The sequence below is a fragment of the Nicotiana sylvestris genome, chromosome 11, assembly GCF_000393655.2.
Source record: "Nicotiana sylvestris chromosome 11, ASM39365v2, whole genome shotgun sequence".
In the NCBI taxonomy this organism is placed as follows: Eukaryota; Viridiplantae; Streptophyta; class Magnoliopsida; order Solanales; family Solanaceae; genus Nicotiana; species Nicotiana sylvestris.
The window spans coordinates 107,584,237-107,656,325 of NC_091067.1; the positions used below are offsets into that span (position 1 = coordinate 107,584,237).

Below are 72,089 nucleotides of genomic sequence, written 5' to 3' on the forward strand. Positions count from 1 at the left end.
GCAGCTTTTAGACCATAGCTTTGGGTGGTTGCCTTCAGTCTAGTCGTAGATTCCGAGATAGTCCTACAGGCGTCTGCAGGCCTCGGCGTCTTCTCCTATCCTTTTAGTCTATTTTTATATATTTCAGAGACAGTGTTGTAACAAATCTTTAAGACTATTATTTGTTGTAATCCTAGACAGTCTGTGGAATTGTGACAACAGTCTTGGGTATTTATTGTATGGATTGGTACTGGCATCATTTTTAAATTATTACATTTTAGTCTTCCGCTTATTAGATTTCCGTTGTTTATCAATTATTGGTTATTAATTGTAAAAGGACTAAAATGGGAAAAGGTAGATAATTCAAATTGTTGGCTTGCCTAGCTTTTACTAGTAGGCGCCATCACGACTCCCTAGGGTGAAAAAATCGGGTCGTGAAAAGTTGGTATCAGAGCTCTAGGTTACATAGGTCTCACAATTCACAAACAAGCTTAGTAGAGTCTGAGGGATCGATATGGAGACATCTGTCTTTATCCCTCAGAGGCTACAGAGTTAGGAAAAACTTCACATCTATTCTTTCCTGTCATGTGATTTTGTTCTCTCAATGCTAAATTGAAACCTCTACTCTTGTCCTTTCGTGAATGGCAAGGTCACGTACCGCTTCTTCAGCCGAACATCAACATAGACCGGTGATAGATCAGCTACGTCTTGGGAGGCTTTGCGAAGGTTGGATATGTTTCACCAAGCTCTTCACTACCACTTTCAGCGGTGCATTTTTTGAGGATCCCCAGGATTATTTAGATAGCTTTATGAGGTTCTCAGGAACATGGGTATAGTGGAGACCAATGGGGTCGATTTTGCTACTTTTCGTTTATCTAGATCCGCCAAGACTTGGTGGAGAGATTATTGTTTGGCTAGACCAGCCGGATCACCAGCTTTGACTTGGGAGTAATTTACTTAGTTATTTCTGGAGAAGTTTCTCCCTATCACTCGGAGAGAGATCTATCGGAGGCAGTTTGAGCGTCTCCAACAAGGTTCTATGACTGTTACTTAGTACGAGACCAGATTCATCGACTTGGCGCCGTCATGCTCTTATCATACTTCCCACCAAGAGAGAGAGGGTTAGGAGGTTCATTGAGGGACTTATTCAGCCTATTCGACTTCAGATGGCTAAGGAGACTGGGAGTGAGATTTCTTTTCAGGATGCGGCCAATGTGGCCAGGAGAGTTGAGATGGTTCTATCGCAGAGGGTGGTCAGGGTCTAACAAGAGGCCTCGTCATTCAGGCAGATTTAGTGGTGCCTCGTCTAGAGGCAGGGGTTTGTATGGTTAGGCCCTCTTTCTAGGCCTTTTCAGTCAGCACTTTATATTTCTCACGGTGCTTCAGGTGGTCGTGGTTCTCATATGAAGTATTCTAATCAACAGGCGTACAGTGAACCACCAGCTCCTATCAGTGCACCGCCCGCTCCAGAGTTTTTAGGGTAGTCATTCAGGGTCAGCAGTCTCAGCAGCCGAGGGCTTGTTATACTTGTGGTGGTTTAGGACACATTGCTAGGTTTTGCCCTCGATCATCGAGCATCTCTCAGCATCAGGGTTCCCGTGCCATGGTTTAGGCACCGAGTGTTCCACAGCCCGCTCAGCCAGCTATAGGTGGAGGTAGAGGAGCTAGAAGTAGAGGTAGATGTGTTAGAGGTGGAGGTCAGGTAGCTAGAGGTGGCGGCCAGCCAGCAGCAGGTCGTCCCAGAGATGTAGTTCAAGGTGGTGGGGCCCAGCCCTGATGTTATGCTCTTCCAGCCAGGCCTAAGGCTGAGGCTTTTGAAGCAGTTATCACAAGTACCGTTTTGGTTTGTAGTAGAGATGCTTCACTTTTATTTGATCCAGGATCTACGTACTCCTTTGTGTCATCCTATTTTGCACCGTATCTGGTCATGCCTAGTGATTCTTTGAGTGCTCATGTATATGTGTCTACACTAGTGGGTGATTCTATTGGAGTAGATCATGTCCATCGTTCATGTATAGTTGGGATTGGGGGTCTGGAGACTCGTGTAGATTTGTTACTTTTGGACATGGTTGATTTTGATGTCATATTGGGGATGGACCGGTTATCACTATACCACGCTATCTTGGATAGTCATGCCAAGACTGTGACCTTAGCCTTACCTGGTTTGCCTCGTTTAGAGTGGAGAGGGACTCTTGGTCATTCTACCCGTAGTGTTATTTCATATATGAGGCTGGCTTATTTGGCATATGTTCGTGATTCTAGTGCCGAGGTTCCTTCTATTGATTCTGTGCCTGTTGTTCGTGAGTTTCCTGAGGTATTTCCTACAGACCTGTCGGGTATGCCACTCGACAAGGATATTGACTTCTACATTGATTTGGCTTTGGGCACTCAGCCCATTTCTATTCCATCGTATCGTATGGCCCCTCCTGAGTTGAAAGAGTTAAAGGAGCAGCTGCAAGACTTGTTTGAAAAAGGTTTCGTTAGACCTAGTGTCTCGCCTTAGGGTGCGCCGATGTTTTTTGTTATGACGAAGGATGGATCGATGAGAATATGTATAGATTACCGGCAGTTGAATAAGGTTACTATAAAGAATAATTATCCATTAGCAAGGATTGATGATTTATTTGATCAGCTTCAGGGTGACAAGGTATTTTCGAAGATTTACTTGAGATATGGCTACATCAGTTGAGGATTAGGGCATCCGATGTACCTAAGACAGCTTTTCGCACTCGGTACGGGCATTATAAGTTCTCAGCGATATCATTTGAGTTGACAAATGCCCTAACAACTTTTATTGATTTGATTAACCGAGTCTTCAAGCCTTACTTGGGTTCATTAGTGATAGTCTTCATTGATAATATTTTGATCTATTCCCTCAGCCGGGAGGAGCATGAGCAGCATCTAAGAGTGGTCCTCCAGACTTTGAGAGATAGTCAATTGTATGTAATGTTTTCGAAGTGTGAGTTCAGGTTTAGTTCAGTTGCTTTCTTGGGTCATGTTGTATCAGTAGAGGGTATTCTGGTAGATCCGAAGAAGATATAGGCAATCAAGAACTGGCCCAGACCAGCATCAGCTACATAGATCCGAAGTTTCTTAGGTTTGGCAGGCTACTATCATCAGTTTGTTGAGGGGTTTTCTTCTATCGCTGCCTCGATGACCAGGTTGACCCATAAGGGTGCCTAGTTCAGGTGGTCGGACGAGTGTGACGCGAGCTTTCAGAAGCTCAAGACATCTTTGACTACGGCACCGGTGTTGGTTTTGCCCACAGGTTTAGGGCCCTATACAGTTTATTATGATGCATCTTGTATTGGACTTGGTGCGGTGTTGATGCAGGATGGCAAGGTCATTGCTTATGCTTCGTTTCAGTTGAAGATTCATGAGAAGAACTATCCAGTTCATGATTTGGAGTAAGCAGCCATTGTTCACGCGTTGAAGATTTGGAGGCATTATCTATATGGCGTGTCATGTGAGGTGTTCATGGATCACAAGAGTCTACAGTATTTGTTCAAGAAGAAGGAGCTAAATTTGAGGCAGGGAAAGTGGTTGGAGCTATTAAAGGACTATGATATCACCATCTTATATCATCCAGGAAAGGCCAACGTGGTGGCCGATGCTTTGAGTAGGAAGTCAGCCAGTATGGACAGTTTTGCGTATATTCTGGTCGGAGAGAGATCGCTTGCTTTGGATGTTCAGGCTTTGGCTAATCATTTTGCGAGGTTGAATGTTTCTGAGCCCAGCCGTGTGTTAGCTTGCACAGTCGCTCGTTCTTCATTATTGGAGCGTATCCGAGATTGGCAATACGATGATCCTCATTTGTTTGTCCTTAGGGACACGGTGCAACACGGAGGTGCCAAGCAGGTTACCTTAGGATATGATAGAGTTTTACGGCTGCAAGGTCGAGTTTGTGTGCCTAATGTGGATGGGCTCTAGGAGTTGATTTTAGCAGAGGCCCATAGTTCCCGGTAATCTATTCATCCGGGCGCCGCAAAGATGTATCAGGATTTACGGCAGCATTATTGGTGGAGGAGGATAGAGAAGGACATTATTGCACATATAGCTCGGTGTTTGATTTTTCAGCAGGTTAAGTACGAGCATCAGAGGCCTGGTGGTTTGATCCAGAAGATTGAGATTCCTGAGTGGGAGTGGGAGCGTATCACTATGGACTTCGTTGTTGGACTTCTACGGACTCAGAGGAAGTTCTATGTAGTGTGGGTTATTGTTAATAGGATGACCAAGTCAGCACATTCCATTCTGGTGGCAATCTCCTATTCTTTCGAGAGGTTAATTGAGATCTATATCTGGGAGATTGTTCGTCTTCATGGTGTGCCCATGTCTATCATTTTGGACCAAGGTACGCAGATTAGCTCGCATTTCTAGAGAGTAGTTCAGCGAGATTTGGGCACACGGGTGGAGTTGAGCTCAACGTTTATCCTTAGATGGACGGGTCGTCCGAGCGGACTATTCAGATTTTGGAGGATATGCTCCGAGCTTGTGTCATTGACTTGGAGGCTCGTGGGATCATTTTTTGCCTTTTGCAGAGTTTGCCTACAACAACACCAGTCTAGTATCTATATGGCTCCTTATGAGGATTTATATGGTAGGATGGTTCGATTTGTATCGGTCGCCGGTGGGATGGTTCGAGCCACCAGGATTTATCAGTCTGTAAGCCACCAGGATTTATATCGGTCGCCGGTGGGATGGTTCGAGCCGAGAGAGGCTCGGTTATTGGGTACGGATCTAGTACAGGATGCCTTAGACAAGGTCATGATTATTCAGGATAGGCTTTGTATAGATCAGTCCAGGCAAAAGTGTTATGCCGACCATAAGGTTCGTGATTTGGCTTTCATGGTCGGTGAGCGGGTATTACTTCGGGTGTCGCCTATAAAGGGCGTGATGAGATTTGGGAAGAAGGGCAAGCTTAGCCCAAGGTTCATTGGCCCATTAGAGATTCTTGATCGAGTGGGAGAGGTGGCTTACAGACTTGCATTGCCGCCGAGCTTATCAGCCGTGCATCTAGTGTTTCATGTGTCCATGCTTCGGAATTATCACGGTGATCCATCCCACGTGTTAGATTTCAGCACTGTTCAGTTGGAAAAGGAATTGTCCTACGAGGAGAAGCCGGTAGCTATTCTAGACCGGAAGGTTCGTCAATTGAGATCGAAGAGTTTCCCTTCTGTTCGTGTTCAGTGGAGAGGTCAGCCTGCTGAGGCATCGACCTGGTAGTTAGAGTCCGATATGTGGAGCTGTTATCCCCATCTTTTCCCCGACTCAGGTACTTTCTTCTTATGTCCGTTCGAGGACGAACGGTTGTTTTAGAGGTGGAAGATGTGATGACCCCTGAAAGGTCATCACTTGTTTTAGAAACAAATCCTTTGTTCTGAGGCCTTAAAACCTCCTTTTTACCTCACCTCAATTTGCGTGCGTGGTCCGGACCTATATCCGGAAAGCCTTTTTGTGAAATTATGAGAAATAGAAATTTATAGTGTAAAATTTAGTTATGGTTGACTTTGGTCAACATTTTGAGCAAACGGATCCGGATCTATGTTTCGACGATCCCGGGAGGTCTGTAGTAAAATATGGGACTTGGACGTATGCCCAGAAATGAATTCCGAGGTCCCAAGCCTTAGAAATCAATTTTTGAAAGAAATTATTTTGCTGAATTATCTATGAAATAAATAAAAGAATTAATGTTTGAAACCATTAGTATCGGGCCTGTATTTTGGTTCCGGAGCCCGGTACAAACTTGTTATAGTATTTAAAGGATAACTATGAAATTTGGTGAAAATGGAGTTTATTTGACATGATTTGAACTTTCGGTTGAAGAGTTATGAACTTTAAGTGTTCTTGATAAAAATGATGAGTTTTGAGGTTTAATTCATGGGTTTACATGTTATTTTCATGATTTGATTGCACAAGCAAGTCTGTATGATGTTTTTAGGTTGGTGTGCATGTTTGGTTTGGAGCCTCGAGGGCTCGGCTGAGTTTTGGGTAGGCCACGGAGTGAAATTTGCACTTAGGAATATGCTGATATGTTGTAGGCTTTGCGAAGCCTGGCTCACAAATGTGAGCTCGCAAATGCGAGAAATGTGCCGCAAATGCAAGAAGTGGTATGGGCTGCCTTGGTCGCAAATGTGACATTGTGAATGTGAAGGCAGTATCGCAAATGCGAAGAGGCCTGGATTCCTCAAGGTTTGTGATGTTCTAAACGTCAATACCACGGTCGTTCATACCACGCTCTTGGGGCCTGCTTGATTCCATAGAGAGCCTTGTCTAACTTGTACACATGCCCAGGACATTCTTTGCTTTCAAACCCTGGAGGTTGTTTTATAAACACTTCTTCTTTCAGGTAACCATTCAGGAAGGCACTTTTGACATTCATCTGATGAAGAGTGAATTCCATATGTGCTGCAAAGGCTATGAGGAGTCTTATTGCCTCTAGTTTTGCAACTGGAGCAAAAGTTTCATCATAATCTATGCTTTCCTCTTGGCTGTAACCTTGGACTACCAGTCTTGCCTTTTTTCTTGTAAAGATTCCATCTTCATCAAGTTTTTTCTGAAGACCCATTTTGTGCCAATAATTGATCTGTCCTTGGGTCTTGGAACTAGATACCAAACTTGACTTCTCTCAAACTGATTGAATTCATCTTGCATTGCATTCACCCAATCTGCATCCTACAAAGCCTCAACAACATTTTTAGGCTCAATAAGAGATAAAAAGGCATCAAAAGCACACAAATTCTTTAATTGATCTAGTTGACTCCAGATGTTGGATCAGTGATAATATTCTCTATAGGATGAGAACTTTGATACTTGTGAGGTTTCACAACCAACTGGTTTCTGCTAGATGTTTCTCCCATGTTCTGTTGCTGAGGAACAGGGTCATGAACAAGTTCTTTTAGGGGATTTATTTCAATTCCTCCTTGATTAGTTCCCCTGTCAGGTTGCCCTGGATGGAAGAACATGTTCCATCACCTGTTCCTTCTTTTGGTGCCACTTTGACTTGTGTTGAGGCTTCAGTCAGATCCTTTACCAATCCAATGGCTTCATATTCGTGTTCCTGTCTCTCAGAAAGAATGTTAGTTTCATCAAATACTACATGTACAATTTCTTATACATACAAAGTTCTTTTATTGAACATTTTATATGCTTTTCTATGTGAAGAATATCCCAAGAATACTCCCTCATCACTTCTGGGATCAAACATACCTAGGGAGTCTTTTCCATTATTGTGCACAAAGCACTTGCAACCAAATGCCCTAAGATGGGATATATTTGGTTTTCTCCCTTTAATTAACTCATATGGAGTCTTCTCTACAAGAGGTCTAGTCATGCATCTATTGATAATGTAACATGCAGTGTTTACAGCCTCTGCCCAAAAGCTATGGGACAGTTTACTAGAAAGAAGCATAGTCCTAGCCATGTCTTCAAGAGTCTTATTCTTTCTTTCAACTACTCCATTTTATTGAGGTGTCTTAGGGGCAGAGAAGTTATGATCTATACCATTTTCATCATAAAATTCAGCAAACTTAGCATTATCAAATTCAGTTCCATGATTAGACCTAATTGATGCAAGTTGATTTCCTAATTATTTTTGAGTTTTTCAAACAAAGGCAGTAAACATGTCAAATGCTTCATCTTTAGATGTTAGAAACAGTACCCAGGTAAATCTAGAATTGTCATCAACAAGTACCATTACATACTTCTTTCCACCTCTGCTCATGGTTCTCATTGGACCACATAGATCCATATGGACCAGTTCCAACGACTTGGTTGTGCTTACCATTTTCTTGCTTTTGAAAGATGATCTTACCTGCTTCCTCCTTGCACAAGCCTCACAAACTTTGTCTTCCTTGAACTTGATGTTAGGTAACCCTATCACCAAGTCCTTAGAGACCAATTTGTTTAGCTGATTCAGACTGGCATGACCAAGTCTTTTGTGTCACAGGAGGGGATCATTATCCAGCACACTTAGGAAGGTTAGTTCATTTTCTGAGAGAGTGGACAAATATACTATGTAAATATTGTTAACTCTTTTTCCCTGCAAAATATTCTTATTAGTGGTAAGATTAATCACAAAGCATTTAGTAGAGGGGAATGCTACAAGGTTATCTATGTCATACAGTTGTGACACACTGATAAGGTTGTATTTCAAGCCATCTATCAAGTAGACATTCTCAATAGAGTGAGAGTCTGTCTTACCTACCTTTTCAACCCCAATGATCTCACCTTTCTTCCCATTTCCAAAGGAGACATTGCCTCCCTTTAAGTCCTTAAGTGAAAGGAACTGGTTCTTGCTTCCAGTCATATGTTTTGAGCAGCCACTATCCATGTACCATATTTGGCTGCTTCTCTTCACTTGGACCTGCAAAAAGAAATAAGGGGTTAATCTTAGGAACCCAAACTAGTTTGGGTCCCTTTCTATGGGCGAAGGGATAAATCAGATTCCTTCTAGCCCACCCAGGCAGCCTATTTTTTTCTTGAACAAAAGTTTTGTTCTTTTGACTGGCCTTTTCTTTTGCATTACATTAATTTTTGTAATGGCCAATCTTGCCACAATGTGTGAAAATTTTGTTTTCAAGAAGAGTGAGGTACTTGCTTTTAGGATCCCACTTAGGTTATTGAGTCCCATGACCAAGTCCTCTTTTGTTGCTACTGTGATGTTCATGTAGCCAGGAGAGTACATCAGAAGCCTTGTTCCATTTGCAAGTTCTGTCTAGTTCATGTTTTACCTTCCCTAGATCTTCTTTTAGTACTCTTATCTTCTCATCTTTCTTGTATAGCTCATTCTTCATTTTTCCTAAGTTTTCTTCTAGGGTGAGATGAGTGTGATCATCTTTCTTCTTTCCTCTTCATAGTTTCAATTTTAAGTTCTCAGACCTAAGTTCTAGGACACTAGTGTCAAGTTCAAGAACCTGGTTTTTCAACTTAGTATTTTCACTTTCACTCTCATTAGCCCTAGACTCTAGATTTTTGCTCTTGGCTTTTAGGATCATACATTCCCTAGACAAATCTTCCTTTTCATTGTTAATTATCTCAAACTCATCTATGAAATCCTGCAATAGCTCAGACAACTTTTCTTTAGACCGAAATTTGATCTTGTCTTTGAGATTTAGAATACTTACCTCTTGTTCATCATCTGATTCTCCTATGGCCATAAGAGCTTGTTCATCTCTAGCTTCTTCTTCTGAGTCCTCATCTGATGTTTCTCCCCAGGCAGCAACCATAGCCTTTGTTAATCCTTTGTTCCTTTTTGGTTGAACCTGTTCTTTCTTCCTGCTCCTTCGTTCAGCCATTTCATTCTTCCACTCAATTTCCCATTGAGGGTAGTTCTTGATCATGTGATCAGTCTTACCACACTTGTAGCAACCCTCATTGGTCTGTTTCTCAGGAGCCCTTGGTTTGTTGAAGGTTGTACCTCTTGAAGAACCCTTTCCTCTTATCAAGTAATTTTTGAAATTTCTAGTGATCATAGCCATTTCATCATCCTCCAGATCTTAACCATCAACAATTCTGAGAGACAAACTTCTTTCCTTGTTGGGTGCATCCATTTTCATGGTCTGCCTTATCAGTTCATAGGCAGTAAGGTTTCCTATTAGTTCATCCAACTTGAGGGTAGCAATGTTCTTTGATTCCTGAATAGCAGTAATTTTGCTTTCCCAAGAGACTGGCAGAACCCTGGTCAAAACCTTCTCAACTTTGTCTTCTTCGAGAATAATCCTTCCAAGAGATTTAAGTTCATTTGTCAGTGTGGTGAACCTTGTATACCTCTCTTGGATAGTTTCTCCTTCCTTCATGGTAAAGTTATCATACTGGGAGTACAACAGTATTCCTCTGGACCTCTTCACTTGAGGTGTTCCTTCATGAGCCACTTGCAAAGTGTCTCAGATTTCTTTAGCAGTAGTACAACTTTGAATTCTACTGTACTCATCTGGACCTAGTCCACACACAAGCCATTTCCTTGCCTTGGCATTTTTCTCCCACTTCTTCAAGTCTTCAGCAGTGCAGTCAACCCTTGTCTTAGGCATATCCACTCCTTCTGCATTCTTCTTTGTAGTTGCTAGAGGACCATCAGTGACTATGTCCCAGAGCTCATAGTCTTCTCTTATGATGTGATCCCTCATCCTGTTCTTCCACCAAGAATAGTACTGACCATTGAAAAGTGGAGGACTAGCAGTGGATTGCCCTTCCCAGTTCCCAGGTGGTGCACTCATGTTGATCTTTTCCTAAGGTGTTAGCCTCTTCAAGGATAACCCGCTCTGATACCAATTGATGTTCTAAATGTCAATACCAGATACAGGAGGGGATGATTTGTGTGGTACCCAATTTTCGCTCTAGAAGAACCTGGTTCTTCTAGGTGTTCTAACTACTACTGTTTGTGGAATAAAAAGTACATAAAATAAAGAACACAGAAATTTTTACGTGGAAAACACCTGACTCAAAAGGTAAAAAAAACCACGACCTACTACTCAGTAGGATTTTCCCAAACATCTACTAAAATCATTGAGCCAAAACAGCATTTACAAAAATTCTTTGTAAACCTAAGGATTAACTTTAATTCCGTTGTAGCACACAGCCTTAACTGTTGCGACAACTTCAAGTTAGCTTATAACTTGAACACTCAAAGTACCTAATACAATTGCTTCTATGAAAGCTAAAACGTACAAATTTAAACCACCTAATACAATTGAACTAGAATAAGAAAAAACACAATGGAACTGGTTCTTCTATCTCGTTCAAGTAGCTTCAGGAGTGTACACTCAAATCTCACATAAATTGCTTGCAAAATCGCCTTGCTCTTTTGCTTTCAATTTAGTTTAACTTCTGTGTTTGTGCAATACCTGTAAAAGAGATCAATCATTGTCATTTAATAGGTTAGTAATCAGAGCTTTATTGGGACTCAATTAATGATCTTCTATCGTAGTTGATCCTTGAAGATCTCAAACACCAACACTATCTTTTATCCGGATTGTGTTCTCTTCATATAAGGAGACCTTCTCCCCTTATCCAATATGCAACCTTTTCGATCAGATCATGAGATATTGTTGATGACTTATCTTCTTCATGATCATCTCCTTCACGTGCATCTCACATGTTTAGATCAAGACTGTGCTTCACCATATGGACCTGGTCCATGACTGAGTTCATTTGTCATTCTTCAAAACTTTACCTGTTCCTCGGCCAGTAGTTTGCAAATGTGAACCCCTGTTCGCAAATGCGAAGGTAGTAGACTTCTGAAGGGTTCGCAATGCAAATACGACATCTGTGACCTACAAATTCATAACTTAGCCGAAAATCTTTCATTTTTCCAACCTTTTCAAAACCAAAACACTCTTTGGGCGATTTTTCAAAGACAAGTACTCTTCCAAATCGATTGTAAGTCATTTCTAACTTGTTTTCATCAATCTTTAACATCTTTTCTCATGATTTCAACTCAAAATCAAAGGTTTTCATGGGGAAATTGGGTGTTTTGGGTAGAACCTAGGTTTTTCAAATTTTGGAGATTTGGACTTTGATTTGAGGTCCAATTTCAAAATAAATTATATATTTGGGTTCATGGGGGAATGGGTAATCGGGTTTTGGTTCGAACCTCGGGTTTTGACTGTGTGGGCCCGGGGAGATTTTAGACTTTATGGGGAAAACTTTATAAAACATATTTTCATGCATTGGAATTAATTCAGTTAGCATTTATTGATATAATTAAGTATCTTGTCGCGCGAATTGGTGGTGGAATCAAGGGGGAAAGTGATAGTTGAGACTTGAATTGTGTTCATGGCATCGATGTAAGTGTTTGGTCTAACCTTAGCTTGAGGTATTAGGAGTTGTGTCCTATTTGCTACGTGTTAATTGTTGAGTACGACATATAGGCATGGTGACATGTATCTATACGTTGCTGTCAAGCATGCCCGTGAGTCTTATATTATGATTTTATGACTCTGTTTGTATTATTCATGCCTTTTGTGATGAATTCTATCGTTGAGTAAAGTTTGTGGAAGTAATAGCGATATTTGAACATTGAGGAGCGTTGGCTCAAGTTGTATAATAAATTGTGGAAGTATAATTGGCAATTGAACCTTATAGAGCATTGGATCAAGTTGTGAAGTGACTTGTGAAGAAAAAAGTGAAAAAAAGAAGAGCATTATTATATTGTCTACCTTTCCGAGATGTTGATGTTTTTGATATTGTTCCTTTGCCGAGATTTGATTGTTGAACTATTATTCCCTTGCCGGGATTTTATTATGATTTTACTTAATTCCTTGCCCTTATTGCTTGAGATTGTTGTTTGGGTGAGGAAGTGTGTTAAAGCACGAAGGGTGATGCCGTGTAATATTTTGGTGAGAGAGTGTTAAAGCACGAAGGGTGATGCCGTGTAATATTTTGGTGAGAAAAAGTGTAAAAGCACGAATGGTGTTACCGTGCTGCACGATGTACCATTCTGTACCGATTATATAGATTTTCATGGTGAGGACGAGAGTAAAAGCACAAAGGGTGATGTCGTTCAGATTATATTGCTTCTGATGGTGAGGACGAGAGTAAAAGCATGAAGGGTGATGCCGTGCACTTTTTTTATTTCTGATTCTTGTTGATATTTGAGTTATGGTGCTCCTTATAATTACCTGTTGTTCTTCTGTTATTATTGATGTTTCCCCCGCAGCATGTTCCCCCTCACATCCTTAACTGTACATTTCTACTTTTATTTTCCGCTGTATATAATATAACTGCATAGGTTTATTTGGTAGTATGGTCCTAGCCTCGTCACTACTTCGTCGGGGTTAGGCTAGGTACTTACCAGCACATGGGGTCAGTTGTGCTGATACTATACTCTGCATTGTGTGCAGATCCCGGAGCAGCAGCTTTCGGACTGTAGCTTTGGGTGGCTGCCTTTAGTCCAGTCGGAGATTCCGAGGTAGTCCTACAGGTGTCCGTAGGCCTTGACGTCTTCTCCTATCCTTTTAGTTTGTTTCTTTTATATATTTCAGAGACGGTGTTGTAATAAATCTTTCAGACTATTACTTGTAGTAATCTTAGACAGTCTATGGAATTGTGGCACCAGTCTTAGATAGTTATTGTATGGATTGGTAGTGGCATCCTTCTTAAATTATTACATTTTAGTCTTCTGCTTATTAGATTTCCGTTGTTTATAAATTGTTGGTTATTAATTGTAAAAGGACTAAAATGGGAAAAAGGTAGATTATTCAAATGGTTGGCTTGCCAAACTTTTACTAGTAGGAGCCATCATGACTCCTGAGGGTGAGAAATCCGGGTCGTGACATTCTGCTCTCAGCAAGTCAGCATACTTGCTCATATCTAAACTAGACCTATTTATGTTTACTTCTCCACTAGCATACTCTTTCTATCATATTTTAAAATGTTCACCTCTTACAGACTCCTAACCAATATGGCTCCCAATCCCTACCACCCCTTTGAATATGACTGCTTGAGTAATCCTAGCATGATATGCCTTTGTTTAGTGCTGCTCAACTAGTAACAACTAGTAAACTAAATTGAAACTCTAAGTGATCCTGTATATTGTTTGATTGTTGGACCTTTGTTTGAGTCACTAGAATTGAGTGACCCTATTTGCTACTTACTTCCTCAGAATCCAAAACTATTTTTTTAAAAACTATCTCTTGTTTTCAACTCCTATTCTTAGAAAACCTAGGGTCTTGCCCCTCCAGTGTGACATTGCTTAGGAGTGAATGAAACTCCTCTAAACTTTGACACACTGGAGTTGGCTTTACAAACTTGCTCACAGAGGGTTGCTTTGAAAGTTTTCTGGTGTGAGCATTGCCCGGGGTCCCTAAGGCTCTTGGGAACTTTGACACACCAAGATACCATTGGGTGCATTATGAGAGTATTGGCATGATTCATACTTGGTTGAAAGCCTGACTTTTCCGGTTTACTGTTTGGGCCTGTTCAGGCTCCCTATAGTTGTAGCAGTTTCGCTTCTGTAATTCATTATTAATGTTGGTTTGTAATAATAATTTCGTTGTAAACAGATATTGGGGATATTAGTGAAACTGGGAGGGGTTCTTATACATATCCTGTTGGGAAAGGTTAGATACCATGCCTATAGGTTGTTACAATATTTGTTTATTTAGATACCATGTCTATAGGTTGTTACAATATTTGTTTACTTAGATACCATGCCCATAGGTATTGTAATATTTGTTTACTTAGAAATCATGCCTATAGGTTATTGCAATGTCTGTTATGTAGATATCATGCATATAGGTTATTGCAATGTCTGTTATTTAGATACAATGCTTATAGGTTATCGCAATCATTGTTTATTTAGATGTCATGCCTATAGGGTTTAAAAATCAATCCTGCATTTTAGACATCATGCCTGTAAGTTTAAAAATCAGTCTCTACATGCTAACAAGGTTTAAATCAATTTTCTGCATGTCATAAGGTTTTTAAAGCTAATTGTTGCATTTAGATGTCATGTCCATAGGATTTCTAAAACCAATTTTTTGCATTTAGCCGTCGTTGTCTATAAATTTAAAACTAGTTTCCATACCTAGATAGCATGCCTGTAGGGCAATTGAAATCCTTCAAACTATAAAAATGTGCTTTTGTTATTTGTGAATTATCCAGATTCAGTAAGCCCTAAAATCAGTAGACAAACTGATTAGGTCTCTACTACCTTGCTTTAATAAAACACTACACATATTTTGTTTGTCATGCTCACCTAGATATTCTACTCTAGGATCCTTCGAAATATCTGAAATCTTGATGTTTATGACGTGCTATTATCTTCTTGTGTGAGGAGGTAAAAATGAGCCTTTAATTGTCCTTTATGCGAATGTCCTATTTGTTCTTGCTTGTCGCCTAGATTTTTCCTTTCAAGCTCTTTGGGAGAGTCTAGAACTACCTTATTAGAGGTCATAAACCCCTCTAGGGCCGTAAGGAAGGGACGGGTAATGCACGCATAGAGTGGTCATATTAAATGTCCCCGTTGGAGGGCTCATCCATGAGGTGATAGACTGGTCGAGAGGAGATATCATCCCGAACAATCATGTCAAGAGAAGAGTCTCTAGCCTGTGCGGGCTGAGCACGGCCCCCTCGGATGGACTCAGCCAAGGTAAATTGCATCCCCGCTGATGCGACGGCCTGGCCAAAATGCAGGGACTGGGGCCTTCTTCCTGGAAGCCCTACAACCTGTCATCACAGGGAGTGTCATACCTCCTTTTTACCAACCCCCGAAGGGCATAAGGGAGTTTTTTCCAATTTAATTGACAATCAAAACGGGATTATCTATATTATTCAGAGTCGCCACTTGAGATAATTTATGGTATCTCAAGTCACCGATTTAAATCCCGAATCGAGGAAAGATTGACTCTGTTTTACAGTCCGCGAACACAGAAATCCGGGTAAGGAATTCTGTTAACTCGGGAGAAGGTGTTAGGCATTCCCGGATTCCGTGGTTCTAGCATGGTCGCTCAACTATTAATATTAGCCCAATAATCTGAAATAATTACACATTTTAAGCCTACGTACCCTTTTTAACCTTTCAGCCGCTTTTAATATTTCAGGAAAATTCAAAGTTATTTAAAAAATATCGTAAGCCACGCTACATGAAATGCACCCGCGGTTCACGACACGTTCTATTTAACGTTATTGGAAATTAGAATCGGGTCACATGAAATGTACACCCGGATTTTAGAAATTACAAATCACAACTACATCATGGGAACCATACCTGTAGCCATGATAATTATTATAACGCGCTGGAAGCACACTACGATGTTCATGATTGAACTTCCTAAGCTTCGAGATTATTGTGATCGGTCTCAGAATTATGAAAATTGGTTTTGAAAGAAATTGAGTCACCTCACGTTAAGGTGCCCGAATTCCCTTTAATTTATGTTTCCTTCATAATGACTACCTAATTAAGCAAGAGTCTAAAATGCATATACTAACAGCAAACATTTCATGTAAATTGTTGCATTAATGAACATTAAGCTAATCTCCCTTAGATCAAGTAATGAAAGCTCATTTCCTAATTAGACAATTTCCAGCTCAAGGTACCACAAACAAGAATGAAATTCACACACATTTATCACACAAACATTAGATAAGAACAATATAAAGCCAATAAATAATTAGATGGGATAGAGATGGAACTCAAAGCAGATTAACTTTCCTATGAATTTAAACCAATGAATTGACCCTCCAAACGAAATTGTACATACGACTTTAATAAAAAATCGGCAACAAGAACTTGGACTGGAAACCTCGATGACAACCTCAACGACTCGATGACTGAAAACCTCTCACGTGATGTCACTGTTTCTACTATATTTCCAGCCATTCATGGTAGCGGCAGATGTGAGAGGGTGCAACGGTAGCAGTGTGTGTGTGTTCACTGGTTTCAATGGTGGTCGCCGGTGATGTTGTGCGTTTGGTTTCTGATGAACAACGACTGGTTTAAGTTGTTTGGTCGTTGGTTTGTGTGAGCTCATAGCTGAAGAAGATGGGGAGTCGATTAGGGTAGGGTGTATGTTCAACGGGTGTAATGGCTGCCTTTCATTTTTTTGTATACGTCTTCAGTGTTTCCAATAAAGAAGACGAGTAGGGGAGGGTCTAGAATTTTGGGGCCTGCAGCAGATCTCCTTTTTGCAGAGAGTATATGTCTTAGGCTCTTAGACATATTTTTTGTTATTTTCGTTGATGGATTTTTTGTTCTTGTTGTTTTGCTTCTCAAGAAGATAATGGCTTGGGGGTCGTGTTATTGTATTCGGCGCTGATTCTTAGGGTCTTTATATATTTTCAGCCCTTTTATAAAGTGTAGGGGTCTAGGTATTTGTAGAGTTTTTTTAGGTTAAGGGGTATGGGCCTAGGAATTATAGGCTTTAAAACTTGGGCCTTTATAACCCAATTGGCTTAATTAACCAAGAATTTATCCACCCTATATTAACTCTTGCCTATAAAAATAATAAACCAAAGATAAAAATACTACCAAAGTATTAATTAGCCTTACTTAAGTAGAAATAACCATTAACCATTAATGAAACTATTTTTTTTTTTGTAATTTTCATTTTCTTGTAATAAAATAAAGTAAAAGAGTCAAAATTAGTTGAAATAATGATATTAGGCCTAAATTAATTATTTACATGCTAAAATATAAAAAATCTTGGGGAGGGTCAAAAATCACATGTCTACAGTTGCCCCTCTTTGACTGGGAACGTGAAGAGTTTTTAGACAAAGAACGACTAGATAGGTATTTTAACCCGACCCTTATTTAACGAGACCAAAACTAAGAGAAAGGGGGATGTGACCGAGCCCTGTATCTGAGATGCCTACATATCCTTGGCTATAAAGGAATTACGCCACATATAGTTCAGAAGTGAATGAGGTGATGTTTTATACCGAGGCGGAGAGCCGATAGAGGTGCCATTCCATTGAGGTTCTGGTCCGCGGTCTTGTTATTACATCAAAAATCAAAAAATGAAAATGACTAGTTAAGCCTGTCAACTACGAGTTACAAGATTCATATCTATAAGTCTTCTGAAGCTTGATCTTGAGTCTTGAATGGTTCTTCATGCAGACTTTGGATTTGAACATTGACGCTTGCTAGTTACAGGTGCTAGTTCATTCTTCTTCAGCTTTTGACCAAAACTGGACATACCATGCTTGTGACTTCAGTCATATCTTGAGCAGCTCACATCTTCATCAACTTCTGCATTTGGATTCACTTCTTGCTTTTCTTTTCTTTTTTAATTCTGGATTGTGACTAACTTCCGTTGATCATCTCGGACTGTTGACTTGCATTCTTGTTGCGAGCTTCTTTTGTTGCTCACTTGAATTGCATTCTGAAGTGAATTCCCTTATTTTCCAGGTGACGCCTGATTGCCAACATTTAAACTGTATTCCCTTGTTCTCCAAGCGCGCGCCTGATTACCAAAACTTGAATTGTCTTCCCTTTGTTACCTTAAACTATTTTCCCTTGAAACTTGTGCTATCTTCCTTTGAACATTGTAGTTTTCCCTTTGTTATCCAGGTGGGTGCCTGATTACCAACACTTGAATTGTTTTCCCTTTGTTCTCCAAGTGGGCTCCTGATTACCAACACTCGAATTGCTCTCCCTTTGTTCTCCAAGTGGGCTTCTGATTACCAACACTTGAATCGTTCTCCCTTTGTTCTCCAGGTGGGCTCCTGATTGCTAACACTTTAATCGCTCTCCTTTTATTCTCTAGGAGGGCTCTTGATTACCAACACTTGAATCGCTCTCCCTTTGTTCTCCAGGTGGGCTCTTGATTACCAACACTTGAATCGCTCTCCCTTTGTTCTCCAGGTGGGCTCCTGATTACCAACACTTGAATCGCTCTCCGTTTGTTCTCTAGGTGGGCTCTTGATTACCAGCACTTGAATTGTTTTCCCTTTGTTCTCCATGTGGGCTCCTGATTTCCAACACTCGAATTGCTCTCCCTTTATTCTCCAAGTGGGCTCCTGATTACCAATACTTGAATCGTTTTCCCTTTGTTCTCCAGGTGGTCTACTGATTACCAACACTTGAATTGTTTTCCCTTTGTTCTCCAGGTGGGCTCCTGATTACCAACACTTGAATCGCTCTCCCTTTGTTCTCCAGGTGGGCTCCTGATTACCAACACTTGAATTGGTTTCCCTTTGTTCTCCAAGTGGGCTCCTGATTACTAACACTTGAATTGCTTTCCCTTTGTTCTCCAGATGGGCTCCTAATTTCCAACACTTGAACTGCTTTTCCCTTTGTTCTCCAGGTGGGCTCCTGATTACCAAGACTTGTATTGATTTTCCCTTTGTTCTCCAGGTGGGATCCTGATTACCAAGACTTGAACTGTATTCCCTTGCTCTCCAGGTGGGCGCCTGATTGCCAAAAGTTTAACTACTTCTCCACAGAACTTGATTTGTTTTCCTTTTGTTCTCCAGGTGGGCTCCTGATTGCTGAACTTTAACTACTTCCTTTTGCGACTGCTTTTCCTTTGAACTGTCTTCCCTTGTTTCTCCAGGTGGGTACCTGATTGCTTGAACCTGAACTGCTTTCTATTCTTGAAACTCGTGTTATTTTGCCTTGCTCTCCAGGTGGGTGCCTGATTTCAACAAGACAGACAAAACAAACGGAATTTTCTACCCCAATTTGGTAGCTGGGCACTTCTGTGAGTGTTAATTGAATCATGTTGCTAGAAAATCTCAAAGAATTTTAAAAGCTAGATCCCATTATCCAGGAGGGTCCTGAAAACTCCTAGTTAAATAACAGTTTTAAAGCTAAGTTATATTTCCTAAAGGTACGACTTCCGCTAAATCTTGTTATCTATGAAGATCTTAAAACTAAATCCCATTATCCAGTGGGGTCCTGAAATTTAAAATCAAACCTCATCTTAAGGGTGAAAATTTCAGAGCTAAATTCAACTTCCTAACGGTGAAACTTATGCTAAATCTCAGCATCTAAGGGAGGTCTAAAACTAAGTCCCATTAATCAGGAGTTTCCTGAAAATTTCAACTTGAATCTTATCCTAAGCATGAAAACTTCAAAGTCAAACTTATATTTCCTCAAGGTAGAGCCAATGCTAGATCTTGTTACTCATGAATGTTTTGAATTTTAACTAAGTCCCATTGTCCAGGAGGGTCATGAGAATTTTTAAGATTAAATTTCATTATCCAGTAGAGCCCTAAAATTTTAAAATTAAATCTCATTATTCAGGAGGGTCCTGAAAAGCCGAGAATGAACTTACCTGAACCATGCTTTCTTCCTGGAGGATCTCTGCAGAACGAACAAAATTCCTTGCACATGAACCATGCTTTTACTCATGGAGGGTTCCTGTAGATCGAACAAATTCTTTTTCCCCTTCTCAAACTGCCTTTGTGCTGACAAAATTTGGGCACGACACTTGAAACAAAATTCAAACTTCCAAGCTTTTATTTGGACACAATTTTCCTCCCTGTTTCAAACAAAGAAAACTTATGAGTTTATAAATGTGGTGGCTAGTTTGTGGCCGTGACTTTGAGGACGATTTCTCCTTCACTTCCCATGATAACTTTGGTTTAAACTCGAAAGACCTTGCATGTTTATTGACTGGCCACTTTCTCTATCACCCTTATCACGAAAAATACCTCTGATCCGTTCAAACCTAATACCATTCATCTGTTGCATTGTGCTCAATCATTGACATATATTGAGCCTTTGTGTTTCACATGAATCCCAAGGCACGTCTTTTGCCATCCACTCAGTGCGCATGCTATTCTTTCCTGACTTAACCCACTGGTCTTGGCCTTGAGGTCTATTGCCCCTTTACTTGCCATGATAACTTTGATTTCCGTTTGGAAGACCTTGCTTGTCACTGGCTAACCACTTTCTCTGTCAACCTTATCACAGAAAATACCTCTTATCCGCTCAAACCTAATACCCTTTATCTTTTGCATTTCTTATAAATTGACACATACCGAACCTTTGTATTTTACATGAATCCCAAAACACATTGATTGTTGCCAACTCAGTGCGTCTGCTGTTCTTTCTTGACTTATGCCACTTTGATGTGCCAGACATATTCCGTTTTGTGCAATTGGAAATCTAGTAGAAAATTTTGTAGTCATTTCTCACATGTTCTGTCCAAACAGACTCAGGAAGAGGAAGTAAAGAAGATAAAAGGAACATAGTAAAGGACAATGGAAATAGATGATTCCTAACAAGAAAACTACAAAGTAGAAACTTATCGGATGTGGATACCAACTCTAATGACCATGACACACATTTTTGGATTAATGGCCTAATCTGTCAAGAAAGTCTAATGTTCAAATCTTGTTGTAACTTTTCGCAGTGAAACCGGGCTTCAATGCTTCGATTATTCTATTTGATTCACGATCCTATTCGACTTGTAGTGCCCGAAGGGTTTTTACCATCAAGCCTCTCTCATTTTGCTTTCTCACAACTTACCGTCGCCTTATGGTGCCTGTGAAGGTTTTCACCGATAAGAATCTCTCATTTTTCAATCTCTCATTTTTTCTTTTCTTCTTCTTTCCTCCGATTCTGTAGATGACAAAGCATTGACCATAGTAAAAATATCATATGCTCCTGGCATGGCTAACTCGGCACTCTCAAAGATTATCTGGGAGGTCTTTTTGGACTGTAATGTGGCTTTTGAATAGGGTTAGAAAGGAAGGATATCACAAAGGCTCAAAACAACTAAGATAACAAGGTTAATTTATTTGCAACTTTTGGAATCCATTTTAAAAACTTTGCCCCAATTCTGAAATAAGAGAATTTGATTCTTCTTTTTTTTGCTTTTTCTTTTGATGGAGTTACTAAGAAAGACTGCCTCACTTTCGATTTCGTGGGATTATGAAATATTTTATTTGGTATGACCGAACCGTAAGGCTGCCTACGTATCTTGTGGTGACAAGAATTAGGTCAAACGTAGATCACACAAATACTTTCTTTTTGTTGCTATTTTTCTTTTCCTTTTTTCTTTCTCTTTTTTTTTTCTTTTTCTTCTTTTTTTCTCTTTTTTCTTTTTCCTTTTTTTTCCTTTATCTCTATTTTTCTATTTTTTTGAATTTTTCTTTTGGAATGAACTTTCTAAAATAAACCTACGGGGACATGAATTTTTTTTCCCGTATGACTCTAACTTGATTCCAAAAGAGAGAAGGTCAAAGAAATCGGTACAGGCTCAAAAGGGTATCGAATGATATAAAGTGTTTGGGTGGCTGAAAGAGAGCCTCCCAATCCTTGAAAATGCCGAGTACAACACATGCAACTTGAAATGAAAAAGGAACAGCACACACAATATTTCTTTTATAGCTTCAGCATTGATATCACTGATAGGCTTTCCACTTTTTTTTAGTGTCTTGTTAAGTACAGAACTCTCATAGGGTAATTTTTCTTCACAATGGACACCCTCCGTCAGTTCAGAGCAAACTCCCTTGGCTTTATCTGCCCTAGTTTCACATGGTTCGGGCTTCAAATGATCTCAAAATGTCCAAATCTGTACTTATTTCCTTCAAATGTCCCTATCATCTTCAAAATTGCTTCATTGCTTCATGACTACACTAACTTTTAAGACCAGGCCTCGAATTATGCGTGCATGTCATGTCACTATAACCAGTATGAAAAGAACTATAAAAAGAGAAGAGGAGTAAACAAAAATGACTAGAAATAACAGAAAATAGAAAATTGCATTAGACCGACGGTTAAAGGGTTTGAACAACAAAACAAGAAAAATAAACTGGGATACAACCCTGGAACAAACCTAGATAACACTAAATGAGTTACTACAACTAAAGAAACTAGGCAAAATAAAAGGATATAAGGGTTTGAGTCACAAGACAATATCCGGATTATAACCCTAAAATAACCCGGACAAAAGAAATGACAACAAAATAAACCACCAAGACTCCTCCCTGGCTAGCCAAGAGAGGAGCGTCTTTCCAATTACCAAGCTCGGCATCTTAGCCATTGAGTTCCACATAAATATCACTGGGGCCTTCACCAACTTCAATCACATTGTCTTCACCAAGTGGCTCATTGACTCCTTTGAGCAACCCTTCGTCATTGCAAACCATCCCAACAATTTGTGCGTTGTCATGCACATTGGAGGATTATGTGTGACACTTGGGGTATTACTGCCTTGGATCACAATTATTCCTTCTTGAATCATTCTTTCTATTTCCTTTGCAAAGCACGACAATCTTCAACATTGTGCCCCTGGGCATTGGAATGGTATTCACCGCTTTTAGCAGGGTCAAAGCTTCTCGCACGTTGGTCTATATAATTTAGAGGAATATGTGTAATCATGTTGCAATGCTTTAATCTCCCGAACAAGCTTGTATATGACCCTCCTATTGGTGTAAAATTATATTTCATCCTTTGTTCCCTTCTACACCCTTGGCTTGAATGTCGGTTATAGGGCACTTGAAAATTTTGTGGAGGCTGGTAAAGCTTTTGCGGTGCTCATGATCGCCTTTTGGAGTGACCCAGTGGTTGGACAGATGGCCTGACGTTGTTCAGAGGATAATATTGGGGTGGATTATGTGGAGTTTGTGGATGTTCATGGGGTCGGTATTGAGGCTGAAAGCGTTTAGCATGAATGCCCATTGGATCCTATCGTTGGCGAGGCTCAGCAACATCTTTTCTATCAATGGGAGGACTGTCCCGAGTAACTTGTTTGTTCTATCTGCACCAAAATTTCCTAAAACTTTCCTTGGGTTTCTTTTCCATCTAAGATAGGGAGAAGTGGTCTGAAACAATGTCTATATTGTACTGAAAATGTCGCACAAAATCTTGAGTCATGTCATCCCATGTATGCCACTTACCAACATCTTGACAAGTATGTCATTCCAAAGTTACCCCAGTCAGGCTCTCACTGAAATATGCCATCAGCAACTCATCTTTCCCGCCAACACTGATCATTTCACTGCAATAACCACTCTGATGGGCTACAGGATCTCCACGCCCATTATACAAATTAAACTTTGGCATCTTAAACTCTTTCAGCTTTCTGAATATCTCATCTTGCTCCACTGTCTTAGTAGGATTTGTAGTCTCATTGAGAGGCTCAAAATGAGGAGCGTAAGAGTATGAACCCGAGACCTTGAAAATTGGTTCTGGAGCATAATGTTGGGCATCGGGGATTTTGAACACGGTTTTGCTAGTGGATCGAGGAAAGGTAGCAAGTGGAGGGGCTACAAGAGCATGAGTGGCCAAAGGAGCAGGATATGAGGTGGTTTTGGCGGGTAGAGTGTGAAAAGGTTGTGGAGAGATATCAGCAGCAGTGAGAATCTAGATTTGTGATAGTGGTGGGATAGTTGCAGGTTTTTCAGTGTAGTTAGTGGGGAATGATGGTGGAGGATGACCACTAATCTAGGCTTGGTATATTTCGTCAATATGTCCCTTCAACCTTAAGACCTCATCTTTTAACTCAGATTCTGACTCAACCATCTCCTTAGACGGATCAGTAACACCCGGGTTCAACTCTTTGCCAGCCATGACTGCCTTGCTCTTTGACCTTGTGTTGTATGGATGAGTTACTTAAAAACCACAAACCAACCACCCTTCTGCTCAATGAAGATAACAAAAGGAATAAAATGGGGTCATCCTGTTAGCATTAGGGCATTTAACAGCTAAAAATATCATATTGCGTGCAATACACCTAGCAACAATTAACGGTTCTATAATGACTTCTAGGGTCACAAGGACACTTGGCATCATCCCAATTTTGTTCGTTTCAATCTTCTCTTTTCTTTCTTTTCTAGCACTTCTTGACTTGCTCATTTTCCTTCCTTTTTTTCTGATTATTGCTCTTTTCTTTCCTCTCATTTCTCACGTTCCACGACTTCACCCTCTTTTTTTCTTTTCTCTTTTTCTTTTTTTCTTTTTCTTTTAACAAAAAATGATTCAATCGAACCCTATGTAGGTTGCCTACGTATCATGACGCTGCTTGAATAAGATCTTTGCGTAGTTCAGGAAGAACATGAATAAAGTAAACAAATTAACGTTCTCATTTTATTTTTCTTTTTTTCTTTTCTTTTTACCTTAATGACTACTCTAATGAGAAAAGAGAAATAAAAGAAGCAAATTCTTTTTTTTTTTTGAATTTTTTAGACTTAATGTTCTATAACCTATTCTAAACTCAAGTTTAACGAGCTTATATTTTTTTTTTCCTTTTTTTCTTTTCGTAACAAATACTCTATGGGAATAAGGAAAAATCCCTAGAAGAGAAAAATATTGTTTGATTCTTTTTTTAGGACGGAAGTCTAAAGAATAAACCAAAGAAAAATATTTTGAATTTTCATTTGATATCCCTAAAGAAAGATTTCGAAACGAGAACTGAAAAATATTTAAAAAATTGTTTTTGGATTTTAACTTTTAATTACCTAATGGAGAAATTCTAAAGATAAACAAAAGATAATGTATGTTTTTTTTCTTCTATGTACAATGTCCTAAAGTTATAGTAAAAATAAAAGGAATATTTTTTTTCTATTCATTTTCCATTAATTTCCCAAAGAACCTCAAAAGAAAATCTTTTTAGATTTTTGGAATTAATATCTTAAAGAAAACATTTAAAGATGTACTAAAAGAAAGTTCTCCTTTTTTTTGAATTTAGGCTTAATATACTAAAGGAAATATACAATCAATTTTTATTTTGAGTTCTAGCTATTAATTTCTAAGGAAAAGCCAACTTAACATTTCTTCTTCTTTTTTTAAAATTTCTAGTAGCAGTATTTCTAAAGAAAATTCTAACGAAAATAAAAAAACGCAAAATATCTTTTTTTTTATGACACATCTTTTTTTTCAATACAAAATAGGAAATACAAAAACAAAAGACTCGACATTATCATACAAAACTAGAAGGTAAAAGACGACATAAAAAAAAACTCAACCTAAAAAAATAAAAACAAATCTCCATAAGCCACTTCATATCGAGCGATCCTGACTAGATAGTCCTGGGGCGTCTGTCATGCTCAAACTCCGGTAAGTAAATCCACACCTGTATGAGAAAAGTAAAACCAAATAAGTTAAAGACCTAGAAGACTATGTGAGACAATAACCCTTCCTATTGGATAAATGCAAGACATGATTGTTACTATTTTTCTAAAATTAACCTATGTGGCTAAAAGTGGCTAAATATGCAAGATTTGGCTAAGACCTCGCGAAGCCAAGAACCTAAACTCACTAGGAATACCGGACCCTATGTGTGTTGCCTACGTATCACACCCCGAAAGATGAGAATTAGGTATGCGTAGTTCGGGCAGATAGGATACGAGCGAGAAATAAAAATAACAACTAGTTCAGAGAACAAATATTTTTTTTTGTCCTTTTTTGAAAAAGGATAAAACATGTAAACTCTTTTTTGGATTTTCTTTTCTATTTTTTTGATATTTTCCTTTTTTACAAAAAAATGAGGGGGAAAATGCAAACTCTTTTTTTGGGATTTTTTTCATTTTCAATTTTTTGGTTTTTTTTTGAAAAGGTGTGGAAGAAAATTATAACTAGGCCCCACTTAACTCATTTTTATACTTCAACCTCTTTTCTTTCTCATTTTTTTTCTTTTTCTATTTGCCCTCAACTATCATTGGTCTGCCAAATGACCCTTTTACCCTCGAAGAAATGCAACATATAGCACATAGGATGCATCAAGATGCTCTGTTATTTTGGGTACACCTGTCCTAGACGGACCCAACCCCTGTGTTGAGTCCCCAAAGTCAGATGCACGTGATGCAATCAAGCATTCCTACTAGGGATCTGGCATGAGGCTATGTTATTCTAGGTTTAAAAACCTGGGTTTATTTATTCTAGACCTGGCTTACCCGAGCGGACAGCTCGAGCCGAGGGGGATAGCGTACCGGGAATACAGAAGCTTCACCGGCTTTGCAACTTGTCCAAACCTTGTTCTAAAATCTGAATATGACTCTAACAGAAGAGAAGTCACACGAAGTGCAAACTTCCCCGATGATTTAGAAGACTTAGAGAGAGGAGGGTTTCATAATAATTTATATACATTTCAACAATATCAAAGCGGCATTTAGCACATTAGGTTCAAACATATAAAAAATTAGATAATAAATAAAGCCAATTATAACAATTATTCTAAGCTCGAATTCTGAACCCTGAACCAGAGGTTCTGGGTTCTTGTCCCTAGCAGAGTCGCCAGAGCTGTCACACCTCCTTTTTACCTACCCCGGAAGGGTATAAGGGAGTTTTTTCCAATTTACGTGACAATCGAAACGGGATTATTTATATTATTCAGAGTCGCCACTTGAGATAATTTATGTTGTCCCAAGTCACCGGTTTAAATCCCGAATCGAGAAAAGATTGACTCTGTTTTACAATCCGCGAAAATAGAAATCCGGGTAAGGAATTCTGTTAACCCGGGAGAAGGTGTTAGGTATTCCCGAGTTCTGTGGTTCTAGCACGGTTGCTCAACTATTAATATTATCCCAATTATCTGATTTAATTACACATTTTAAGCCTACGTGCCCTTTTTAACCTTTTAGCCGCTTTTAATATTTCAGGAAAATTCAAAGTTATTTAAAATACATCGTAAGCCACGCAACATGAAATGCACTCACGACACGTTCTATTTAATTGGAAATTAGAATCAGGTCACATGAAATGTACACCCGGATTTTAGAAATTACAAATCACAACAACATCATGAGAACCATACCTGTAGCCATGATAATAATTATAACGCGCTGGAAGCGCACTACGATGTTCATGATTCTTCCTACGCTTCGAGATTATTGTGATCGGTCTCAGAATTATGAAAATTGCTTTTGAAGGAAATTGAGTCACCTCACGCTATGGCGCCCGAATCCCCTTTAATTTTTGTTTCCTTCATAATGACTACCTAATTAAGCAAGAGTCTAAACTGCATATACTAACAGCAAACATTTCATGTAAATTGTTGCATTAATGAACATTAAGCCAATCTCCCTTAAATCAAGTAATGAAATCTCATTTCCTAATTAGACAATTTCCAGCTCAAGGTACCACAAACAAGAATGAAATTCACACACATATATCAGACAAACATCAGATAAGAACAATATAAAGCCAATAAATAATTAGATGGGATAGAGATGGAACTCAAAGCAGATTAACTTTCCTGTGAATTTAAACCAATGAATCGACCCTCCAAACGAAATTGTACATACGACTTCAACAAAAAATCGGCAACAAGGACTTGGACTGGAAACCTCGATGACAACCTCAACAGCTCGATGACGGGAAACCACTCACGTGTTGTCACTGTTTCTACTGTATTTCCCGCCATTCATGGTAGCGGCAAATGTGAGAGGGTAGAACGGTAGTAGTGTGTGTGTGTGTGTGTGTTCATCAATTTCAATGGTGGTCGTCGGTGACGTCGTGCGTCTGGTTTCTGACGAACAGCGGCTGGTTTAAGTTGTTTGGTCGCTGGTTTGTGTGAGCTCCAAGTTGAAGAAGATGAGGAGTCTATTAGGGTAGGGTGTATGTTCAACGGGTGTAATGGATGCCTTTTATTTTTTGTTTATATGTCTTCAGTGTTTCCAATAAAGAAGACGAGTAGGGGAGGGTCTATGATTTTGGGGCCTGCGGCAGATCTCCTTTTTGCAGAGTGTATAGGTCTTTGGATCTTAGTCATTTTTTTGTTGTTTTCGTTGATGGATTTTTTGTTCTTATTGTTTTACTTCTCAAGAAGATGATGGCTTGGGGGGTCGTGTTATTATATTCGGCGCTGATTCTTAGGGTCTTAGTATATTTACAGCACTTTTATAAAGTGTAGGGGTCTAGGTATTTGTAGGGTTTTTTTTAGGTTAAGGGGTATGGGCCTAGGATTATGGGCTTTAAAACTTGGGCCTTTATAACCCAATTGGCTTAATTAACCAAGAATTTATCCACCCTACATCAACTCTTGCCATAAAAATAAAAAAACAAAGATAAAAATACTACCAAAGTATTAATTAACCCTACTTAAGTAGAAATAACCATTAACCATTAATGAAACTATTTGTTTTTGTAATTTTAATTTTCTTGTAATAAAATAAAGTAAAAGAGTCAAAATTAGTTGAAATAACGATATTAGGCCTAAATTAAACATTTAAATGCTAAAATATAAAAAATCTTGGGGAGGGTCAAAAATCACATGTCTACAAAGAGTCGTATTAAGAAACAACGGTAAACAGCCAAAGGTCATAACAGAGAAACATATTTACCCGATGGAACCTTCGGCCCAAATAGTTTCATGAAAGCGGGCTAATCTTGAGTCTCCACTGCGTGAGGTGATAAGTGGGCTACCCAATCCTCGATACTGGAGATGGGACAAGGTGTATGCCTCACAACTACACGGGAAAGTTACAAATAAGTACAAAGTTGGAAAGAACAAAAGTAACTTGCAAGTACCAACACCTACGGTTATGATTCCACTATTCTGGGAATCTAGCGGGGTCTGACACCAAATGCTCGATTCTACTGAAGAAGTATTTATGCCAAAATTTGCAGCTTGCCTGGTCGTCTGTTCCGACCACTAGTCCCCTGGTCCCACGGTGCCTCAAATGTATCATAGTGCCCATGTGAAAACTAGGGGAAAAGAAATGTAAAAGGTGATGAAAGCCAATTTCACACCCCCCAACTCCGCGTACTTCGTCAATACCAGAAATATCTTGTACGTGTATGGAGAAAGTTGCGCCGGACAGACCTCATAAAACAAACAGAATTCCTCCACTAACAGAAGAAGAGGGAGGGAGTGGTCGATCACAAAGGGGCACATGTAAAAAGCATAATATTTCAGTCTGTGGACATCCACGAAGTCCCTCCCAACCGGAACCAACTCGATATGGGAGGGAATGTTATACATAGGTCGGAGGTAATCTATGTGAGCCTGTTCAGTCTCAGAAACTACCGGAGCAGGAGAAGGGACAGGTTCTTCAAGAAAATCATTTCGACACATGGGGTTTCTCGGTAGTATCTCCTCCACGGTGGGAAGGATGTCCCCTTCTGCAACTGTCGTATCTTCACTACCAGAGGGAGGTGCCATAAATAGCGGGGTGGCATCGGAAATCTCTTCGTATCACCGATGTTTTCTAGACATCACGATAGCAAAAGGTATATTGAGAAAATACAGAGCAAAGAACGATGAACGGAAGAAGATGAGAAGAAAGATCACGAAAATAGAGCTCAAGATATGAGAAGAGATGGCCAAAGAAGACAATACATACACTAGAGAGGAAATGACCAAACGTTCTTGAAAGAACCAACCCTTCATCTATTTATAAGGTTGGATGGCGCCAGAATCGAAGCAAAAGGCTGCCAGAGGAACCAAACCAAAGCGACAAGACAATTGGTCTCTGCCTCGGGAAGACGCGCAATGATGATGCACGTGAGAGTGACATCATTTCCCGCTATGCTACACTATCTGCGATAATGTGGAACGCACCGCTCTTTCGTTATTGATCAAACTGTTACAACCCAACCACCAAATTTCTCCGCGAGTATGGGCGACGTCCGCTTATCAAGGACGCACAGGGTCGCGACCTCAACAAGCAGAGGGACTAACTGTATAGGTCCAAATTTAGCAACCACGACCATTACCGAGTAGAACGAGGTTATCATGAAGCATTGTCTGATGGTCGTCGTGGTGAAAGGCAATGATTAAGGGCGGTCAGTCGATGCACGACATCCACGACAATGTAAACTTAGTGGGAGACAGTAAGAATCTGTCTTTCGAATATTCTCTATGTTGTACTTTTTAGAGTTTTTTGGGAGATTGTCTATTATAAATAGGAAGGGTGAGTAAAGAAAAGGGGCACGGGAGAAAAACGACAAAAGAACACTTTGTAAAAAAATCCTCTGAGAGTGAATACAAAAGCAATCTTGTTCGTCTGAGAAGATCAAAAGATTCCCCAATCATCTCATACTTATTCCCCTCTCAACGCCAATTGCATCTTTTAAGACTGATTGTGCATTTAAGTCTTCACTGTTTAACCAAAAATATAAATTTCGGTCAAAGCTGTACTTTAGAAGAACTCGGGTTACTGATAATCAAAAAATATAATGAATAAAGGAAAATGATTTTGATAATAATAAGATGAACAGAAGAAAGCAAAGTAAATCAGTATATTCCGATGATATTTCGTATCCTTACAAATGATTAGCCTTCTTCTTTTATAGCTATTTCTAGGTAATACGTTTCATTTCTACCATAATTGAGCCATTATTATCTATGAATGGCATTTAATTTAACGTTACAATCATCAATCATATTTGATTAAATACAAATTCCTTAATGTTTTCCGTATTTAATGTCCAATAGTACGTAACTATACCTTATTTACTATCAGATTCATTCCCTTCCATCATAAAGAGGTTCAAGTACCTATGTTCCTTGTTTTTTCTCTGAACATCTACCCCTGCCTGTTGAAGCTCGTGCCTTCTTTGATTATTTTTCATCACTTATTCTTCTTTGACTGGTCCATGTGCTATGACATGTCATCTTATAATGAATTCCATATATAAACTTAATTTTTCCCAATACAGATAGTCTCCCCACTTGCCATTTATTCAACAATAGAATATTTGGGAAGTGGACCTCATTAAAGCGAGAATAATTGCCGTCATTAATTCTTCTCTGGAACTGATGCTTCATCTGTCTCATCCATTTAATGTTCATGACATGTGGCATTTCCTGGTTGGCTCTGCAACTTTTCAGCGCCTTTTAATGCTTTTTTATGTCTTTACCAATTGCGAGTCAACAGTTCTCATTATGATGTTTCCATCATTGTGCCTTTTTATTTGACGGTTGCTTTTGATTATAAATATAACTTTTTAACTTTGTCTTTTTCACAAATATTCAATTCATAGTTTCTTCTTCCTCGTACTACTATGTCTTCTTCAAACCCTAACCCTCGGAGAGTCCCCATTATTGACAACCTTTCGCTTGCTCATATTAGAAGTAGGAGAGGAGGAAAGCTTCGTAGTTTAGGGTCTTCTTCATCACGAGTTCCCTATGTTCCTTCATCTAGTTCTGCTCCTCCATCTAGAACCAGAGGTTCTCTTTCTCAAAGGTCTTCATCTAGAGGTAAAGAACCCATTGAACCTCTTTGTGAACCTTTAGTGGATGAAATAGTTCCTGCGGAACTATCTTTCTACAATGATAGAGAATCCCTTAGAAATCAATTATCTTCATTAGATCGTGTTGATATCTACCCAACTCAAATCACTGAAGGTCTGATTTCAATAGTTCGTAGAGATTGTCATTGGAGCCATGACTTTCCCATTATAATCCTTAATGCGAACCAAAGAATCACCTCTTACTTAATTGGGTTTTCTTTTGTTTACACTTACCCTTTAACGTTGGGTTTTAAGCCTGCTATTGACCCTGTTATACTTGAATTCTGTCGTTTTTTCGACGTTTGCTTAGGACAAATTGGACCTATTGTGTGGAGGGTTGTTTCCTGTTTGAGGCACTTGACCATCATGGCTGGCGTGCCTCTTACTTTCTCTCATTTAATCCACCTATATTCTCCCAAGCTCTTTCGCCAAGGAATCTTTACTTTAGTAGCAAGAAGTAAAAGAGTTCTGGTTAACCTAGAAGATGATAAAGATCGTGGCTGGTATGCCAGATTCGTTGCTGCCCTCACTATTAGTTTAGTGGGTGATGGAAATGTTCCCTTTCCCGAGAAAAGGAATTTTGCACGTGAGTTTTTTTATAACTTTCTCGTACCTTTTTTTAAATTCTGATGATCGCCATTTTAATTTCCTTCCTTTTCTTTTTAGCAACCATGGGAATTATCGATGAGATTCCCAATTTATGTGGTTCGGTAGAAAGTTATTACGTACCGCTCCGATGGACGGTAGGTCATGGAAAAATCTCTCTCATCGATTTGACTGGAAAGTGAAAACTCACGGTAAGAATTTTTTTTTTCTTTTCCTACCTTACTTATTGTTTTCTTCAAAAATTATTTTGATCCTTCTTTTTGTTAGGATTTCCCATTAGAGGCATAAGTGCTAAGGTCATCGCTGCTTCCAGAATTTCTTTCGATAGGGCCCAAGAGATAATTTTGGGTTCTTCATCAAAAAGGAAGGTTATTGTCGACCAAGACTCTAGGGAGGAAGAAGAACAAGACGGGGGGTTCTCTGATAAAAAGGCCAAGGGCTAGAAGAAGAATTATTTCAGATGATGAAGCATCCCGCCCTCATTCTATTCCTTCCACTGAGCCTGTTGAAGACTCGTTGGTGATTTCTGATGATGATACTCCTGCTGCTGCTCATGATTCTGTTGAACATCTTTTTGCCCGCGGGTTTGGTAGTGAAAGTTTAGAGCCAATTTCTTATGAATCACCTTCTTATGAATCACCCCTTGATTCTTTTTCTACACCCGTTCATTTGATACCCTCTTTGCCAGTCGTGACTGTTACCCGTTCAGGTTGTTTCGACTCCCCAGGCTGTTTTTAATCCTTCTACAGTTCCTCCTTCAACTGTTCCTTCTTCAACTGTCTTTTACACTGAGGTTGGTTCCTCGAGCAGAGGTGAAGCTATGAGGCAAGTTACCATCGAAATTCCTGTTGAGGGTAACCTTTTGAGAAAATCAGGTCGAGCTAACATATGGTTGAAACCTTTGATTATTCCAGTTAAGAGAGCTAAGCTTGATAGCCACAGTTCTTTGACCTTGATGAAAGATATAGTACAATCTTCTTTAAAGGTAACCTTTTTCAAACTTTTGTTTGCCTTTTTTCTATTTTTAGGGTTCTCACTTTTTCTTTCCTCTTTCTTTAGATCAATCTAATTGGTACGGAGATGATGAAGAGGGTTTCCCTCTCAGAGCAATTAATGCATGATTACCAAGTGGAAGCCGACAATTGGAAGGAATAGTATGAAAACCTTCAAATCGACATGGAAATATTAGGAGAAAGCAAATGTACCTTAGAGCAGCAGGTTAGGGTTGTAACCATATTCCACCAAAGGAAAAAGAAAAAAAGAGTCACACTTCATTAACTTGTCACTAAGGAGTTGAAGAAGGAACCAAAGCAGGGTCATCGGCAACAGCAGGCTCAACTTGACTTGAAGGAATTGGAATACTCATATAATCTTCAACATTTCCAGAAGCTTCAGCCACGGGAGAAGGAAAGTCTTGGCTCTACTGAATCTTTTCAATAGTCTCTTTTATTTTGGCTAACTTAGCTTCCAAGTTAAAATTCTCCTGACTAACTTCCACAAGGGTATCATGGCGAGTATTCAGAAACGCCCAACTCACTTTAATTGTGGTTTTGTCTTCAAGAATCTCATAATCTCTTTCCCAGTCAGCAATTTCATTTTTAAGCTTCTCATTCTCAGACAAGGCAGAATCATAAGAGGTTTGAAGAGAAGCATGTGAACTTTCCAAGGAATGAACTTTATCAGAAGATTCCCGGAGGTCTTCTTGAGTTTGGATCAGAGTCTGCATGAGTTCACCGGCATATATTTCTTTCTCACTTAAGAGAGCCTTTATATTCGACACTTAATGAAGAAGATGTCTCAACTTCATAATGGTGTTAATATACGACAAAAGAAATAGGAATACATATGTTTCTTGAAATAACTTTGACAAGTTTTTATTTGAACTTTGCCAAGTTTTAAATAACACTTTACATGTATTTAAATAACTTCTATAACTTTTTCGTAACTGTTTTCCTTATAACAGATTTCAAAAAATTTAAAAAACACAAAGTTTCTATTTATAACCCATTTCAGTAAAACACAAGGTTTCTATTTATAACCCGTTTCAGTCTATTGCCTTCAACCTAGCTAAGATAAGGTTTTGCATTGGCCTTAGCTCGTGACTTTCTTTGACTTTCATTGGCTTTTGCTCTGCACTTGACTCATTCAATGAGTAAACTTTTCAGGCTTGAACTTTGATTATTTCCCAATCTTCTTTGCCTTCTTTATACATATGTCTATGTATATTTTATAGTCCCCCAAGTGTTTGAGCTTTGAAGTATGAAGTCTCGAGCACTTGATTACTCCTCTTGTTTGGTCCTCTTCTTATAAAGGAATAAAACACACGGGACTCGAAGGTACGATTATAGATGAAGACTGCTTAACCCGTATCAATTTCTATCAGAATAGGTGTAACCCTAGATTGGGATTTTAATTTATTCCACATGCCTTGCAGGTCGTGATTCATTATTTAGTACTCGCTAGCTTTTTGCCTATCATCTAAAATCATTAGTAAAATTTTAAAAATTCAAAAATAGAATTTTAAAATGAGGGTACCTGACTGTGTGTACTCCTGAAGAGATAATAGTATCTCTTCAGGTGAACGACATTCCAATGTGAAGGTAATATCTTGACATCCATTGTTTCCAGCTCATATGCTCAGTCCTTCCCAGGTTGGACTTAATTTACCAGCATTCGCTGCCTTCGTGGATTGAAAAACTTTCTTGAGTACGAAGTCCCCAATCTTGAAGTATCTTAGTCGTGCTCTTAGATTGTAGTATCGTTCCATGACTTGCTTTTGTGTTGTTAATCTTATTAGTGCACCTTCCCTTTTTCTTTCAAGTAAATCAAGGTTTATGCGCATTTCCTCTTCATTGGATTCTTCTAACACTTGTGTGTATCTCGTGCTTGGCTCCCCTATTTCAGTTGGAATTAAAGCTTCAGCTCCATATACCAATGAGAACGGTGTTTCGCCTGTGCTTGTTTTTGTTGTTGTGTGGTACGCCCATAAAATACCAGGTAACAATTCTGGCCAATTACCTTTAGATTCTTCCAATCGTTTCTTCAAATTGTTGACAATGACTTTATTTGTTGATTCTGCTTGTCCATTACCCACCGGATGATAAGGCGTGGATGTAATCCTCTTGATCTGCCAACTTTGAAAAAATTCTGTGATTTGTGCGCCTAGGCGAATTGGGGGCCATTATCACACACGATTTCCTTTGGTACCCCGAATCGACATATGATATTTCTCCAAATGAAATCTCTGACTTCTTTATCTCGCACCTGCTTAAATGCTCCTGCTTCTACCCATTTAGTGAAGTAGTCAGTGAGTACAAGCAAGAATTTTACCTGTCCTTTTGCTAGTGGTAGTGGACCCACGATATCCATCCCTCATTTTATAAAAGGCCACAGTGCAATGACCGGATGTAGTAACTCTGCAGGTCTATGCATGTTATTACAGTATCTTTGGCATTTATCATATTTAGCCACGAAATTCTCCGCTTCGTCTTCCATTTTAGGCCAATAATAACCTGCTCTAATCATGGTTCTTACCAGTGATCTCCCTCCTGCGTGATTTCCACAATGCCCCTCGTGTATCTCTCTCATTACATATTCTATTTGAGAAGGCCCGAGGCATCTTGCTAAGGGACCACCGAACATCTTTCGATAAAGATTGCCTTACTTTAAACAATATCGAGCAGCCTTTTTCGAAGTGCGTGAGCTTTTTTCTTGTCTTCAGGGACGGTACCATACTGCAATAAAGCAACAAACTCGTTCCTCCAATCCCAGGTTATGTTATTGAAATTTACCTCATTTTTGTCTGGATCGAGTACTGAGTGAAACAAATGAATTACGGAGGCATTTTCATTACTTTCCACGTCTGCCGCAGATGCGAGATTAGCTTGGGCATCTGCCTCGACATTTTCATCTCTTGGTATCTGCGTGACTTTGCAGGTTTGAAATTCCCTAATTAAATCTCGTACCTTCTCTAAGTACTACTGCATTCGTGCCTCTCTGGCTGTATAAGTCCCCAACATTAGGTTAACTACAAGTTGCGAATCACTTTTGATTACAATCTGATTAATGCCGAGTTCATGTGCCAGTTCTAAACCTGCAATCACAACTTCATATTTTGCCTCAGTATTAGTTATAGAATGATATTTAAAGTCTTGTCGAATGGTTTCACTCGTAGGTGGTACCAAAACAATTCCTAAGCCTGTCCCCCTTCACATTAGATGAGCCATCAATAAATAAGGTCTAAATTCCTGGATTAGACCCGTTGAACACCTATAATTCTTTTTCTGCTTCTAACTGCATTCCTTGACTGAAATCAGCCAAAAAATCTGCTAACACCTGAGATTTTATAGCGGTTCTGGGCTGGTATGTGATGTCATATTCACTTAATTCTATAGCCCATTTGGCTAACCTACCTGACAACTTATGCTTGTGTAATATATTGTGCAATGGATACGCAGTTACTACAAAAATAGGGTGGCATTAAAAATAAGGCCTTAGTTTTCTAGATGACATGATTAATGCGAGTGCAAACTTTTCTAATTGAGGATACCGCGACTCCGCAGCTAACAATGATTTGCTAACATAATAAATCGGAAACTGTTTACCTTGGTCTTCACGAACTAAAACAGCACTCACTGCTACTTCTGACACATCCAAATAAATGAGTAACCTTTTCCCAACCTTCGGTTTTGCGAGCAACGGTGGATTTGACAAGTATGTCTTCAAGTTTTTGAGTGCTTGTTGACACTCCTCAGTCCATTCGAACCGATCTTGTTTTTTAAGAGCTGAAAAAAGTTTAAAACATTTTTCTGATGACTTGGAAATAAATCTCCACAAGGCTACAATTCTTCCTATCAATCTCTGCACTTCTTTTTTACTTGTAAGCATGTCAGGAATTTCTTCAATGGCTTTAATCTGCCGAATGCACATTTACCTGAAACGTATCAGATAAATGCGACATATGATCTCCTAAATGTTGAGTTTTAACGAGCATATCATCTATGTAGACCTCCATAGTTTTCCTTAAATGTTCTTGGAACATTTTAGTTACCAATCTTTGATATGTTGCACCAGTATTTTTGAGACCAAAATGCACTACTTTATAACAGTAAGTCCTCGTGTCTGTTATAAATGAAGTTCTTTCTTTATCTAGGGGATCCATTTTGATCTAGTTGTAACTTGAATATGCATCTAAAAAGCTTAACAACTCATGCCCTACAGTATCATCAATCAATTGATCTATATGTGGTAATGGAAAAGAATCTTTAGGACAAGCTTTGTTAAGGTCTATGTAATCTACACAAACTCGCCATTTACCATTCTTTTTCGGTACTACAACAGTATTGGCTAACCAATTATGATACTTTACCTCGCGGATAGACCCAATTTTTAATAGTTTTTGAACCTCATCTTGAATCACCTAATTTTTGAAAGTCCCCTGCTTTCTCTTCTTTTGTTTGACGGGTGGATATGATAGGTCTTCATTTAACTTGTGGGTCATTACTTCCGGTGGTATTCCTGTCATATCAGAATGGGACCAGGCAAAACAATCCACGTTAGTTTTTAAAAATTCAATCAACTTACCTTTCGTGTTGTGGCTTAGGTTGGCCCCAACATAGACTTTCATTTCATGCCATTGCATAAATAACTCTACAACCTCTAGTTCTTCAATCGTTGTTTTGATATTTTTATTTTCCTATGGTTCTTGAATGGAATCGGGCCTTGAGTCCACATCTATTCGCCCTTGTTCAGTTGAGGCTTGTGTTGTGGTATCCTCAACTGGATTCTGTAACTGCTATTTTTCTTCATTTCTCGTATTTGAATCTGCTACGGAGTTGATGTTCCTGGATGTCTGTTGGTCCCCCCGGATTTGACATATTCCTAATGGTAATGAAAATTTAATAACTTGATGTAAGGTAGACGGAACGACATCCATCTCGTGGATCCACGGTCTCCCGAGAATCATATTGTAAGTCATTTCCACCTGAAATTTTGTATCTTTGACAACCCCTTCTACGAATGTAGTAAGTGTTACCTCCCCTTTCATCACAACGCTTGAATTGTCGAATCCAGATAAAGTATGTACCTTTGGTACTAGTTTATTTTCAGCTTGCATCTCGTTTAGTACTCTTAACAGAATAACGTTCATGGAACTACCTGGATCAATCAAAACTCGTTTCACATTAGTATCATGTACAAGTAGAGATATACCAGTGCATCGTTATGTGGAGTTAACACGTCATCCACATCTGCATCATCAAATGTAATACTTTCTTCCTCCAACACATGTCGGATCCGCTTCCTGTGGGTGATTGTAACTTTAGAGACCTTATTAGCTGCGGTATACGTCACACCATTGATTTCCTCGCCCCTGCTTATAACATTGACGGTCTTTTTTGGAGAAGGGGGTTTAAGGGGCTTCTGCATGTTCTTCATGTATGCTTGCTTACCTTTCTCACTAAATAATTAGGTGAGATACCCTTGCATTAATAGATGGTCAACTTCACCCTTGTAATAATCTACAATCTGCCGTTTTATGACTATGATCGTTGTGAAATTCGCACCAGTGATTAGGATTGCGCTTGTTTGAATTCGATCTCATTTCTTTTGGCCACCGTACCTTATCTCCCATGCCTCTTAATACCGCTACTAACTCTGAAGTGTTGACATTAAAATTATAACCACCAAATCTTTCCTTCAAGTTTCTATCATCATCTCGGGTTTCTCGTGTGTTTCGATCGTTTCCAAACCTTGATGATGAACCCGACTCTCTATTTCTCGATCTGTGATCGTACCTTGAATTATCCTGCTTTGATCGTGAGTCTTTTCCTGCCGGGCCCATATGTGGTTCGTATCTATTTTTATCGGACCTTTTTCGGTTTCTGAACTTCTCGAACTTACCTTTTCCTCTTTCTGAGATCGGGAGATAGTGTCTTCTTCTATCCTCAACTTCGTGTTGTATCTGTTGTAAGCATCATTCCAGGTTGTTGCTGGAAATTCACGCAGACTTTTCTTGAGTCGTCTCGTGGCTTCTGAGCTTTTCTCATTCAAATTACTAGCAAAGGCCATAGCCGCCCAGTTATCAGGTACGCGCGGTAACGTCATTCTTTCACGCTGGAACCTATCCACGAACTCTCTAAGCAGCTCTGAATCTCCTTGCTTGATTTTGAAAATATCTTCCATTCTTTTTTCAACTTTTTGAGCTCCCAAATGCGCTTTGATAAAAGAATTTGCAAGCTCAGCAAAAGAATTTATATAATTTTCGGGTAAAAGGGAATGCCATGTTAATTCTCCCTTGGTGAGTGTTTCACCGAATTTCTAGACCAACACTGATTCAATTTCTTGTTTGGTTAAATCGTTGCCTTTCACACCAGTTGTGAATGTAGTCACGTGGTCTCGTGGATCAGTTGTGCCATCATACTTTGGAATATAAGGCATTTTGAACTTCTTCGGTATCGGCACCGGAGCAACACTAGGCTTCCATGATTGTTGTGAGTACTTATCCATGTCTATTCTTTTGATTACAGGTGGCACTCCAGGTATTTGCTCTATGCGATCGCTTTGCTCCTTGAGCTGCTTCTGCAAGGTTAGAACTAAATTTTGTAAATCAGAATTAACTATGTTACCTGGTTCGCCATCGCGAAATTCGCTTGGAGTTCCACTAGTGCCTAAGTTAACGAGCCAAAAACGTGGGTTTTCCAAAGTATTCTAATTCGGAGTCGGTGTTGTTGGTGCAATTGGCAATTGGCTTGTAAAAGCTCGGAGAGCATTGCTGACTTGTTGAGTAATGAGATTTTTTAAGGCATCATCGGGTGCTTGTTCGTTTGCAACTCCAGCATTTTGATTCGCCACGAATCCGTTTTGATTTGCAATCCCATTATTTGTTTCAGAGCCTTCTGGAGTTCCTTCCCGTGAATGACGTTGTGAATCACGCGGTGAGGGAAGTGGTGTCCTATCACCCGCATCATTCTCCTGATGTTGAGGATATTGTTTGTTGTTGTCGCTGTTATTCGACATGTTAAATTTTTTGATGAAAGAATTGATTAAGAAAGTAAACGATTATCAGATTCCCGGTAACAGAACCAATTTGTTTAACCAAAAATATGAATTTCGGTCAAAGTTGTACTTTAGAAGAACTCAGGTTACTGATAATCTAAAAATAAAATGAATAAAGGAAATTGATTTTGATAATAATAAGATGAATAGAAGAAAGCAAAGTAAATCAGTATATTCCGATGATATTTCGTATCCTTACAAATGATCGGTCTTCTCCTTTTATAGCTATTTCTAGGTAATATGTTTCGTTTCTACCATAATTGAGTCATTATTGTCTATGAATGGCATTTAATGACATTTAATGTAACGTTACAATCAGCAATCATATTTGATTCAATACAGATTCCTTAATGTTTTCCGTATTTAATGTCCAATAGTACGTATCTATACCTTATTTACTATCAGATTCATTCCCTTCCATCATAAAGAGGTTCAAGTACATATCTTCCTTGCTTTTTCTCTGAACATCTACCCGTGCCTGTTGAAGCTCGTGCCTTCTTTGATTATTTTTCATCACTTATTCTTCTTTTATTGGTCCACGTGTCATGACGTGTCATCTTATAATGAATTCCATATACAAACTTAATTTTTCCTAATACATTCACATTTATAAGCATTTATTTGATTCCAAACATATTTCTTACATCATTATCTTGCTTACTTTTTTCATCACTTGATCTAGATTTTATTGTGCTTGACTAAGATTGATCTCATCTTTATCATTAGTTGATTTAATTATAAAGGTTTTGGCATCTTTTGGTCAAGCCGTCACCAGTTTGTCAACTTAGAGAAACAACATAAACTACCAAGCTCGGTCGTGACTATGCACTATACTGACGGCACTATACCAAGAAAGTTCCACAATAGCTTCAGCAATTTACACAAGAAAAGCTTATAAGTAAGTATAACGAACAAGTCACTATGTACCTGGAACGATAAATACTTATGAGGGCCAATACGAGCTAATTTTGTCATGAGTCGTACAAACAGAATTTGCAGTTTCTTACAAAAGTGACCAGAGGGAAGAATATTGGGGCACTTATTTCCATACTACCAGCAGAACATTTCAAAGGTCAATAGAGAGTTACGAACAAGTGTATTACTTGTAACATGGATGCATAGAACAACAGATGACATTTTATAAAGCCAAACAGTTATGCACATTAGAAAGGATGCAAATTTGTACCTGTGTGCTTCACACCTTAGCAATTTTTCCATGAGGGATACTCAAAATGTTACTAATACCATCTCAGCTGTTTTTCTCAATGTCAGAACTGGAAACAGTGATCTACAAATAGGAAAGCAGTGATATCATCAGATTGAGGTTGGAACTCTCAAGAGATGGCTTACACCATTAATTATCAATGGTGTCTGATAACTTTATATTGATCACCAGATGCATGTCCGGGAAAATGTTGTAGCACAACATTAGGTAAGGCCAAAATTGAAGTTAAAAGAATTATAAGAATTCAATATGAGAACTTTAAATGTTATGCCGATATTCAGTATTGAAGCAATACTTTTTCCAGTCTATGCTACATGGTCGCGTAGTTTATCAAGCTCACTATTAACCTATTTGATGCAATTACCAATAAAAAGTAGTAGCTAAAATGCAGGTGACTTGATAATAGTTGCGACAGGAAGACAGATGTTTTCGAAGAATTTATACTAGACCTTTTGATTTGGTACAAGAACATTATTCTTGAAGGATTGCGTATAGGTGTTCGTAACATGCAGCGGAAGACAATAACAATCCTAGGCAGATTTTTTCGTGTTTAAAATTTATTTACATGTCAAAGATCGGATCTAAGACGTACCTAGAGAAGAGAGTCTCGTTTCAAAATTCTTCGATGATGCGACGACTCTATGCGTATCCACACCGAGACCGATCCTTGCTATCAACTCTTTGATGAATGAAACCCGCGAACAAATTGAACGGAAAAACTTGTGCTGAAATTTTTCTCAAAAATCTCAACTCAAATTAGAAGAACAAGAAACACTTTTCTTGTAATTGTATTTTCTCTTTTGGCTTGGTATTGCACTCTTACTTTCACAAAGTATTTTATCTTCTCAAGAATTAATAGTTCGGCAAATTTTCTCCATCACCCATTATATAGCATCACATACAAACTATTTTCCTATTTGGTTAGAGGTAATAATTTACTTAGGGTAAAAGTTTATTCCAAAAATCAACTTATGGAAAATTTGATAAATCACGTTAACGTGACTACCGAAGATACTGTATTGACTTTTATAAGTCCAATTCCAAGTTAAACACTATACTGGTTTTACAATGGAAAAGGTATATCTCATTCCTAATGGAGATTACACGTATGCCATAGTCCTTTCTGGACTTTATACGTGAAAATCCAATTCTAAATTGGATTTGATTCATAAGTCTTTCATTAATATTATATATATATATATATATATATATATATATATATATATGTCACATATAAATTTTAATCAAGAGATGTAATTTAATTTTCTATTCCAAATAGAAAACTTCAATTCGTTCACAATATTAATTATAATCTCTGTGCTAGCAAAGAGTATACTAATATTTCATTTGGACTAACAACTTTATTTATTTGACTAATTAAATTCTTTAATTCAATTATCAAATAATAAGTTAATTAATCCTTTAGCAAAGATCAGGACCCTCGTTTGCATATGACCACATAGTTTCAATACTAAGCCGATAGTAAATTGATCACATCAATATACTAATCAAGAGTGGCGTCTAGCAACACTCCTTAACGACCGGATAGCATGAAGTATACAATTTACTCTCAAGAACCAGTAAAAGAATAATGTAGTAATTCCTTCTGTCCTTATAGCTCTGGGTCACCCTATGATATGGTTCAACTGTCAAATCCAAATAGGTGACCAACTATGTGTTCATGTCAAATATAATCGACCATTGAATGACCTAAGAAACTCATTCTTCTTTCATTCAATTGTCCTGGCCAAAGTCTTAGTTTGGTTGTTTAGAATTCATGACAACATGGAGTTAAACTCATTACTAGGAGTTGACAGATTCCATCTTGATCAATCACTAATTCTACAAGTATTTAATCATACACAATATCCTTTCAACTATCGCCCTAGGGCCATAGGTGTCTAGTATCAAAACACAATAAATAACTTGTCAATTACTATGACGATATCAGGTCAAAGGAAACTTTTATATCACATTCTTCAGGAGAATATTCTATTGATAGTTTATGGTAATTCTAACCATTAGGAATTTTCCAATTAGTCGGTTCAATGATCATATCACTATGTGCATCATCTATCTATGATTTAGTTAATGAGATCAACTAATCTTTATCCAATAAAGACAATCACATAAATATTGGTCTAACCGGATTACTAATGTCCAAATTAATAATCCTATGATCAATAACAAATTTAGATTAAATTATAAGAAACTCCACTCTCATTATCATGATCTTCATCACAATGTCAAGTCTCAAAATTTAATCAAAGACCTTATCAAGTTAATCAAACAATTAAAAAATAACTATGATAAAAGAATATCAAATGCCATATATTTTTATATCAAATAATGTTCACAAAAATATGTTCAAATCATCAAATATGATATTGGATCTAGGGCATATCTACTATATCCCTAACAATCTCCCACTTGCACTAGAGCCAATAGCTCATGTACTTCATTCCCAATTTCCACTTGTTCTTGCCAAACTCATTTGCGCCAAGAGCTTTAGTGAATTGGTTTTCAATATTTTCCTTTCCAGTAGAACATGTTTGGACTTTTGGTGTGATCTTGGTTCTGTGCTTGAGCAATGGCTCCAGTGTTGTCACATAATAATGGAACTGCACCTTCTATTGAAGGAACCACACCAAGTTCAGTTAAGAACTTTTCCATCCATACAACTTCCTTAGTAGCTTCACTAGCTACAATATATTCTGCTTCCGTCACTGAATCAGCTATTATAGCCTCTTTGGAAAATTTCCAACTCACTACATCACCATTTAAGGTGAATACATAACCAGAAACATAGTTGCTATCATCTATCTGAAGAGAAACTTGCACAGTATAACCTTCAATTTTTAATTTAGAATCTCCATAAATGAGGAATTGGTCTTTAGTCCTTCTTAAGTACTTAAGATTAGTCTTCACCACCTTCCAATGTTCCTCACCAGGAATTGCCTGATATCGGCTAGTCACTCCAAGTGTATAAGCCACATCAGGACGTGTACATGTCATGGTATACATGATAGCTCCCACTGCACTAGCGTATGAGATCCTACTCATGAGTTATCTCTTCAGGTATTTTAGGACAATTTTCCCTGCTAAGAGTAATTCCAGTGCCTATTGGTAGATAGACTCTTTTGGAATTATCCATGTTATACCTCTTTAAGATGGTATCAATGTACAAAGACTGGGAAGTTCAAGCAGCTTCTTACATCTATCTCTATAGATCTTTATTCCTAATATATAAGTTGCTTCTCCCAAGTCTTTCATGGAAAACTATTCAGATAGCCAAATCTTGGTACTTTGCAATGCCGGTATGTCATTCCCTATGAACAATATATCATCAACATACAACACTAAGAATATAATTATGCTCCCACTAACCTTTTTGTAGACACAAGGTTCTTCTTCACATCTAACAAAATTGAACTTTTCAATTGTTTTGTTAAAGTGAATATTCCAACTTCGAGAAGCTTGCTTTGGTCCATAAATGGATCTTTGCGGCTTGCAAATTTTATTATGATCAGACGAAGATGTGAAACCTTCAGGTTGTGTCATGTACACATCCTCTTCTAGCTCACCATTAAGGAAAGTTGTTTTCACATCCATTTGCCATATTTCATAATCATAGTATGCAGCTATAGCAAGCAAAATCCGAATTGATTTGAGCATTGCCACGGGAGAGAAAGTATCGTCATATTCAACTCCTTCTTTCTGACGATATCCCTTAGAAACATGACGGGCTTTGTAGGTCTCCACCTTTCCGTTTGCTCCAATATTTTTCTTAAAACCCCATTTACTACCAATAGGTTTTATATCCTTTGAAGGTTCAACTAAATTCCATACTTTATTTTCCTTCATGGTTTCTATGGCCTTCTGTCATTTCTCATAATTAGAACTTTGTACTTGTACAACCTGTAAACTTTGTGCTGGATTTGGTTGGTGTTCAATTTGGTTTGGAACTAGTTCATTAACCTGTTCTTGAATTACATTTAGTTCTTGAACTTCAACCGTTGAAGATAGCAACTTCCTTGGCAACTTCAAAACATCCAATAAGGATTCTTCAACTTGGGTCTCATGACCTTTATAATGTGTTGATTCATTAGTTTCTTGAACTTCATCAAGTTCTATTTCTCCATTATCATTTCCTTCTAAAAGAAATTCCCTTTCCAAAAAGGTTGTTCCTCTGGCCACAAACACTTTATGGTCAGAAGGGTGATAGAAATAATATCCCATTGTTTTCTTGGGATACCCAATGAAACTACACTTATCAGATCTTGATTCAAGTTTATAAGACTATAGTCTCTTAACATAAGCTGGACAACCCCAAACTTTAATGTGTTTAAGGTTAGGCTTACGTCCTTTCCATATCTCATATGGTGTTATAAAGACTGGCTTAATGGGAATTTTGTTAAGTAACTATGTTGTTGCTTCCAAAGAATATCCTATAAATTAATTGGAAGATCAGTGAACCCCATCATAGATCTCACCATATCTAATAAGGTTCGAATTCTCCTTTCAGACACACCATTGTGTTGTGGTGTTCCAGGAGGTGTCTAGTGGGAGAGAATCCCATTCTCTTTGATATACCCAGTAAAATTTTCACTAAAATATTTTCCACCTCTATCAGACATTAGTACTTTGATACTTTTACCAGTCTGTTTCTCAACTTCACTACGGAACTTTTTGAACATTTCAAAATATTCAGATTTGTGTTTCATAAGATACACAAATACATATCTTGACATATCATCAGTGAAGGTCATGAAGTAAGAATATACACCTCTAGCTTGAATTTTCATGAGCCCATAAATATCTGTATGAATTATTCTCAATAATTCAGAAGCTTTTTCTCCACTTCCAGTAAATGGAGATTTGGTCATTTTTCCTTTGAGACAAGATTCACAAGTTGAATATGATTCAAAATTATATTTTTCAAGGTACCCTTCCTTGTACAACTTGTTAATTCTTTTCTCTCCAATATGACCAAGCCTACAATGCCAAAGGTATGTATAGTTTACTTGATCCTCTCTTTTCCTCTTGAGACTTGATATATGCATAATCGAGTTAACATTCACATTAGGTAAGACATAAATGTCATGTTGGAGATATACATTCATATATAAATTATCACTATAATATATAGAGCAAATACCATTGCCTATATTAATGCGAAAACCACGTTTGTCTAACATAGAAGCTGAAATTATATTCGAAACAAATTTAGGAACGTAATAACAATCATCCAAAATAAGTACTTTGCCCGTAGGGATTATTAATGAAATTGATTATACAACTACGACCACAACTTTTGCACCATTTCCAACTTGTAGACTAACTTCTCCTTTCTTTAACCTCCTACTTATTTTTTAACCTTTGCAACATATTACAAATGTTATAACCACTGTCAGTATCTAATACCCACATTGAAGAATTAGTAGTAGCTAAAGAAACCTTGAAAACATTTTACATTAATGTCTCACCTTGTTTCTTGTCCTTTAGAGTTGCAAGATACTCCCTGCAGTTTCTCTTCCAATGCTCTTTCTTCTTACAATGAAAACATTTAGCATCATATACTGACTGCAAGATTGTGATGACCCGGTCGGTCGTCTTAAGAATTTACACCCTGATCCCCTATTAACTGTTTTCCCCGAGTTTATTTCTGCTATTTTGATTTGCCGGGATGTTCGGTTTTGAGTTTCGGGGAGTTTTGGGACACTTAGTCCCTAAATGAGAGCTTAAGTGTTGGAAAGTTGACCGTAGTCAGAACAGTGTGAAGACTGCCTCGAAATGGAAATCTGATAGTTCTGTTAGCTCTATTAGGTGATTTCGGGCTTAGAGGCATGTTTGGATTGTGTTTTGGAGGTCCGTAACTAATTTAGGCTTGAAATGCTGAAAGTTGAATTTTTGAAGTTTCCAGTCTTATAGTGAGATTTTGATCTAAGGGTCAGAATGGAATTCCGGAAGTTGGAGTAGCTTTGTAGTGTTGAATGTGACCTGTGTGCAAAATTTTAGGTCATTCGGACAAGATTTGATAGACATTTTGATCGAAAGCATCTTTTGAGAAATTTGGAGTTCTTAAGCTTAAATTCATGGTTAATTCGAGGTTTCGATGTTGTTTTAGGTGTTTTAAGGATTGGTACAAGTTTGGATAGTGGTTTGTGACTTGTTGGTGCCTTTGGTTGAGATCCCGGAGGCCTCGGGATGAATTCGGATGGTTGACGAAAAGAGTTTGGAGTTAGAGTTCCAGCCTCAGTTGTTGGTTCTGTCATAACCGCACCTGCGGTTTGGGTTCCGCAGGTACGGCGCCGCAGAAGTGGCTCAGCGGCTGTAGAAGCGGAATATGTGAGTTTCTTCAGGAACTGCAGAAGCGGTGGTGATTCCACAGAAGCGGTACCGCATCTGTGGATTGGTAGTCGCAGATGTGGAACCTAGACATTAAGTGAAAAGTCGCATGTGCGGCCTTTGGTCCGCAAAAGCGGGACCGCATATGCGGAAATCGCTGGGCAGAACATATAAATTCTTGTCTTCGCGAAATTTAGCCATTTTTCATCTTTTTCAAAACAGGAAGAAGCTTGGGGAACTCTTTTCAAGAGGGATTTTTAGAGGAGTTCATTGGGATAAGGTCTTTGGTCCCCAAAATCATTTTTGGAATGATTTTTATCAATTTAAGTATGAAAAATTAAGGAAAATCAGTGGTAATTGGGAGGTTAGGGCTTGTCTAATTGGAGACCTTTGAGTGATAATTTGAGGGACATATTAAGGTCCGATTTTGGTACTCTTGATATGACTGAACTCGTGAGAGTGTAAGGGTTCTAGAAATATAAATTTTACCCAATTCCGAGACATGGGCACGAGGGGCGTTTTGGTCATTTTACCTAATTTCACTAATTAGCTTAAAATTTAATTGTAGAATCAGTTGCTTGAAGTGTTATTCACATTATGAAATTGAATTGAATAGATTTGGGTCATTTGGAGTCGAGTACTTGTGGCAAAAGCGTGGTTTCGGAGTGATTTTGAGCCGGTTCGAGGTAAGTGGCTTGTCTAACCTCGTGTGGGGGACCTTCCCCTTAGGATTCGGTATATCTGATATTTGAAATGCCTTGTACGTGAGGTGACGAGTGCGTACTTGAGCTAATTATTGAAAATCTAGTTTTCTTTAAGTAATTTCAATTGTGTTCCTTTTCCTGTTTCATTTTACTTGCAATTTGAACCTGTTGTTAGCTTAGAAAGAGCATGTCTAATTGACTTAACTATTTATTTGCTTAAATTGCCTTAATTGAATTATGTGAAGCATGTTAGATTAGAATTATCTGTTTACTTGATACGACACTGAGCTTAATTGGGTATTCTTGGGTTGTTGTTGTGTGTTTTAATTTGGAACTACGGGACGGCATCCCGGGAGATCGCCTATGCGTATTTATGATTGGACTGAGGTACGGGATACCAAGAGATCCCTGGCATGAGGATACCAAGAGATCCTTGGGATAACAAGATATCCCTAGCATATATTGAGGATACCGAGAGATCCTCGGGATACCAAGAGATCCCTAGGAGATATTGAGGATACCGAGAGATCCTCAAGATACCCAGTGTTGGCCCAAGAACATTTGATGTTTTGAAGATTGACAAAAGAACTCAGTCATGGACCAGGTGCATCTGGTGAAGCACAATTATGATCAACCTATACATGTGAGACGCACGTGAAGGAGATAAGTCCTACTGATCAAGCAGCAGTATCTCCTGATCTGATCGAAAATGTTGCATACTAGATAAGGGGAGAAAGTCTCCTTATATGAAGAGAACACAATCTAGGATGAAGATAGTGTTAGAGTTTGAGAGCATCATGAACTCTTCCACGATAGAAGAGCTGCAATTGAGTCCCAATCAAACTCTGATTACTAATATTAAATGTCAGTGTTGTTCTTTTTTATAGGAATGCACTTAAGCAGAAGTTAAACGTAAATTGAAAGCAAAAGAGCAAGGCGATTTTGTATGTGTGATTCAAGCGTGCAATCCTTAAGCTACTTGAACGAGATAGAAGAACATATTCCATTGTGTCTATCTTTTATTCTAGTTCAATTGTAGTAGGTGGTTTAAAATTGTACCTTTCAGCTTTCATAGAAGCAATTGTATTAGGTACCTAGAGTGTTCAAGTTATAGCTAACTTGAAGTTGTCGCAACTGTTGAGGCTGTGTGCCACAACGGGATTAGAGTTAATCCTTAGGTTTACAAAGAGTTTTTGTAAATATTTTTTTGGCTCAGTGATTTTAGTGGAATTTTTGGAAAATCCTACTGAGTAGTAGGTCGTGGTTTTTTCACCTTTTAAGCCAGGTGTTTTTCACGTAAAAATCTCTGTGTTCTTTATTTTCTGTATTTATTATTCCGCAAACAGTAGTAGTTGGAACACCTAGAAGAACCAGGTTCTTCTATAGTTCAGTTAAGCGAAAATTGGGTACCACACAAATCACCCCCCTCTTGTGTGGCATTGATGCTTAAAACATCAAGGTATCAGAGCAGGTTATCCTTGAAGAGGCTAACACATTAGGAAAAGATCAAAATGAGTGCATCACCTGAAAACTGGAAAGGGCAATCCACTACTAGGCCTCCACTCTTTAATGGTCAGTACTATTGTTGGTGGAAGAACAGGATGAGAGATCACATCATAGGAGAAGACTATGAACTTTGGGACATAGTCACTGATAGTCCTCTGGCAACTACAAAGAAGAATGTTGAAGGAGTGGATGTGCCAAAGACAAGAGCTGACTGCTGTCACACCTCCTTTTTACACACCCTAAGGTAGTACAAGGGAGTTTTTCCACTTTAAGTGACATTATTCGAAATGGGATTATTTATTCAATTTTATTCAGAGTCGCCACTTGGAATATTTTACTTCGTGTTCCAAGTCACCGGTTTATTTTAAATACCAAATCGAAGAAATTTCGACTTTCCTTTTGAAGTCTGCGAACCAGAAATCCTGAATAAGGAATTCTGTTAACTCGAGGGAAGGTGTTAGGCACCCCCAGATTTCGTGATTCTAGCACGGTCGCTTAAAGTATCATAATTAGCTGATTATCTGATTTTAAAACATGTTTCAACCTATGGTATATTTTTTAACTTATTAGCCGCTTTTAATTAATTTTAGGAAGATTCAACGCCATCTAAAACACGTCTTGAACCACGTCACATAAATGCACCCGCGGTCCACGACACATTTTATCTAACGTTGTTGAGATTTGGATTTGGGTCACATAAATGCACACCTGATTTTGGAAATTAGGTATCATGACTATGTCACGGGAACCGTACCCGTAGTCACAATCTTTGATTATTAATTACGCCTAAAGTAAGCTACTGTATTCATATTATTATCATTCTACGTTTGAGATCGTTGTAGGCCGAGATTTCATCAATTATCCTTGACACCCAGATCTATTAACAAGGAGACATTTAATTTTCAAAGCATTTAAGAAATGGTAAAGGAACCGACGAACTTCATGATCGAGAGAAACAATTAGCAAATGTACAAAAGATTGCTTTAATGGCCAGCCTAACAAAATCTGATCAATCTCTTTTTTAACAAATCAACATCAATGATACAATGATACAATGACACCATAACAATTGCTAAACAAAATAGAATTACATGTGAAAGCATGCCACAGAGAGAGGGGATCCGTTCACAATATTTTTTGAACTATTGTAACAAGATGAGCTAAGAATAAAGAGGACCTTTTACAGACGTATCTGAGCTTCAATTCTTTGCCAACTTTTGATACTTAATTTCAAGGCTAAGCACATTTAAGACTTATGAATTCAACACCATACTTCTTCTGAGCTTTCGAATATTCCAGGTTTGGACAATCGAACTTTTAGCGACCATACAAGTAGAATTCAGTTATAACAAAGTTTTAATAAGGTGTGGTCAATATACTTAGCCTAAGCTTACATGACCAACTACAGTATACTGCATTGATTAAATGATATTATCTACAACACTTTGAACCAACATCTCACCTCATTATATCATGCTTTATAACAAATATTCACCCAGTTAGTAAACCAACAATTCTAATCATTCAATAAAATCCGAGTACAAGGGAGAACTTGGCATTTACCTGGATTCGATCAGAAAGGAAAACAAGATGCCAAATAAAGGGCCAGAGAAGTGGAGGTTAGCAGACTCAGCAGCGAGCCACAACAAGCTTCAAGCACACATTATTGAAACCCAGAAATATGAAAGAAGAAGACAGCAATTTCAAGCAGGGATGAAGCCTTGTTTTCTATCCTCTTTTTGTTAAGTTCTTAGCATCGCTGATCCGAAATTTTAATTCAAAGCTTTTCCTCCTTTCTTTTTAAATTTCAGAAAGTGTGTGGTATCAGTGAGTGAGGGAGTGCGTATTTCTTTGGAGCCTTCATGGAAATGGAAGAAAAAAAAGGGGTTTGTTGGTTTTGAAGATGAAGAATGGAGCAGCCAGGAGCGCCGTTCGTTGTAGGGGTGTCCTTGATTTTTGGTTATGAGCAGAGAAACTACTGTTGTTCTCCCTTGAAGAAAGGGGGTCTGTGAAAAAAAAATGAAGAAGAAGCAAGAGGCAACGAGAGGTCCTCCTATCTTCAACGGCGGATTTTCTTAACTCCCTTTTAGAATTAGGTACTATTATATAGGGGTATAAATTAGGTTAGGAGTATGGGCTTAGGAATTATGAGCTTGAAAATTATGGGCTAGGTCTAAATTTAGGCCTAAAAATGGGTTGCTCAAGCCCAAGTTTTATTCTTTCCCTGCGAACGAGATAAAAAACGCGATCTCATTTATTAATTAATCCTACTTAAGTAAAATAAACTATTAAAATAAGATTGACCGTTAAAATAAACTATTTTTTTGGTATTTTTCAAGATTAAAAATGACTACAAAACATTAATGAATTTTTTTTTTTTGTAATTTTCGTTTTCTTGCAATAAAATAAAGTAAAAGAGTCAAAATTAATTAAAATAGCTATATTGGGCCTAAATTAAATATTTACGTGCCAAAATATGAAAAATCTTGGGGATGGTCAAAAATCACATGTCTACAGTTGCCCCTCTTTGACTAGAAACGCAAAGAGTTTTCAGACAAAGATTGACTAGACAGATTTTTTGACCCGAATCTTAGTTAAAGAGACCAAAAGCTAAAGAAAGTAGAATGTGACCGAGCCCTGGTATCTGAGCTGCCTACATATCCTTGGCTATAAAGGAATCAGGTCACGTGTAGTTCAGAAGTGAATGAGGTAATAGAGTATATTGAGGTGGAGAGCCGGTCGAGGTGCCATTCCGTCGAGGTTCCGGTCCCCGATCCCGTTATTACGTCAAAAATCAAAAATGAAAAAGACTAACTAAGCCTATCAACTACGAGTTACAAGATTCCTATCTATGAGTCTTCTGAAGCTTGATCTTGAGTCTTGGTTGGTTCTTCATACGAACTCTGATCTGAATCTTGATGCTTGTTAGTTGCAGGTGTTGGCTCAATCTTCTTCAGCTTTTTCAGATCAAGACGGGACATGCAGAGCTTGTGACTTTAATTACGTCTTGAGCAGTCCACATCTTTTCTCCGCTTCTGCACTTTGGATTTACTTTTTTTTCTTTTATTCTTGATTGAGATTTCTTTTTTGTTATCTCGGACCCCTGTCGACCCGCATTTTGGAGGCGAGCTTCTGCTACTTCTAACTTGAATCGAATTCTGAAATGATTTCCCTTGTTCTCCAGGTGGGCGCCTGATTGCTGAACTTGATCCGTTTTCCTTCGAAACTTGAACCGTTTTCCCTTGTTCTCCAAGTGGGCGCCTGATTGGTGTACTTGAACTGCTTTCCTTTGAAACTGCTTTCCCTTGAAACTTGAACTGCTTTCTTATGAAACTGCTTTTCCTTGGAACTTGAATTGTCCTCCCTTGTTCTCCAGGTGGACACCTGATTGCAACAAAACAGACAAAACAAAAGAAATTTTTCTGCCTCAGTTTGCACTAGGAAGATTTGTGAGTTGTTAGCAAAATTATAAATCACCTACGCTGCTGATGATGAATGCAATGATGAGAGTAAAATTAATGACTCGACTAGGATGTGCATCTCCTAAATGTGATTGAGCTTGTGGAAAACTATAAACTAAGCTTGACTAAAGTTAAGACTGACCCTATTCTCCAGGCTGGGCCACTAATTTTAAGAAAATAAACATTGATAACTTAAGAAAACTAAAAATTGACCCCTCTTTTTTTCCAAATTCAGTCTTCCCCTTTTTTTTAAAAATTATTATCCTAGGAGAAAATTCATCGGACTAGGTTTTCTATCTTAGGAGAAAGATTCATCAGACTAAGATTTTGATCCTAGGAGAAAGTTCATCAGACTAGGTCTCTTTTCTACTTCTTTTTTGGTATCTTAGGAGAAAGATTCATCGGACTAAGATTTCTATTCTAGGAGAAAGTTCATCAGACTAGGTCTTCTATATTGGGAGAAAAATTCATCAAACAAAGATTGCGATCCTAGGAGAAGATTCGTCAGACTAGGTTCCCTTTTTGTTATCTTAGGAGAAAGATTCATCAGACTAAGATTTTATCCTAGGATAAAGTTCATGAGACTAGGTTTTTTTTTATCTTAGGAGAAAAATTTATCAGACTAAGATTTTGATCCTAGGAGAAAGTTCATCACACTAGGTTTTTTTTATCTTAGGAGAAAAATTCATCAGACTAAGATTTTGATCGGAAAGAAAATCCACCAGACTAGGACTTTTTATCCTAGGAGGAAAAAATATGAAGATCAATGGCAAGATTTTATGCACAATAGCAAAACAAATAAAAAAATTGAGAAACTTCCCTTTGTCAGCTTTTTTTTTTCCTTTCCTTCTCTTTTTTTTGTTTTTGTTTTTTTTCTTTCTTCTGTCTTTTTTTTTTTTGAACCACTTTTCTTGCCTGTTTTGTTTTCTGTTTCACACAAAGAAAAATTTATCAGTTTTAAAAATGGTGGTCGGTTTGTGGCCTTGAGTCTTGAATAACTTGGCTTTTGCTCGATCAACCTGAGTTGGTCTCAAGAGACTTTTGTTCTGCCCTAACTCTGATTGTTTCACATCCAGTACCATTTGTATTGCAGTTCAAACAGCCTCATCCCAACTAGAGATCTTTGCTTAGGTGACCTTTTCTGATATCTTGAATGACTTTCAACTTTTGAGTAATTTGTCTGTTAGAGAGAATCACCAGTCATCTTTGTTTGTACCAAGTAGGCTGACAAGAGTATCTTTTTGGGGAAGCCTTTGCATGAATTCTCAAAGTATATTGACAGTAACAATTGAGTGCGGACCAAATTTACTTTATGCAACTAAAAAGCTGATAGCAGATTTTGAAATCTTTTCGTGCTTAATTTGACAAGGACTGACTCAAAGTGAAGGACAGAATGATGCAAAGAAACAAGTATTAACATGAAATGCCCCTGTCGGAAGGACAGAAGGAAGAATTTTTTTTTCAATAACTAGGCTTAATGATCATGACATGCATTTTGGACTTAGTGGCCGATCTATCAAACTAATTCACTCTTCCCTTTTACTATTCTTATGACCTTTGAAGTTGGGCTTGTTTATGCCAATTCTTCGCACCAACTTTATAACTCATTTTCGACTAGTGGTGCCCCGAGGAGTTTTCACCAACAAGTCTCTCTCATTTATTCATCTCTGTTTACTGTCGCCTTACAGTGCCCGTGAGGGTTTTCACTAGTAAGACTCTCTCATTTTTCTTCTCTATTTTTCTTTTTCTTTTGCTTTCTTGCACGAGCATCCTGACAGTGTTATATGTCCCGTGACAACCGTTGCTCATTGCATGCTTCTCTTGGCATTCTTGAAGGCATATCGGGAGGTCTTTATTTGGAAGGTTTTTGGATAGGGTTGGACGAAAGGCCGACATGAGGCTCAAAACAGACTAAAGATGACGGGGTTGTATACATAAAACTTTTGGAATCGACTCTTTTAAAAATGAAATAAAATCTTTGCCCTAGTTTCAGCTATTTGGGATTTTGATTTTCGATTTTTTTTATTTTTTATTTTCTAAATTCTTATTTGGTTGGACCGAACCGTGAGGCTGCCTACATATCCTTATTTTTTAAGGAATCAGGTCAAACGTAGTTCAAACATCTGACCTAACTATAATTTTCATCATTCTTTCTATTTTTTTCTCCTTTTTTTTTGTTTTCAAAACAAATCGCCCCAGCTTCTATTTTTCTTTTTTTTTGGGGGGGGGGTGGCATGGACCTTTGCCAGTTCTTTTGTTATTCATTTTTTTTCACTTGAACTTCCTAAGAATTTCCCCAGTTTGTACTCTTGGGACGTGGATTCTCTCTCTCTTTCTCTCTTTTTTTCTTTTTCTTTTTCTTTTTTTTGTATATATATTTTTTTTGACTCTTGACTCTAAACTTGGTTCCAAAAGAGGGTAGTCAAATAAAATAATACAGGCTCAAAAGGGGTAGCGAAGGATATAAAGTGTTTGGATAGCAAAAAGAGGGCCTCCCAGCCTCGAGAACGCCAAACATAGTATCTTTCGCGGTCACAGCATTGACGAACATGTCTGTCGTCTTGGTGTGTCGTGGTCACAAGACACTCTCCATCCCTTAATGTCAAAATTTCTAACAAACTTCAATTGATTAAACATCCTCAAGCCCGATCTTCACAGTGATTTGAAGGTTACTCGACCTTAATTCCAAAGTATTTCAACTCTTTATTCATCCTCAAAAATGCCTTTTCCTCAGTTGTCCAATTCAAACTTAAATCAATTTTCTAAGATCTGGCCAAAATTCCACATGCATGTCATGTCATTAAAACTAGTGGGAAAAAAACTAAGCATGGAATGACACAAAAGGACAAACTGTATTTCATTGAGTAAACAACAAGACAAACAACATCAAATCCAAGTTACAACCCTAAATAACCCGGCTAATGAAAATAGCAAATGAACAGAAAGAAAAGACTCACGCAAACAGAATGGAGGGATATAAGGGTTTGACTCAATAAAACAAATAAAATCTGGATCACAACCCTGAAATAACCCAGATAATAGAAAAAACATCAAAACAAACTACCAATATTCCTTCCTAGTGAGGAGAGAATGACTTTTCAATTGCTAAGCTTGACATTTAGCCACAAATTTGCTCATCAGAATCAGCAGAGCCTTCTCCAATTTCAAATCATTAACTTCAGTTAGAAAATTTCCGAGAGGATTCTCATACTCCCTGTCACCACGCATCATCCCCACAGAGTGTGCATCATCATGTGTAGGTAAAGGATTCTGCGCAATATTCTGGGTGTCACTGTCTTGGATCACAATCAATTTTTCCTAGATCATCTTTATTTCTCTTTTCAAATCCCGACAGATTTCAACATTGTGATCCTAGGCATTGGAATGGTATTCACACCTTTTAGATGGGTCAAAGCTTCTTGCATGTGGGTCCACATGATTTGGAGGAATAGGTGCAATCATGTCATTTTGCTTTAATTTCTCAAACAAGCTTGCATAGGACTCTCCTATTGGTGTAAAATTATCTTTCAACCTTTGTTCCCCTCTATACCTCTAGCATGGATGTGGGTTATAGGGTATTTGAAAAATTTTGTGGAGGCTGGTAGAGATTTTATGATGCTCGTGCTTGCCTTCTGGGGTGTTTTGGTGGCTGGACAACATACTGATGTGGAGCAACAGAGTATTGTGGGTTCTGAGGTGGATAGCAATGCTCAGGGGAGTCATGGGAAACCTGATGAGGCTGCTTATACCTTCGAGGTGTTCTCCTGGGACCTCTTCTCGACCCTGTTGTCATCATGATTTCTTCATCCTTCTCATTCGTGTCACTAAAATTATCAGATTCAACCTGGACAGCCTGAGTTACAGCTTTAAGAACTGTTTGACTTATAATTTTACCTGTCATAAGACCATTCTCTACCATTTCTCCCATTTTGATTGCTTTCGAGAAGGATTTGCCAATTGCGGACATCATGTTTTGAAAATAATTTGACTCTTGAGCCTGAAGGAAGATAGTGATTAGCTCGTGTTCATCCATGGGTGGCTTAACTCTAGCTGCTTGTTCTCTCCATTTGATGGCATATTCCCTGAAACTTTCAGTTGGTTACTTCTTTAGGTTTGAAAGGGAATTACGGTCTAGGGTAATGTCGATGTTGTATTGGAACTGTTTGACAAAGGCCTGTGCCATGTAATCCCAGACGTACTAGCGAGATGTGTCTTGATCCAAAAACCATTCGGATGCTACTCCCGTAAGGCTTTCCCCAAAATAAGCTATTAACAATTCTTCATTTCTTCCTGCACCTCTTAGTTGATTGCAATACCTTTTCAAGTGGGCTATGAGGTCTCCATGTCCATCATACTTTTCAAATTTGGGAGTCTTGAAACCAGGCAGCAAGTGGACATCGAGGAACATACATAGATCTTTGAAGGCAATACTCTTCTGACCTGCCAACCCTTGCATGTTTTTCAACCGTCGTTCTAAGCTTTTCACTATTTGGGTCATTTCTTCCTGTGCCATCTTTCGGGCAGGCTTCTCAATCTTTGCAGGAAGATCAAATAGGTACGAGTGGTACTCAGTAGAGTGAGATTGTTCTTGCTGGGTAGGAAACTATGACTAATGAGTTTTCCTCTGCACCACTGTCGGATGTGGGACGGTGAAGACAGGCATAACAGTAGTGGTTATCTGATTGGTTGTCAATGGAACACTTTGGAGGAGCGCAACAGAAGTTCCAACTGTAGCCGCACAGTTGGGATAAAGACTGAACCCAGGTAGATGGGATTGATCAGACAATGAGACCTGAGTGGTAGTAGTCGAAATGGGTGTGAACTCTAGGCAACCATGAGAAGAAAAGGGCGGTCCTTGGCTATTGGCCCATGCTTGACGCATTTCAGTCATTTGTTGTTTCCGTATTCTATTTTCCTTAACCATAGCAGACTCTTGTCGAACCCTCTGACCATGAGTCTCTTGAGCACTTGTAACAGTTTCGATGTCGGTTATCATTTTTCTTCGATGTCAGTTATCATTCTTCACAATTCTAAACAAAACATGTTAGAATAGACTCAGTCGGTCTTTATTATTATCAATATTTTTTTCATTTCTTTTTAATAGTGATCGAACCTGATGTGGGTTACCTACGTATCATGTGGGAACATGAATCAGATCTTGCGTAGTTCAGGAAGATCATGAATAAAGTAAACAAACTAACTCTTTTTTTTGAATTTTTTATTTTAGTTTTTTGAAAGAAAGAGTTATAAAGAAGAAAGGGAATATTTTTGGATTTTGATTTTTTTTCAGCATTTTTGCAAAGAAAGACTTCTAAAGAAGAAAGATTTTTTTTTTTGAATTTTTTTTTCTGGAATTTCGAAAAACAAACTTCTAAAGAAGAAAAAAATTATTTTTGGAATTTTATTTTGAATTTATGAAAGAAATGCTTCTAAAAAAAGAAAATATTTTTGAATTTTGAATTTTCTTTTCAATTTTGAAAGAAGAATGAAAATATTTTTGGATTTTTGGAAGAAATTAAAAAAATAATAATAATTAGGGTCTAAAAGAAAGACTTTCTAAAGAAGCAAGTAATGGAAAATATTTTTGGATTTTTTGAAAATTGGGGTCTCAAAAAAAAGACTTTTCTAGAGAGGAAGTAAAGGAAAATATTTTTGGATATTTTGAAAATTATGAGCCAGAACCGATGAGGTTTGCCTACGTATCTCACATCTGGTAAGAATCAGACCCGCGTAGTTCACCCAGTTTTGACGGAACAAAAGAAAATATGACTTGTTTTGAAATGACTTTTTTTTTTCAAAATTTCAACAGAATTTCAGGGTAGTTCAAATACCTTCCTCTCACTCTATTTTCTTTTCTCTTTTTTTTTCGATTTTCATTTTTTTTTTCATTTTCTTTCCCTATTCTAGAAGCCAGTGAGCATATAGACAGATACGCAAGTAGCACGTAAGATGTATCAGGATGATCTTTTAATTTGGGTGCACCTGTCCTAGACGGACCCAACCCCTGTGTTGAGTCCCCAAAGTCGAATGCACATGATACAAAAAAACGTTCCTACTAGGGATCCGGCATGAGGCTGAGTTATTCTAAGCTAAAAACTTGGGTATATTGTTCTAGACTTGTGTACCCGAGCGGACAACTCGAGCCGAGTAGGGGGCTACGTACCGGGAACCAAAAGGCCATACGACTTTGTAACTTGTCCGAGCCTCTTTCTTATTTCAAGGTATGACACTAACGGAAGGAGGAGTCACGCCAGCGTGCACATCCCCGAAGATGAGAAGAGAAGGGTTTCGTAACAGTTTATATACAGTTCAAATAATATCAAAGCGGTAAAAAGCGGCATTTAGCACATTAGGCTCAAACATGCAATAAAATTAGATAAAAAATAAGCCAATTATAACAATTATTCTAAGCTCGAATCCTTGAACCCTGAACCAGAAGTTCTAGGTTTCTATCCCAGTATAGTCGTCAGAGTTGTCTCACCTCCTTTTTACACACCCGAAGGTATTACAGGGGAGTTTTTCCACTTTAAGTGACATTATTCGAAATGAGATTATTTATTCAATTTTATTTAGAGTCGCCACTTGGAATATTTTAATTGGTGTTCCAAGTCTCCGGTTTATTTTAAATCCCAAATCGAGGAAATTTCGACTTTCCTTTTGAAGTCTGCGAACTAGAAATTCTGAATAAGGAATTCTGTTAACCCGAGGGAAGGTGTTAGGCACCCCCGAATTCCGTGGTTCTAGCAGGGTCGCTTAAACTATCATAATTGGTCGATTAACTGATTTTAAAACATGTTTCAACCTATGGAATATTTTTTAACTTATTAGCTGCTTTTAATTAATTTTAGGAAGATTCAACGTCATCTAAAACAGGTCACATAAATGCACCCGCGGTCCACGACACATTTTATCTAACGTTGTTGAGATTTGGATTTTGATCACATAAATGCACACCCAAATTTGGGAATTAGGTATCATGAATATGTCACGGCAACCGTACCCATAGTCACGATCTTTTATTATTAATCGCGCCTAAAGCAAGCTACGATATTCGTATTATTATCATTCTACGTTTGAGATCGTTGTAGGCCGAGAGTTCATCAATTATCCTTGACACCCAGATCTATTAACAAGGAGACATTTAATTTTCAATGCATTTATGAAATGGTAAAGGAACCGACAAACTTCATGATCGAGAGAAACAATTAGCAAATGTACAAAAGATTGCTCTAATGGCCAGCCAAACAAAATCTAATCAATCTCTCTTTTAACAAATCAACATCAATGATCCAATGACACCATAACAATTGCTAAAAAATAGAATTACATGTGAAAGCATGCTACAGAGAGAGGGGATCCGTTCACAATATTTTTTAAACTATTGTAACAAGATGAGCTAAGAATAAAGAAGACCTTTTACTGACGTATCTGAGCTTCAATTCTTCGCCAACTTTTGATACTTAATTTCAAGGCTAAGCACATTTAAGACTTATGAATTCAGCACCATACTTCTTCTGAGCTTTCCAATATTCCAGGTTTGGACAATCGAACTTTTAGCGACCATACAAGTAGAATTCAGTTATAACAAAGTTTTAATAAGGTGTGGTCAATATACTTAGCCTAAGCATACATGACCAACTATAGTATACTGCATTGATTAAATGATATTATCTACAACACTTTGAACCAACATCTCACCTCACTATATCATGCTTTAGAACAAATATTCACCCAGTCAGTAAACCAACAATTTTAATCATTCAATAAAATTCGAGTACAAGAGGGAACTTGGTATTTACCTGGATTCGATCAGAAAGGAAAACGAGATGCCAAATAAAGGGCCGTAATTATAGAGACTAGATAAAATAGGGCAATGAGTTGGTTGTTAGAATGAATGAATGAGGTCGCCGCTTCGCCCAATGGAAACTAACCTTAATGTCCAAATATTGTCGCGGGAAAGAAGCTTTTTGAATCAATAAAGGAAGACTATTGAATTGGAAATAGAAGGGGAAGGGGAATATGCCAATGAACTTTAAGCAGGGGACAAAGCTGGGGATGACAAGGTTTTTCCATTTCTTCTGCGTCTGTTGATGATGCTGAAGCGGATTTCACTTCAACGGGTACTGGTAGATTTCCACCATTTTCTCACTTAGTTACCAACTTCCAATTCAAGTGCCACCGAGTAAATGGTAGCTTCAGATGAGATAAACCCCTGAGTCCAACGACGGATCGTAAAGTAATGGTCTCCAATGACCCAAGGTTTTTTTTACATGCTGATAATCATTCTTATTCCCTTTCTCCGAGTTGAGGACATTCATTGGCTGCGGTGCCAGTTACACGATCGAACATCAGGCAGTCACTTCACTAACAACTAGAATGATAGCAGAATGGCTTAATGAAACTGCCAAGACTAGAGGGATTGGAATGATTGCAAAACCCTAACTTCCAAGACTTTACGGTTAACTTAACACCCATCTTTGAGAAAAGACACCCGTTTGAGGAAGATCCAATAACGGGGCCACATCCTATGTTACTCATTCAAGAATATGACAAGTGGGTTCGTGAAGGTTTTCTAGCAAGACATGATCAGAAGTGAGTTTTCCCCCGTTCATTGTATTATGTTTTCATTTTTTAAGGTATGTACATAATGAGTTTTATATCATACTTGTAGAGGTAATCTCGACGACCATTACAAGAAAAACAAGTCTATACTTCACATTCCATTGGATTTTGGAGTTGATCAAGTTGATTCCAAAAACTGGTTTTACCTTCTATCCATTTACGGGAAGTTATGGGATGACAATGTGAGTCTTTTCCAAAACTGATAATCTTATCTTTAAATAATAACATGCTGTTTTATTAACTTGTATTTAGTTGTATTATTCAGCTGTATTCAGCTGTATTTTTCTCTGATTTCCTATGTATTCAGCTATAGTCAATTGAATTGAACTGTATTATTAACCTATAGTTAACTTTATTGAAACTGTTGTATTCAACTGTATTGAACAATTGAATTACCTGTATTCATCCAATGGCAGTTAAATTCAACTGTTTCAACCAGCTGTCCAGATCTGTATTCAACTGTATTACAGTGTATTCCACCAAAGTCAGTTGAATTGAACTGTATTATTAACCTATATTCAACTCTATTCTACATGTTGTATTCACCTATATTAAGGAATTGAATTAGTTGTATTCATTCAATGTCAGTTGAATTCAACTGTAGTCCATAATCTGAATACAGTTGTATTCACCTGTATTACAGTGTATTCCTCTATTTTCTGTATTCATTTGTATTCAACTTTTTTTAGCATCTGTATTGAGGTATTCATATATATTATTTCTTAGTTCAAGCAAATAAACTCACACTATCTACCAACCTCTTTTGTTTATAGCATATGGATGTCATATTCTACTATTTGCGAAAGATGGGCAAGTACAATCAGCATAGGGACTTCACGTTTACTACTGTTGATTGTATATTCAAGACAAGAATAGCTGAAATATATGACAGGTATGAAGATACAGATAGTGATGCTAATGTAGCCAAACAAGAAGACGTTGTATGTGAGTATATTAGGGGCTACAGATTGCATGCTAATGTACCCTGGCATACAGTGGATAATGTCTTGATACCAGTGAACTTGAAGGAAAAACTTCATTGGGTGTTGGTTGTTGTGACTTTCAAAGATAGATGTATCAAAGTGTACGACTCGTACACGTCTTCCGGTCATGATGCATACGTAGTCTCTGAGATTGTAAAGCTAGCTAAGCTACTACCTCTGTATCTGTCAATTAGTGGCTTTTACAGAGATAGTCAAGGCATTGACTGGTATGCTTATCCCGCATACACAAACAAGGATCATAACGAACCTTTTGAAGTTATCTTCGTTCCAAATCTGCCTCAACAGAAAGCGGGCAGCATGTAAGTATCCAATCATCATTCTTATATGTTTTATACAAATCTAATTGTATTAATTATTTTATATTCCGTTTCAATCAATTATTTTTTAGGGATTGTGGAGTGCATGTTGCAGCGTTCGCGGAGTTTCTGAGCACTATTGGAGAGATTACACAAAAAACACCATTTGATGCCACTCTTCTCCGTCAAAGATATGGTGCTCTATTATAGGACTATGCTATGCGCAAGATAGATGCTGATGCAATAAGCGAGAGTGAAGCACCTTCAAAGATTGAAAGGCAAATCTCTGAGTCGGAGGCAAAGATGCAGATAGTTTTAGAATAGCTTTAGGTTTTTTTTTGAGTTTAGCTTGAACAATGATACTGATTGTAGTGGTTTTGGTCGTAGATGCTATTTACTTACATGCTGAAATTTGGTTAAGTTTGCTTGAACAGGTTTTAGTTAACGCACATGTTAGTTACAATTTCTGAAACTTTATGTATGCTGAATGATTTTTGTTAATGCCAATTTTTGAATTGTATTCAGCTGCATAAGATCAGCTTTATCTTTCAGTATTAAGCAGTTGTATTTAGTTGTATTATTCTGTTTAGCTGATTGTATTAATCTATATTATTCAGTTCAATTCAGTTGTATTAAGTTGTATTTATCAGTTGTCTATAGTTGGTATGCAAGTATATTCAGCTGCATCCATTCAGATATAACTTTGAATTGACTTGAAACAATACAAGTTATATTTATTAACTTGTATTTAGTTGTATTATTCAGCTGTATTCAGCTGTATTTTTCTCTGATTTCATATGTATTCAGCTATAGTCAATTTAATTGAACTATATTATTAACATATAGTCAACATTATTGAACATGTTGTATTCAAATGTATTGAACAATTGAATTACCTATATTCATCCAATGTCAGTTAAATTCAACTGTTTCAACCAGCTGTCCAGATCTGTATTCAACTGTATTACAGTGTATTCCTCCAAAGTCAATTGAATTAAACTGTATTATTAACCTATATTCAACTATATTCAACATGTTGTATTCACCTGTATTAAGGAATTGATATAGTTGTATTCAACTATACTAAGATACTCTCACAGCCACTTAATATATATTTATATATATAAAAATACTTCAACTAAATAAATTCAGAAAATATTAACGAAAGTCATTCCACAATATATTACTTCGAAAAAAGAATTTATTATAGCTGATAATGTCATAATAAGTGTTGAAAAATTGTCGAGTCACCAATACATGTCAGAATACAACTATTTATTATGTGGAGCATTCCTACAAGTTCGCTTGTTATGTCCTCCCTGCCCACATATGCTACATGAATGTTGATTTTTCGGCAACAGCAATTCACTTAAATTTTTGTCGCGCTTCTTCTTTGGCCTTCCAGGAGGTCTTTTCCATTTGGGTGGTAGTACAACCTCCTATGCAACATGCTCTGGTATATTCCAGTCATTTTTGTCCGGTAGCGGGTACACTGGCACATCGTATGTCATTACAATTGTACTTGGCTTGTAATAGCTAGAGCAATATTCTTCAGGCATTAAAAATTGCTCTTCAATACAGCCCAGGCATGTGGGCATGGCAATTCATCAATTTGGAACCTCCCACAAACACATTTTCTCTCGAGCAGGCAGACTGTGTAATTCCTCCCACCATCGTTAACAATATGTAAGTATTCAGTTGAGGGTACCACCTACATTTAAAAATAGAAATATAAGTTTTAAACACATTTACATGAATTAATAAATATATACTACTGAGTTAAATGGTTACTATCAACTTCGAAAATTGCAACTTCATCCAATTTCAGTTAAATTCAGCTGATTCCAGCAACTGTATGCAACTGTATTCAACTGTATTACTCTACAGTCTGCATTTGTATGCATTTGTATTCAACCTTTTTTGAGCAACTGTATTCAGGTATTTCCAATCAATTTAAACTGTATCAATCCCCTGAATTCCATTGTAATCATTATCACATGCATACAGTCTTAATAATCACATATATTTACCTGTATTAATCTATATTATTTACTAGTTCAAGCAAATATTCATAAAAATTAACGGGTAGTTCTGCCTAAAAAAAAATTGTATTCAGTTGTATACAGCAATGCCATAAAAAATTAACTTACAGTCATACGGGTACACATGGTATCATTCAACTCCAGCATTTCCTGGTATTTTTTTCCAAGCGTCTTGTATGTCTGAGTAGCTTCTTTAAGGTTACTACAATTCCAACGACCAAACATCTTCCTAACTTCTTCGAGGAAGTCATATATTGGCAATTCCCTTTCTGAAACTAGTGCTGCATTGATTGACTCAGCGATATTTGACGTCATTGTCCATCCCCTGTTAACAGGTACATACAACCTAGCCCACTTTTCATAACCAGCTAACTCTAAGTATTCTTTCACCCTAATATTTACCTTCTCAACCTTCTCCATCAGACTATCAAATTCAGTTTGTGTGTATGCTTTTGCCATCGAGAAGTATATCTCACTCAACTTGGCATGGCTCTTTTTGAATTTCTTGTATACGTTATTCCATAGATGCCATATGCAAGCACAATGCGGTAAATACGGATACACTCTCGATACAGATTTAATGATGTTCTCATTTCTATCCGAAACAATGCACATGTTTCCCCTTACACCGTATGCTATCTTGAATTGCTCAAAGAACCACGTCCAAGCAGCATCGTTCTCTGAATCAATAACACCGTATGCTAGTGGAAATATATGACCTGTTTAATACAATTGAATATAATTGTTTTTAAATACATATTTTCCAATGCTTTAACTATTAACAAATTGTATTATTATTGAGGTACTCACCTGCACCATCCAACGTGCTTGCATAAACGAATGTCCCGGTGTAGTAGGATTTTAGATGACTTCTGTCCACTATAACAATTGGTCTACAATGATCAAACCCCCTTATAAATGCATACAATGATATATACACGTACATGAATTCATTCTTTGACGATTTTTCCATTCTTATGTGAGAACCTGGATATGTCTTATCCATTGTATATAAGTATCCTGGTAATTTTTTGTATGAATCAGCCGGTTCATCTCTAAGAAAATTCATTGCCTTTTCTTTAGCCCTCCACGCCAACATGTAGCTAACATCAACCCCTAGATCTGATTTCACGTCATCAATAATGTCCCTCGGAGTGTATTTCCTCTTATGGTTTGTAAGCTTTGTCCTTATAATACCACTTATAAGGCTGCTACTAGCATGTCGCTGCTCGTACACTTTATCCTTCAGCGGACATGTATGGTTGTCATTGAATTCTCTCACCTTGAATAATTCCGATTTGTTAATGCTTGAAGCTTTAAACCTCCAATCACAATCTTCTGAAATACATATTAATGCATAGATGGAAAAAAAAGTTCATACATCAGACAACTTAACGATTCTGACATATATACTTCTTATTCATAAAGTACCAAATTGATATCTGTGTATATGTAATTTTGTGTACTAACGAATTCCAATATTGTTAGATGTGATTAAATACAATAAATACAACTAAATACATTCGTATGAATAATCAAACACTTAATAACATTATAGACATAATATGAAAATAATCATAGCCACTGTTGTATTTTTTCAATAGTAAAATACACCTGAATACATATTATTAAGAATACTAAACAAATATAAATTTTCAAAGGTGTTCATCATCTGGAGGAAACACACAAATACAACTAAATACAACAAAGTTAAAAAAACATCAAACCTGACAGCATTAGACCGATCAACACGGAATTGAAACCTTTGAGCTATAACATAATTCTCCATCACCTCTTTCAATGTAGCCTTATCCTTATAAACTTGTCCAGCCATAACCTCCTTTTGATTAGTTTTTGAAATTATCAAATCCTTTTGGAGTTCGAACACTCCAATCGCTTCTCCTGAATTGGCAAGTTCTATAGCTAGTGTATCATCTGTATCAGAATCGTACATTTGAACTGCTTCGTCTATCTGCACAATGTCGCCTTGATTTAAACTATCTCCGGAGATAAGCTCTTTTTCCATAGTTGTAATGCACAGAGGATACATCCCAAATTCTCTATTCTCTTTTTTCAATTTTACATACACTCTGTAACCCATATCATTGTGTATTTCCATTGGCGTGTGATTGCCTTCAACATTGTATTGTATTTTAATGGTATTTGTGCTCAAATCTATACCCAGTTGATTAGAAATTGAACCAACTAGATCATTAAAGGAAGCATACTCCTTAATCAGTATTCCCTCAATGGAAAAGTCGATATAATTGCCCTTATCGTTCCACTTTCCAGAATGACGCAACAAAACTGTCAAGCTTGCCATATATATAGAAGAGTTATACCTTCTTTTGTATATAATTTGTATCAATAATTTTTGTTGTATTATTAAATACACTACCTTAAATACATTATAGAATTGCATAAAAGATATCTATAGGACGTAATATAGCAAATGGTTTCTATTAATGGCTAATTAGGACTAAAAGATGGTGCTTTGTGAAAAATTCTCATCTATATATATATTAAAGCAAGAAAGTTACCATATATATTTGACATTATGCTTAATCCAAGTGACAAGCTAATAAATGTCAATAGTATAAGGTAACTTTATTCTATATTTGACTATTTTAGTTTTATATATATATATATATATATATATATATATATATATATATATATATATATATATATATATATACGGAATTTGAATTTATAGATAAATTTCTAAAATTTGAATTTAAATTAAAAATAAAATATATCTTTTTTTATCATGTTATCATACTTAATTTGGTTAATGATCATATGCAATCATATTAGTAACTTTTGTTATTTTCTATAATTATTTAAATACTACTTCGCCTCTAGCAAAAAAAAACTACTCCATATAACTATAAAACTCTTTCACATTTAAAATCTTATAAGTATAGTTCTTTGAAATACTGTAGCTAGATTTGAATAAAACAAAACTCTTTTAAATAAATGTAATATATAGGGTACACGTCTATGTTTATCTAAATAACAAAAAAGGGTACAAAACTAAATAAAAGTTTACTTATATATATATATAATAAAGTAAACATACATGCTGGAGAAAGAAACATCACAAAATCAGTCAATATTAAAAAAAAATTGTTTCTTTTTTCTTCTTGAAGAATATATGTTTGAAGAGTCAATTTGCATAAATGGACATCAAACAAATAACAAAATTTTGGCTATACAATTGTTATCATTAATTTCAATTTAGCACATTCAAGGAATTGAAGGGTATAAACTGAAACTCCTTCATTTAGCTGTAGTCAAGCCAATATTGCAAGGGTATAATATTTTTTTCGTTGAAGAATATTAGTTTTGAATCATGTATGTGAAAGGTTTTTTTTTTCAAACTCAACAAGAGATAAATTGGTTTCTAATTGATATTTTCTATAGCGACTTTTAAGTGTAACAAAGAGTATATATAAAGAAAAAAATGGTATGACATGAAATATCTTTTTTTTAAATGTAAACAAATTATTTCGAAAAATCTCTTTATTTTTTTAACTCAAAGATAATAAAAAGATAAGATATTTTTGAATATTAGTAGAGAGTTTTAAAATTATTATAATAGAAGTTATATCATGGATAAACTCAAAAAACCGAAATCTTATGGAATATTTACATAATATTCGGCCATATTTATTGTTTACTTTTTATAGCTAATATAATTAGATGATATACCGAAAACACACGATTATACATGTATTATATATGGATTAATATATAAATTACACATCATTCAATTTTTTAATTTAAGTGGTCGGGTGAACACCAACTTAGGCTGATTAGATTAAGTCAAAAGAAAAATATGAAATAATTTCAACCAAAGACTAAAAATATAATTAAAGTTTATATGTAGACAATTTTTATTAAAACTCATATTTTTATAGTGAAATAAATTAATTTTTTGTAACAACAAAAATAATGACATAAAAAATAAGATAAAAAAAATAAATATTGAAAAAAATGATGGAAAGATCTAAAAACGAGAAATAAAAGATGACAACAAATTTCTTCTTATGTTTCATCTTTGTTGAATATAAAAAATTTGAAAGTTAATCTCATCGATTTCAAATATATTTTTTTCAACTCAAATACATAGATTATAAGATAAGGATATCTTCGAATATTTTTTTTTTAATTTACATTATGTGTCGTTTTTAAAAAATCACTATTACTAGCAAACTGATATGATATTCGAATTTGAATTGGAATGCAATTTGAGTAGTTTGTATTGAGGTTAAGCCAAGTATGATGTTGAAAAATAAACTACTTGACAATTTTAAGACAATATATGCAATGTTTTATAATAATAATAATCAATTAATTTAACATTTAATGATTCAAAGAACAAAATTTTTGTATATATAGGGTATTAAAAATTTAAATTCTGGGGCTAGAGATATCGATAAGCTTAAAGTGGAGTCATACTGAAATAAATCCGGCCAAAGAATCATTTAAATTTTTAGATAGCCGATTAAAGTGAATTTTAAATTAAGGATAATATCTTCACTTGCATCATTATAAAGATAATCATTATTATAATATATATAGAGTTTTAGAAATTAAAATTTCAAAATAGAAATATTTTTAATAGATAAAATCACACCAAATAAGAGTTCAAGTCGTAAGTATAAGAGTCACGTCGTAATCAAAAAATCATTTATATCGTGTCAACCTTTGTGCTTTGCCATAAATATGAGTTATTATTTCACTTTGTGGCTATTTTTAGGTTCAATGAGTTTTGAATTAAGAACAATATTTTCAATTATATTATTATAAAAATAATTATTATTGAAAAATAATGCTTTAGAAACTGAAATTTTAAGAAAGAAATATTTTTTAAGAGATATCAACACACCAAATAAGAGTTCAAGTAGTAGTAAAAGAGTTAAGTCTTATCCAAAAAGTCATTCATTGTCTCAACATTTGATTGGCCATAAATATGAGTTATTATTTTGCTTCCTGACTATTTTTAGGATTTAATGACACCGACAATAATGATACCAAAAAAGAAAAATGGAAGAAATTGCTAATTTTTTTCATATAGTTAATATCTAATGATTATCTATATTTACTGAGAAAGTGTAAATTTTAAGATGATTTACATACAATCCAAATAACTTAAATATTTAACATGATTAGTGTCCATGCATCCGCGTGAGTACTAATACTAGTAGTATGAATAAACGGGAGTTTAAATCAATTATCGGCAAGAATTTCCTTTTATGCGTCGCGGAAATAGTGATACGTAACACTAATTGAGAAAGTTATTAAAATATATCATTTATTTCTTACACATTTGGCACTTAATTATGTCTTGATTTAAAATTCTATAGTGTTTCATGAGTTTTAACTTTGACAAGAATGCGCTATATTCTTCTCAATTGTTTTACCCAAGAGGTCATCACTTGAGTTGCAAGTAAATTCAGTATTCCGAGGCCTAAAAACCTCCCTTTTACCTTACTTTGATTTGCGTGCGTGGTCCGGACCTATATCCGGAAAGGCTTCTATGTGAAAATATTAGAAACAGAAATTTCTAGAGTTAAAAATTTGATTATGGTTGACTTTGGTCAATATTTTAAGCAAACGGACCCGGATCCGTGTTCTGACGATCCCGGGAAGTCCGCAGTAAAATATGGGACTTGGGCGTATGCCCGAAAATGAATTCCGAGGTCCCAAGCCTTAAAAATTAATTTTTTAAAGAAATTATTTTGTTGAATTATCTAAGAAATAAGGAAAAGAATTAATGTTTGAAACCATTGTTATCGGGCCCGTATTTTGGATCCGGAGCCCGGTACAAACTTGTTATAGTATTTGAAAGATAACTGTAAAGTTTGATGAAAAACGGAGTTTATTTGACGTGAGTTGGACTTCCGGTTTGAAAGTTATGAACTTTGAGAGTTCTTGATGAAAATGTTGAGTTTTGAGGTTTAATTCATGATTTTACATGTTATTTTGATGATGTGATCGTACGAATAAGTCCGTGGGATGTTTTTGAGGTTGTGTGTATATTTGGTTTGGAGCCCCGAGGGATTGGGTGAGTTTCGGAAAGGTTCCGGGGTGTCTTAGGCTTAAACATAGCTATTGGAGGTTCAGAAAACTGCAGCTCTCTGAACCTGCTAGTGCGGTCCGCACTGGTTTTGTGCTATTCGCACTGGTGGCTGTGCGGCCACAATGAATCTTGTGCGGTCTGCACAGGGAGTCTCAGAGTGTCACGACCCGGATTTCAGACCTTCGAGAGCCGTGATGGCGCCTACTAGTGAAAGCTAGGCAAGCCAAATTATCCTAATTACTTAACTTTTTTTTCCAGTTTTAAACCATTATCAGTGATGAGTAGATATCATGCAGATAGCGAAAATAATTAAGCGGAAGACAAAATCTGATAATTTATCTTAATACAAAACTTTGGAAGTCTAAATACAACTCTACCCAGAATTTGGTGTCACAACTTCACAGACGGTCTAAGAATACTACATACAAAGTCTGAAAGATAAAATAAACACTGTTTCTGAAATGAGTAAAGGAAACAGGATAAATGAAAAGATAGGAGGTGACGTCAAGGCTTGTGGACGTCTGCAGGACTACCTCGTGTCGCCTGTGTGGGCTGAAGATAGCACCCTCACTGCGGTCCAAGCACTCCGGTA

The 72,089-nt window shown here is 37.3% G+C and overlaps 1 protein-coding gene and 1 long non-coding RNA gene across 2 annotated transcripts; both read right to left on the reverse strand.

The window, feature by feature from the left end:
* Nucleotides 1-25,198: 25,198 nt before the first annotated feature.
* LOC104239458 (uncharacterized) lies at nucleotides 25,199-52,061 on the reverse strand. Its single transcript, XR_011403426.1, has 4 exons — nucleotides 51,548-52,061; nucleotides 42,019-42,151; nucleotides 41,388-41,489; nucleotides 25,199-25,439 (listed from the first exon to the last, which is right to left on the reverse strand). It is a non-coding gene; the product is annotated as an uncharacterized lncRNA (long non-coding RNA).
* Nucleotides 52,062-64,925: 12,864 nt separating this feature from the next.
* LOC104229517 (uncharacterized) lies at nucleotides 64,926-67,732 on the reverse strand. Its single transcript, XM_070161672.1, has 5 exons — nucleotides 67,137-67,732; nucleotides 66,841-66,851; nucleotides 66,220-66,747; nucleotides 65,518-66,128; nucleotides 64,926-65,078 (listed from the first exon to the last, which is right to left on the reverse strand). Exons 1-5 carry the CDS (start codon nucleotides 67,730-67,732, stop codon nucleotides 64,926-64,928), a joined length of 1,899 nt encoding a protein of 632 aa, XP_070017773.1.
* Nucleotides 67,733-72,089: the final 4,357 nt, after the last annotated feature.

Coding starts and splice junctions, on each gene's coding strand:
- LOC104229517 (XM_070161672.1), bottom strand. CDS start 67,732: ATGGCAAGCTTGACAGTTTTGTTGCGTCATTCTGGAAAGTGGAACGAT. Junction 66,129..66,219: donor AAGCACGTTGGATGGTGCAG/GTGAGTACCTCA, acceptor TGTATTAAACAG/GTCATATATTTCCACTAGCA. Junction 65,079..65,517: donor CCATGTGTACCCGTATGACT/GTAAGTTAATTT, acceptor TTTTAAATGTAG/GTGGTACCCTCAACTGAATA.